Source organism: Vipera ursinii, assembly GCF_947247035.1.
Source record: "Vipera ursinii genome assembly, chromosome: 16".
Lineage (NCBI taxonomy): Eukaryota > Metazoa > Chordata > Lepidosauria > Squamata > Viperidae > Vipera > Vipera ursinii.
This window is the reverse complement of record NC_139529.1, coordinates 3916964-3987978: the sequence shown is the minus strand read 5'-3', so window position 1 is coordinate 3987978 and position 71015 is coordinate 3916964. Positions and strand designations below refer to the sequence as shown.

The following is a 71015-nucleotide window of genomic DNA, read 5'->3' as shown; positions in this document are numbered from 1 at the left end:
TTATTGCTACACTCTATTTAATGATTCTGCTATTCTGTTATGCCAAATAGTGGAATTTGAATAATATTACACACTTTTTCAAGGGGTATGTAATTTTACTCATTAGCTGCACACCCATGAATTTGATGCTGGTAACTATCTCCACAGGTGAATCATTAATGCAGAGAAAAGGGTGGCTGTTCCTGCCTTTTCTGAAATCGACAATGATTTCTATGGTTTTTCCGGTATTTAAAACTAGGCTGTTTTCCTTACACCAGTTCACCAACCCCTCAACCTCCTTGCGGTAACTCATTTCCATCATGACTAAGGTCCACTACTGTTGTATCATCTGTGAACTTCACAATATGGTTGGTGGCAAACCTAGCACCACCGTCATGGGTCAACGGGGTGAACAGCAGCAGACTTAGGAGGCAGCCCTGTGGATAACCTGTGCTCAAGAAAATGATACTAGAGGTATTTTTTCCGACTCGCACATATTGGGGCCTGTTGGTAAGAAAGTCAAGAATCCAGTTACATAAAGTGTTTCAGCCTAAAAGGCCCAGTTTATCTACTAGATGCTTGGGAATGATTGTGTTAAATGCCGAACTGAAATTGTGTGGTTGAAAACGCACCTCATTTGACTCGTGATACTTTTCCCCTTGTGAAGATTCTTTTAATGCAATGCACATTTCAATGGTTATGCTTAATATTATGGGATGTTATTGCCTATATGTGGAATAACTGAGCAGGATGATTTCTTCCGTTCAATTAAGTCTTGTTTTGTACTTTTTCTAATATATGGCATATAAAATGAAACCAGATTCTGTGTCCTGGATGCCCTCTTTTCATTGAGGGAAATCTTTTTGTTATAAGTCTAATAAATTGCCTTTAAATCATCATCCCACTCAATTCCTAATTGAAGCAAATGTGCCATGGCTCAATCTAGGTCTAATTTGGCCTTCATTGTTGTGGGTGTGAAAGAACGGCTCCATCTCATTTTTCATATAATCTATATGGGTTTTCCAAATGTCAGCATCATGTAAAGCCATCCCCAGATATATGAAACTCTTGTAAATTGGATGCTGTCTATGGTCTCCTTGTCTTCAAGGCTTTTTTAGCAGAAACAAGAGACTTTGTAAAGCCAACAAAGCTCCGTGAGATACTATCCATGTCCTCAGCATACAGGAAGAAGGGTCCACAGATTGAGGCAGATGTAAGTAGGAGACGATGAAATGAGCTGTCAAGGAGTTGAGATACAACTTAAAGAGGGTGGAGGTCTAAATACAGCCCTGTGAGACTTTTCTGAAGAGGTACCAGGTTGGTTAGCACATTTGGTACAAATGCTGAATGAGAAAAAGTAACATGCCTTTATATTGTATTCTCCACATTCACCAAGATTTCAAGTGGAATCAAATGTAGGCTTAAAATCTACAAAGGCCACTTGCAGTGATTTTGTCCATACCATTTATTTAGAATAATGTTAAGTCATAAATCAAAATTTACACCCAATGCATTATGAAACAATAAATTGTCCATGCCATTTAATTGTATCAGTTTCAACAGATATCACAGTAAATTGAAATTATTTGAAAAAAAAGTACCCCTAAATACTTTTAGCTGCAATAAGAGGATTCGACCATTCACCTTGTCCTTCTCTGATTCTCCTGTACAGAATTTGAGGGGCCCAAAGTAGGCACAGTATTTATGATGCAGGTTGAGCAAGCAGAACCAACCAGAACAATTCTCAGCCTCTATTTCATGGCCCTGATCTGAATTCTTAGGAGAGGACAGTTTCTGGCTCCTTCTCCTCCTTCAGGAAGGGATTCAGCTGCATCCAGGATGGCCCAGAAAAGGGGCAGCTGAGAGGGTGGCTGTAACTCGAGCAGGAAGGCTGGTCTTGGACAACAGGCAAAGCCCCGGAAATCCAGCCCTTCTCAACACTGCCACAATTAGCACATGTGAATGTGGTTTTTATACCCTAGGGAGGAAGTTGTGTTCTGTGAACGGAAACAAGATGTGCTGAACTATAAACTGGCAATTTCTTGCCATTCAGCCTCTGGAATGCCTTCGCCAGCCTACCTGAGCAGGTTGTTGTGAGCTGTAATTTAGGGCCAGCCATTGCTCTACTATCCCCTTCGGAGGATGAGCTGTGTTCCAAAAGAAACCCGGGGCCCAGCCTCTCTGGGCTGCAGGGCTCCCGAGGGCCGGCAGGTGGCGTTAACAGCCATCCTTTGCTGCCCCCTGATGGCCGGTGGGGCAGTTGCCGCTCAGCTGTACTTCATCTGCAGGGCCGGGAAAGTCCGTGCCCCCCCACCGCCCCTGGCAGGAAAGACCTCAGTGGGTCCCTCAAACATCTCGTCCCACGCCTCGGTTTACAGCCATCCAGCCTTGAACGGGGTAGCAGCGGGAAGAGGACCCACTAGAGCTGCGCTGCACTATTGGTTGCTCTAATATATACGTTCTTTCACATGGGATGAGTCGCGCTTCTTGACGTGGAAGAGGCCTACGAGGAGAAACGCTGGAGGGCGCCATTTTGGTGCTGGGCGGAAGCGATGGAGGCTGCGGGAGCCCTCTTTACAGCAGGCGGAAGGAAAAGTAAGTTAGCACTGTCGCCTTCTGTGCAGCTGACGGAACAGAGCGAGAGTGCGCGCTCCCACTGCAGGGAAAAGCTGGGAAAGGGAAGGAAGGAACAGGGCGATGGCCTGGAAGGATGCCCCTTTTAGGACGATCCAGCCAAATACTGTCCAAGCGGCCTCAGGAATTCTGGGAGTTGAAGTCATAAAAGGTCCATCATTGCTCACTTTTGACCTGGGAAAGCCCTAAACAAGAACACAGCGGGACCAGAGGCTCTGTTCACAAGACTTCTTTCCCCACTCCTCGGTTTGCACATCCAGACCCCTAGCATTGTTCAACAGGCTCTTTGGAGGCCAACTTAACCTGGCATAAGACTAGCCAAACTGAGCATGTCGTGGAAATCTGAGGGCTTCCCTTGCCATTGAGTCTTATTGCAAGGACTCGCCAGGACAGTGTCCATCAGGGAACCTTCTCCAGCCAGGTGTCTCTCACTCTGTCCCTGGACATGTCTGGCTGACTTGAGAAGTAAAGCTTGTTTACACGTAGTTGGCACTTGGATGGGGCAGCACCAGGAAATGCAAGAGAAGCTGTCTAGCACTGGAAAGTTAAAAAAAAGAACCAGCTCAGTCTCTATTGCTGTGCATAAATTCCCTTGAAAGGGCTTGTGAAGATACGGACTGTAGGGTTTGACACGAGTATGGTTTCTGTGCTCAGTTGACTAATGGCTGATCTGGGAAAAGGTTAATTGAGGTCCAGCCTCTTTAGCACCTGGAGCACAGCAGGGACTGGAATTGGAAAGGCAGCGATGGCCCATTGCTTACATGTTGCCCCCCAAGAGAGCTGCAACCACCTCCCCTCTCGAACAGCATCACCCAGAGATTTCTGTGCCTCACCCAACAAATGTTCCACACATCTTTGAGGAGGAGGCTTTGCTCCTAGACTGGGGTGGGTGGGTCAGGAAGGTGGTTTGAGCCAGAGGGAGCTATGATGTGCAATGCAATAAGGTGTACTCCTTCTTTCCACTTTTGTTCTTCTCTTTTGTAAGGCACTCATAGTCATTGGGAGTTGGGCTGCTCTCCAAATAAGTCATTCCGAAATAAATGGGCACCTCCCCCAATCCCTTCCGCTTGGATACCTCAAAGGATCCCTTTGAAACATCCCTGATGGAACAGAGCTGAGGTTGGTTATTAGTGAAGGAAAATTCAAATTCAGATTTAGAATAGAGCTGGAAGGGATCTTGGAGGTCTCCTAGTCCACCTCCCCACTCAAGCAGGAGACCCAATGTACCATTTCAGACAACTAGCTGTCCAATCTCTTCTTAAAAAACCTACAGGGATGAAACACCCACATGCCACGGATTGTGTGTGCTCAGGAAGTTTCTCCTTAATTCCAGGTTGCTTCTCTCTTGGTTCAGTTTCTGTTCTGGTGCTTTGGAAAATAGGCTGGCTCCTTCCTTCTTTTTGGAAAGCCCTCAAATATTGGAAACTATCACATCCCCTTAGTCCTTCTTTTCTCCAAACCCTGCCACCGTTTTTCATTTGTTTTAGTCTCCCGAAAACCCCCGAAGAAATACATTTGGGAAAAGCATCATTGGCATACAAATATTTAAAGTCCAAGAATACAGGTAATTGCAGATCCTCCTATTTCCCCACGTGCGCGAAGAGGTTCCAGTGTGAATGCAGAGCGAGGGAAAGGAGAGGCAGAACTTCTGAAGAGCAGAACCCGCGGGGGGAGCCTGGCCCGAGCCCCCCCCGGAGGAAGAGCCCCCCAACCCCCCCCGCCTTGCCCAGGGAGAGACCCAGGAGGAGGAGGGAGAGAGGGGCGGAGACGCAGCCCGGGAGGCCGCTCAGCTTCGCCGGCCTGGATGCGGGGGGGGGGGGAGAAGACGGGACCCCAAAGGTCAAGGGGAGCCCCTCGCCTCAGCCCCCCCTTGCCAAAGCGAAACTCCGCTACTGCGCAGGCGCGCTCTGGCTGATTGAACGGAAGGATGCCGAATGGTCGCTCTGGCGATGACGGCGATTGGCGGGAGGACTCCTCGGGGCGGTCCATTCCAAGAAAACAGGAAGAGCTACCGGTAACAGGAAAGACGCTCGCAGTGAAGTCCCGCCTCTACTTCCGGAAAGGAAAAGAACGGAAGCACCGAATTGATTCGTCCGCGGACGGGCTCGGAGCCAGGTAGGGCGCAAGGGATGCCGGGAGTCGCAGTCCGAGAGGCGGAGAAGGAAGGGAGGGAGGGAGGGAGGGAGGGGGAGTCCGAGGCCTGGTCTGGCGGGACGGGCGCTGGGAGGGAGGCCTGCCCGGAAAGTCTCACTGAGAGGCCGAGGTTTCGGCCTTGGTTCCCGGGCGGGGCTGGGACTCCCCTCTGGGGAAGGGACGAAGCCGTGACCTGCCTCTCTCCCTTCGCCCCTGCAGGAGTTCGTGCGAGCCCGGCGGAGGAAGAAAGGAGGCCCCTCGGAGCAGCCCCGGGAGGAGACGGCGGGGAAGGCGCGGAAGGGATGAGCCGACGGGGACTCCGGGAAAGGAGGCCGCCTGGAGGGCGAAGCGGGGAGCGGGAAACGGGCGGAGAAAAGAAATACCAGTGCACAGAATGTGGAAGTTCCTTCAAAACGAATGAAAACCTGGAAAACCACCTTAGAATCCACACTGGGGAGAAACCATTTAAATGCCTGGAGTGTGGAAAAAGCTTCAGTCAGAGTGGAACCCTTTATGCCCATCAAAGGATCCACACGGGAGAAAAACCCTACAAATGCCTGGAATGTGGGAAAACCTTCAGTTTAAGCGGAAACCTTTACGCCCATCAAAGGTTCCACACGGGAGAAAAACCATTTAAATGCCTCGAATGCGGAAAGGCCTTCAGGCTCAGTGGAAACCTTTACATACATAAAAGAATCCACACTGGAGTAAAACCATATAGATGCCTGGAGTGTGGGAAAAACTTTATTGTGAGTGGGCACCTCCTTCGACACCAAAGAATCCATGCCGGGGAAAAGCTGCATAAATGCCGGGAATGTGGAAAGACCTTTAGTGAGAGGGAAAACCTTTGTAAACATCAAAGGATCCACTCGAGAGGAAAAGTCCATAAATGCCTGGAATGTGGAAAGACCTTCAGTCAGAGGAGAAGCCTTTCTAATCATCAGAGAGTTCACACTAGAGAAAAAGAATATAAATGCCTGGAGTGTGGAAAGAGCTTCAGTCAAAGGGGACACCTTTATAGACATCAAAGAATCCACTCAGGGGAGAAACCGTACAAATGTCTGGAGTGTGGGAAAACCTTTACTGAAAACGCCCATCTCCGTCAACATCAAAGAATCCACACAGGAGAGAAGCCATATGAGTGCCTGGATTGTGGAAAGAGATTCCGTCAAAATGGGAGCCTTTACATGCATCAAAGAATTCACACAGGAAAGAAACCATATAAATGCTTAGAGTGTGGAAAGAGCTTTACGGATGGCGGACACCTCAGTCAACATCAAAGAATCCACACAGGAGAGAAACCATATGAATGCCTGGAGTGTGGAAAAACTTTCAGTCGGGCAGAGCACCTCAGTCGGCACGAAAGAATTCACACAGGACAGAAACCATATAAATGTGTGAAGTGTGGAAAGAGTTTCAGTCACCAGGCAAGCCTTCATACACATCAAAGAATCCACTCAGGAGAAAAACCCTTTAAATGCCTGAAGTGTGGAAAATGCTTTACTCAGGGTGGACATCTCTGTCAACATCAAAGGATTCACACGGGAGAGAAACCCTACAAATGCCTGGAGTGTGGAAAGAGCTTCAGTCAGCAAGGAAACTATTATACCCATCAAAGAATCCATTCAGGTGAGAAGTTCTATAAATGCTTGGCATTGGCAGGAAATTTACTCAGAGTGGACACCTTCATCAACTTCAAAGAGTTCGCACAAGAGTAAAACTCTGTACATGCCTGGAGTGCAGAAAGAGCTTCAGTGACAATGTAGGCCTGAGTAAATATTATGGACCTCGCCCGGAGAAGAAAGTTTACATTTGTACAGATTGAAAAATCCTTCAAAAGAAGTGGAATTCTCCCCAAACCATCCAAGAATCTACACAGAAGCAAAGCCATAGAAATGGACAGATGAATGATTTGCCCCATCCAGTTCTTTTCTGATTCTTAAGGGCGGTGCTCATCTGTGTTTCTTCGCCAAGAGACCCAGCGTGCAGAGACATACTCTCCCACCAAAGTGTTACCTGTTTATCGGCTTTCATTTGCATGTTTTCAAATGGCTAATTGGGCAGAAGCTGGGGCTCGTCCCATCACGCATCTCTTGTCAAGCACCAGGAAAAAACGGAGATCCAGACAGTTCAAATGTGTATAAAAAATTATCATAAACTTAAGCTCTCTACAAGAATCTGCATTACTAACCATCAAGGGAAATTAACGGGAGTTAAGAATAGAAAGAAATTCAAGGTGGGCTGGAGTTAGATCTCTTGTGGGTGCGAAGGGACTCACGACCGATGAAGCATTTGGCCCCTCCCTCGACCTAAGCCTGGTCATCTACAGCTCTTGGGTCTTGAACCTGGGCTGTCAGCTTTCCAGCTGACAAGCTCAAAGTCTTTAACTGCTGAGCCATTGCATCCCCTTATAGAGTGTTGTTACAATGCTTCTGTACCCGGCAGTGTCAGTGCAGCACTGGATGTAATGCACAAAGGTTTTGTTTTTAAGGCTAAGAAACTCCTTGAATATTCATCACAGATCTAATTACCATCCAGTAAAACCCAGATGTAGATACTTACCTTTCATTACCATCTCAACCTGTGTGTTTCAACTTGTGTGCATAATGTATTATCAGCCCGAGTATCAGCCATCTTAACTCTCCGAACCGGGTCATTTTACTATTTCCTTTCTTGCTACAGTTTAATGATTGTGCTATTTTGAGTTGCTTCATAGTTTAATGTGAATGACGTCACAAATTATTTTTCTCTGATCACTCATAGTTTCTTACAAATTGATCCACATCTTGCAAATACTGCAAGGAGTGCATATACCTGTTCAATTATGGATACTTATCCTCACAAATTTGTGGTGCTATATTTTATATATTACTCAGCAAGCCAGAACAGATTTTTTTTCAGTAGCTGAGGCACATGCAAGTTAGATCTCTTGTGGGTGCAAAGGTAGTCATGACTTATGACACATTTGACCCCCTCGGGCTCAGCCTGGTCGTCTACAGTTCTTGAGTCTCGAACCCAGGCTGTCATCTCTCCAAGCTCAGTCTTTAACCACTGGGTCATCCCGCCCCATTATAGATAAGAGTGTTGCTACAATGCTTCAATACCCAGCAAAGTCAATGCAACCCTAGAGATGTAGTGCACAAAGGTTTATTAAAGGCTAAGAAACTCCTTGAATGTTTATCATAAATCTAATTACCATCCAATAAGGTCCTTTTTCAAGAGGTGACTAGACTTTCTTGTTTTCCTTTGAAGCAGTGGCGTAGCGTGGGTTGTCAGCACCCGGGGCAAGGCAAGTAATTTGCGCCCCCTAACCCGTGGATTTTAGCACTTGAGTCTGTCGCAGGGAGCCCCGCATCCTGGGCGTCCGCCGCACCCCCCACCCACGCCTCCCCCGGGAAAAGGGGGAAGGTCCGGCATCCCCTCCCTCACGTGCGGCAGAAGCGCCGGGACCCGAGGCCGTGCCAGGAGCCGGGCGGCGCAGCGGAGCCTCCGCTTTGGAGCCGGCGGGGGGGGGGCGGCTGGGGGCGCCGCCGTCCCTTTCTTACCTCTGATGCCTGGAAGAGAGCGGGACCCGCCAGTGCAGCTGCCCGTCTCGCTCAGGCATGCACCGCGGATGGCCGGGGCTTCCGCCGGGGGCGCATCCGGGCGTGGGGAGCGAGGGAGGGGGCCGGCACGATGCCCCGTGAGCTTGGCAGCCCTTGGCCGGAGCTGCGGCTGAGCCTGGAGCCGCACCAGCCTGCACCTGCTGCCCCGGGAGAGCTCGGCTCGCTCCTCTGACCCCCCTCCCGCCACCGCCACCCCCTGAGCCACGTGCGCCAGGCCGCCACCGCGGGGGCCGCTCTAGCGCGGAGAGGGGGAGGCCGGTCCCCGTTCGGCCCGCCAGCCCCGGGAGAGCCCCGCGCGAGCGCCTCGCCAGCCGCTGAACTCTGGCTTTTGAGCAGGAGCGACCTTGCCCTGCTTGCCCTTGCCCGGCGCCGGGAGCAGCCTCCGCCGACCGCCCCGCTTTTTGCAAGCCCCGCTATGCCGCCGCCACCTGCCGCGGGGTGAGGGAGTCGGGGCCGCACCAGCGGGCGCTTCTCTGGCAGTGGGGCATGCTGGTGCCCTGCACTGCGCTCCGTCTGTGGGGGCCGCCCTGGGAAAGGTGGAAGTGCAGCTGTGGTCTGGTATGGCTCCGAGCCCTGTCTGGCCGGCTTTGTGCCTCCGTCCCCCAAGAGTAGCTGGTTGTGAGTTGCTGCTTCCCCGAGTGCGCCTCAGCCCCGGATCCCCCCCACGGGACTCCAGCCGCGTGAAGGGCGCTTCGGCGCGTCTTCCATCCCTCCCGAGTGGCCCCCCCAGATGTTGCGCCCGGTGCGGCCGGGCCCCCCTGCACCCCCCACACTACGCCACTGCTTTGAAGATGTTTCGCTTCTTCATCTCTGAACAGCCTCCCACTCACCATCTCTCGCAATTCCCAGCAGTCCCCGTGCTCTACTTGCAGCCGGTTCCTGCAGCAGTGAAGCACCATGCTCCTTCAGTCGAAGCTGAAGAAGCTCCTTGGATGAGAAGCAAAACGTCTTCAAAGAAATTCAAAGTCCAATTGCCTCTTGCGACAATGACAACTGAGAATCCCCATAGACATTTGCCCTTCATTGCCATCTCAACCAGTGTGTTTCAACTTGAGCGCATAATGTATTATCAACCCAAGCATTAGGAAGCACACTTCTGAACGGGACCATTTTACTATTTCCTTTATTGCTACGGTTTACTGATTGTACCATTTTATTTTGCTTGGTAGTTTAATTTGAATGACATTAATGGGGGACCACGAGGAAATGCAAGAGATGCTGTGTAGCACTGGAAAGTTAAAAAAAAAAAGAACCAGCTCAGTCTGTATTGCTGTGCATAAATTCCCTTGAAAGTGCTTGTGAAGATACGGGCTGTAGGGTTTGACATGAGTATGGTTTCTGTGCTCAGTGGACTAATGGCTGATCTGGGAAAAGATTAACTGAGGTCCAGCCTCTTTAGCACCTGCGCTGGGGGTCAGGCAGGAGCTTGAGCCACAGGGCACTTTGGTGTGCAATGCAGTAAGTGTTTTGCCCTGATGTACACGTTCTTTCCCCTTTTATTTTTATCTTTTCTAAGCCACCCAGCCATTGGGAGGTGGGCTGCTCTCTAAATTTAATAAAAAAAGTCATTCCTAAATAACTGGGCACCTCCCCCAAATTCCCTGCCCTTGGATATCCCAGAGAACCACTTTGAAAAATCCCCGAGTGGATGCTGGCTTCTCTTTCAGGGACAATTCCAAGGTGGCAAATCATCATAGTGAAATCCTCGGGGCGCAACAACCATCCTGTGGGCTGGTTCTCTGACTTAGGGGAAAAAGTGAGCATAATGTCCTTTCCCCCCCCCCCTTTGTCTTCTTCAGGGTTTGATGCTTGAGCTGCTGAAGCTGAAATGAGTTCCTGGGAACAGTTCAGAGCTGACATTGGTGGTTACTGAAGGCAAATTCAAGTTTAGAATAGATCTGGAAGGGACCCGAGAGGTCTCCCAGTCCAGCTCCCTACTCCAGCAGGAGCCCCTATAGACCAGGCATGTCTAAGTGACGACCCACGGGCCGGATGCGTCACACCAAAACCGCGCCCACCCCACTGCTGGCAATGGGGAAAAAGTCCCAACAGGCCTTTAACTATCTTAGTTGCTCTTCTTTGCACTTTTTCCAATGTCTCAGCAGCTGGGTGATTACAGATGCCCATTGAAATGGACAGGTAAGTGGGGGGCAGGGGAGAATTAACTTGCAAATGTGCTGGCAAATAAACAGGTGTGTTGATTTGCCAGTCAGCTGTAGGAAGAAAATGAGATAACTGCCAACCCAGATAACTGCCAACCCGGGGCCCAGCTAGCAGCTGTAACAGGAGCCCCCTCCAAAGGGCGGTGGGGGGTGCATAGGAGGAAAATGTGTGCCTGTGCGGCAGCTTGAGCATCAGGGTGCCAAAAGGCCAACAAAGGTAAAAAAAAACATGTATGAAGGGTAGAAGCGTTGGAGGGGTTCCCCCCCCCTCAGCTGCAGTTTTGCAAAGGGGTCCTGGGGAGAGAAGGGGCCAGAGAGGAGAAGCTAGGGAGGGGCTGGGGATGCCGCCAGAGGGGAGGGGGCTGACTGACCCAACCCTCTTTGCTGCCCCTGTGATGCTTTTTGCAGTTATCCTTCCTGACAGCTTGACAGTAGTCCCAGTCCCAGCACTCAGGGATTGGATTCGGAAGCTGGCAGAGGTGCTGCAACAGATCCCAGGAACCGACTCAGAGCTCTCTCGATGGCAGTGCTAGGAACACCTAAGATCCTGCGCAGAAACTTCAATCTCTGGCCTGCGATGGAAGTCAGGATTGAGGAAGAGACACACCTGCCACCCTCGGGGCGTGGATGGATTCTTCTCTCAAAGGAAGCTCCCAAAGGGGTAGCAGCATTAGCTCTTATACAGCACCCCAAATGTACTCCAGTCCGAAGCACCCTGAGAGGCTGGGGAAGATGGTCCTTAAGGCCAATTTATGGCGGGGCTCCTTCATCCTCCCCACTTTCCCCCTTCCCCTTTGGTAGGGCAGAACAGGAGAGAGAAAAACTGAAGAAAAACATTTGAGAAAACCATGAGCTGAATATAAATATTTAAAGTCAAACAATACATATAAACAATGCATATAAACAATACAATAAATTAAATGGGATATAATCTTATGCAGAATTGACTTGGGAGACCGGTGTGTGGTGTAGTTGGTTCACATAGTGTGGTGGGATGGGGGGTTTGTTGTCACTGTGTGTTGGGGGGAGAGAGCACAGGGGGAGGCTCAGCTAATCTCAATGTACACATGTTGTACTTTGACAATAAAGGTTTATTTATTTATATTTATTTATTTATATTTCCTTTTCCCCCACGTGCGCGAAGACGTTCCGGTGTGAATGCAGAGTGAGGGGAATGAGAGGCAGAAACTCTGAACAGCAAAACCCCGAGAAAGCCAGGATCGTCCACGAGATCAGAATCACAGAAGTAGAAGGGACCTTGTAAATAATAACTGTTCTGAACCAGCCCTCTTCTCGCACCCCTACTCAAAAGAAGAGTCTGGAAAGCGTCCAAGACCAAAAGGCTTCTGCCAAGTTTTAATTACACTGTTACAAGAATACAAGAGCTTGACTTCTCAAACGGAAAAGTTGCTTTCAGCAACCAGCCCCTCCCCAAACACTTCTTTTATAGAGAGCTCAGGGCGTGGTCTCCCTGTGCCTCCTCCCGAGGAGTCCCATAGCCTTTCTTTGTTTGTCCCTGCTCGTCTGCCTCCTGCGTCGGGCGTCCTTGAACAGGGCCAGCTGTGGGTCATCATCCTCCGCACTCTCGGGCTCACACAGCTGAGAAGAGGTTCCCGGCTGAGGACTCTGCAAAGTCTCCAAATCATCATCAGCCGGTTCGTTTCCCTCCTCCCCCACATCTGAGTCCTCCGATACATCGGACCCGGCTGTCGGACCCACAGGCTGGCCCTGAGTCACAACACTATCCCGCACCGCAGGGCCCTTCCCCCGGGTCTGCCGATCCGGATGCGGTCGGGATGGGAACTGTTCGTGAAACGCAGTCACCAACGCAGGGGCATGAACGGCGGTCGCGTCTTCCCATGTGAAGTCCTCCGGCCCGTACCCTTTCCACTCGATCAGGTACTGGAAGCGACCTTTCAGCCAGCGGGAATCCCTGATGCTGGCGACCTCGTACTCGGGGGTGCTGTCGCCATCACGAGGTCCTGATGGGGGAGGTTCCGCTTGGCGAAGTGGACAAGCCGGTTGTTCGGGGACCAACAAGGACCGATGGAAGACGGGGTGCACGCGCAGGGAACGTGGCAGAGTTAAACGATAGGCGACCGGGTTGATGACGGCCTCGACTGGGAACGGTCCAAGGTAACGGTGGTCCAGCTTCCTCGCCGGCCGAGTGGATGGTAGGTTCCTGGTGGACAGCCAGACCCGATCCCCCACCGATAATGGAGGCGTATCCCTTCTCGACCGATCGGCGAACCTCTTGTAGTCGGCCTTGGCCTTCTCCAGCTGCCGTCGCACCAACCGATGGATCGCCTGTAACTCCGCCATGAATTCGTTCGCTGCCGGCTCCGGTGAGTCCACGGGAGAAAGGGGGAAAAACCGAGGGTGATAACCCACATTGGCCAAGAACGGTGTCATCTGCGTGGAGGTGTGCTGCGAGTTGTTAAAGGCAAACTCGGCTATGGCCAAATAGTCCACCCAATTGTCCTGCTGCAGGTTAACGTAGCAGCGCAGATACTGCTCCAAAATGCCGATGACCTTCTCGGTACCCCCGTCGGTCTGAGGATGATGCGCGGACGAGAGGCAAACCTTAATGTCCAACGCCCGCATCAACTCCTGCCAGAAGCGGGCTGTAAACTGGGCCCCCCTATCGGAGACGACTCTATCGGGAAGGCCGTGCAGCCGGAACACCTGTTGGATGAACATGCGACTAGTGGCGCGAGCTGACGGTAAGCCGCGACAGGGGATGAAGTGCGCCATCTTGGTCAACATGTCCACCACCACAAACACTGTCGTGAAGCCGGAGGATGGGGGTAGATCCGTCAGAAAGTCCATGGACACAGCCCCCCAGGGTCTCTTGGGCGTTGGCAAAGGCTGCAGTAAACCAGGCGGGGCCCCTGTCGCTGACTTGGCCTGCCTGCATGGGACGCAGGAGGTGACATAAGACTGGACATCGTGTCGGACTCGGGGCCACCAGAATGTACGGGAGACCAGGTTCAGAGTCTTGAACAGGCCAAAATGCCCCGCAGCCGGGTTATCATGACATTGGCTGAGGACGAGTCCCCTGAGTGGCCCTCCTGGAACATAGAGCCGGTCACGATAATACAGGAGTCCATCCGTGACCGACCAAGGCGAATCTGGCCCCACCTCTTCCTTCCGCTGAGCCACCCACGCCTCCTGCTGCTGCGCCTCCCGGATCCGAGCCCGTATATCCACCGGCTCCCGCACCGCAGCAAAAGACTCGACGGGGATCACGGTCCTGGGCGGAAGCTTGTCTTCCACTCGGGTGTACTCGGGCTTCCTGGACAGAGCATCCGCTCTCTGGTTGTGCCCGCTTGGTATGTACCGCACCCGGAAGTCAAACCTCGCAAAGAAGAGGGACCACCGGATCTGGCGTTGGTTCAAATTCCGAGCGGTCTGCAGGCTTTCCAGATTCTTGTGGTCCGTCCGGACCTCGATTTGATGCCGCGCCCCCTCCAGATGATGCCTCCAAGCCTCGAACGCCGCCTTGATGGCCAGCAGCTCCTTCTCCCAGATGGTATAGTTGCGCTCCGAGGGATTCAATTTCCGTGAGTGATACGCACAAGGGAAAAGGGTACCGTTGGGCGTCGCTGCCTGGAGTAACACGGCCCCAATGGCAATGTCGGAGGCGTCCGCCTCCACGACAAACGGCCGTTGCGGGTCAGGATGCTTCAAGATGGGCTCCTTCATGAAGGCGTCCTTCAAAGCTTGGAACGCCTGTTGTTCGGGGGCGTTCCACTGGAACCGAGTCTTCTTCTGCAGGAGCCGGGTGAGGGGGGCTGTCAAGGCAGCAAAGCCAGGGATGAATGTCCGATAGTAGTTGGCAAATCCAAGAAGTCGCTGAATATCCTTCACGCGACGCGGGGGTTGCCAACTCTGCAACGACTCAACTTTACTCGGTTCCATGGCGATGCCCTCAGGAGAAATGCGGTGACCCAAGAAATCAATGGTCACCTGGTAGAACTGGCACTTCTCCAACTTGGCAAACAGCCGATGTTTCCGGAGGCGCTGCAGGACCTGACGGAGATGCTGATGATGCGCTTCACGCGACGGGGAGTAAATCAGGATGTCGTCCAGGTAAATCACAACAAACTGGTCCAACAGATCCCGAAAGATGTCATTCATAAAATGCTGAAACACAGCGGGGGCGTTGGTCAGGCCAAACGGCATCACCGTGTACTCGAAATGTCCATAGCGAGTACCAAACGCCGTCTTCCACTCATCACCCGGCCGAACCCTGACGAGGTTGTAAGCTCCACGCAGGTCCAGTTTCGTGAAGATCTTAGCCTCCCGGAGTCGGTCCAAGAGCTCGGGGATGAGGGGCAGCGGGTAGCGGTTACGCACCGTGATAGCGTTGAGTTTCCGGTAGTCACAGCAAAGCCGTAACTCGCCCGACTTCTTTTTGACGAAGAGCACGGGCGCAGACACTGGCGAGGACGAGGGCCGGATGAAACCACGAGCCAAGTTCTTCGTCAGGAAGTCCCGCAATGCAGCCAACTCGGGCTCCGACATGGAGTACAAACGCCCCACTGGGAGAGGCGCATCAGGGACTAGGTCAATGGAGCAGTCGTAGGGCCTGTGCGGGGGTAATTGGTCCGCCTCTGACTCGCTGAACACGTCAGCAAAGTCGGACAGTTCGGGAGGCAAGGAAACCCCTGGGGAACCCTCCACCTGGCCGGCACAGATATGGCGGGTGTGGTCCACGCACTGCAAACTTGGGAAGGTGACCAAGTTCTGAGACCAATAGATCTGTGGATCATGCGCCCGGAGCCACGCCAGTCCCAAGACCACGGGGAAGTGCAGATCCGAAGTGACGTAGAACTGAATGGCCTCCACATGGGTACTGATGGCCATACACACGGGTTGCGTGGCGGCCGTGATAGGCCCGGACAGGAGCACTCGACCATCGATGGTCTCCACAAGCATGGGCGGATCCACTGGACACTGGGGAACAGCCCATTTGGCCACAAAGGCCGAATCCATAAAGTTAGTGGTAGCCCCAGAGTCAATTAAGGCATGGACCGGAATCCCCTCTGGCTTGCCAGGAAGGATCAGACGTGCCTCCAAAATCAAATGCCGTGGAGGTTCACAGGCACCGTCGGAACAACGTCGCTCGGTGTGGATGTTGTGGGTCGCCCGATCTTTCACACCGTCTAGATCGGGCTCGGGCCGTTTCCCGATAGCAAAGCAGGGGACTTTCTCGGGGCAGGCTTGGTCACTGACGCCCGCTGACGCTTCTTCGGGCAAGAAGCAGCCAAATGTCCAGGGTCCCCACAGTAAAAACACAACCCCTCCGATCGTCGTCTGTCCATTTCCGTCACCGATAGACGGGACCTGGCGGCACCCAGCTCCATTGGCTCCTCCCTCTGGACTGGGGGCTCACGCACAACAGGGGCGGCAGGGGTCTGTGGGGTGGCACGGCGACTCTTACGCTGCTGCAGCCGGGCATCGATCCGCAGACAAAGATGGATCAGCCCATTCAGGTCTGAGGGAATGTCCACGCGGGCCAGCTCATCCAACATCTCCTCTGACAAGCCATCCTGAAAGGCATCCACGAGCGCAGCCTCATTCCAGGCGGAATCCTGGCTAAGCAGCCGGAAATCGCTGATATAGGCCTGTAGAGGGCGCTGACCCTGCCTCAAAGCTTTCAGGCGTCGGGTGGCCGTCTGCGCCTTAATCGGGTCCTCGTACATGAGGCGCATATGGTCACAAAACCCCCCAAAGTTATCCAACAAAGGGCTAGGCTGTGCCAACAGAGGCGTGCCCCAACGAGCTGCATCTCCCGACAGAAGGCTCAATACGAATCCCACCTTATCTCGGTCAGTGGGGAAATCAGCTGCTCTCACGCTGATATAAAGCTGGCATTGTCCCAGGAAGGCAGGAAACAGTTCTGGTTTACCAGCAAATTTATCCGGCATAGCTATCTGACATTTCCTCCTGGGTGGGGGGGCAGCATGTACCTGAGCCTGCAGTTGTGCCACCTGAGTGGCCAGCAAGGTGAGTTGCTGGTTGAGCTGGGCATTCTCGGCAAGAAGCTGCTCCATCGTAGTATTAAGGGGTGGGTGGCTGAAAGCAAACTGTTCTGAACCAGCCCTCTTCTCGCACCCCTACTCAAAAGAAGAGTCTGGAAAGCGTCCAAGACCAAAAGGCTTCTGCCAAGTTTTAATTACACTGTTACAAGAATACAAGAGCTTGACTTCTCAAACGGAAAAGTTGCTTTCAGCAACCAGCCCCTCCCCAAACACTTCTTTTATAGAGAGCTCAGGGCGTGGTCTCCCTGTGCCTCCTCCCGAGGAGTCCCATAGCCTTTCTTTGTTTGTCCCTGCTCGTCTGCCTCCTGCGTCGGGCGTCCTTGAACAGGGCCAGCTGTGGGTCATCATCCTCCGCACTCTCGGGCTCACACAGCTGAGAAGAGGTTCCCGGCTGAGGACTCTGCAAAGTCTCCAAATCATCATCAGCCGGTTCGTTTCCCTCCTCCCCCACATCTGAGTCCTCCAAATACATCGGACCCGGCTGTCGGACCCACAGGCTGGCCCTGAGTCACAACAATAACAATAATAGAGTTGGAAGGGATGTGGGAGGTCATCTAGTCCAACCCGCTGCTCAGGCAGGAGACCCTATACCAGACATGTCAAACACAAGGCCTGGGGGCCAGATCCGGCCTGTGGTTTCATGGGGCCCGCGAAGCCATCCTGGAAACAGTGAGGGAATGCCTCCCACTAGCCTTGGCCCTGACCCAGAGACCCTCAGATCTGTCCCACTCCTGCCCAGGCCCCCCATAGGCACCCTTGATGCCAACGATGTAGAGCTGGCCATGCCCACCCAGTAGGCCATACGCACTCTAGCCACACCCACCCAGTAGGCCACACCCACCCAGCCCTCAATGAAATTGACTTTGACACCCCATGCCCTAGACCAGGGGTAGGCAACCTTGGCTCTTTTATGACTCGTGGACTTCAACTCCCAGAATTCCTGAGCCAGCACGGCTCAGTTTGGAAACCTCTCCCTTTTCCCTCAGCATAGCTGGCTCAGGAATTCTGGGAGTTGAAGTCCACGAGTCATAAAAGAGCCAAGGTTGCCTACCCCTGCCCTAGACCATTTCAGACAAATGACTCTTCTTTAAAAGCTCCAGTGTTGGAGCATTCACAGCTTCTGGGGGCAGGTCGTCCCGCTGGTTTATTGCCCTCCCTGTCAGGAAATCCCTCCTTCCTCCCTGGCTGCTTCCATCCCCCTCGGTTTCCCTACGTCGCTGCTTCTCCGGCCTTGGGGGGGGGGGCTTTGGGGAAGAGCCCGGCTCCCTCCTCCTCCTCCTCCTCCTCGGGGCGCCCCCCAGATACGGGAAGGCTGCTCTCCCGCCTCCCCCGCCCTTCTCCCCATCGGCTCCCACCCCCGCGCGGGAGGGGGGCCGCGGGGGGGGCCTGGCCGGAGCCCCCAGGGAGGAAGAAGGGAGGGAGCGCCCCCCCAACTCCCCACCCCGCCCTGCCTGGGGAGAGACGCAGCCCGGGAGGCCCGTCAGCTCCGCCAGCCTGGAGGCGGGGGGGGGGGAAGGAGAGACGGGACCCCAAAGCTCAAAGGGAGCCGCTCCCCCTCCCCACTTTGCCGAAAACAACCTCTCGCTACTGCGCAGGCGCGCTCTGGCTGATCGAACGAAAGGAAGGCGCAGATTGGTGGCTCGGGAGAGGACGGCGATTGGCAGGAGGACTCCTCGGGGCGGTCCTTTCAAGGAAAGAGGAAAAGCTACCGATAACAGGAAAAGGATTCTCAGCCAAGTCCCGCCTCCGCTTCCGGAAACGAATAGAAGCGAGGCACCTAATTGATTCGGCCCGCGGACGGGCTGGGAGCCAGGTAGGGCGCAGGGGGAGCGGGGGAGCCCGAGGCCTGGTCTGGCGGGACGGGCGTTGGGAGGGAGGTCTGGCCGGAAAGTCTCTCTGAGAGGCCGAGGCTTCGGCCTTCCTCCACGGGCGGGGCTGGGACTCCCCTCCGTGGAAGGGACGAAGCCGTGACCCTCCTCTCCCCCTTCTCCCCTGCAGGAGTTCGGGCGAGCCCGGCGGAGGAAGGAAGGAAGGAGGCCCCGCGGAGCAGCCCCGGGAGGAGACGGCGGGCAAGGCGCGGAAGGGATGAGCCGAAGGGGACTCCGCGAAAGGAGGCCGCCTGGAGGGCGAAGCGGGCAGCGTGAAACGGGCGGAGACCCCGAGACGGGCCTGGAGGGCGGAGGGTCCCTCAGAAGAGGCGGGAAACGCCACAGAATCCAGGAGGGAGGAAAGAAATATCAGTGCCCGGAATGTGGAAAATCCTCCAAATCAAATGAAGCTCTTAAAAACCATCGAAGGATCCACACTGGAGTGAGACCGTATGAATGCCCGGAGTGTGGAAAGAGCTTTAGTCTGAGGGGAAGCCTTCATAATCATCAAAAAATTCACACTGGAGAAAAACCATTTAAATGCCTGGAGTGTGGAAGGAGCTTCAGTCAGAGGGGAAGCCTTTATGTACATGAAAGGCTCCACTCAGGAGAGAAACCACATAAATGCCTGGAGTGTGGAAAGAGCTTCAGTCAGAGTAGTAACCTTTATGTACATCAAAGAACCCACACAGGAGAAAAACCTTATAAATGTCCGGAGTGTGGAAAGAGCTTCAGTGTGAAGAGCACCCTTTATAGACATCAAAGAATTCACACTGGAGAAAAACCATTTAAATGCCTGGAGTGTGGAAGGAGCTTCAGTCGGAGGGGAAGCCTTTATGTACATGAAAGGCTCCACTCAGGAGAGAAACCACATAAATGCCTGGAGTGTGGAAAGAGCTTCAGTCAGAGTAGTAACCTTTATGTACATCAAAGAACCCACACAGGAGAAAAACCTTATAAATGTCCGGAGTGTGGAAAGAGCTTCAGTGTGAAGAGCACCCTTTATAGACATCAAAGAATTCACACTGGAGAAAAACCGTATAAATGCCTGGAGTGTGGAAGGAGCTTCAGTCAGCCGCGACACCTTTATAAACATCAAAGGATCCACTTAGAGAAAAAACTGCATAAACACCTGGGGTGTGCAAAGAGCTTCAGTGAGAGGAGAACAGATGGAAGACTCGGGAGTCCCCAGAGAATCCAGGAGGGAGGAAAGAAATATCAGTGACCGGAATGTGGAAAATTCCTTAAAATAAATGGAAACCTTAAAGCGCATCTAAGAACCCACACTGGAGAGAAACCACATAAATGCCTGGAGTGTGGAAAGAGCTTCAGTAAGAGAAGTAATCTTTATAGACATCTAAGAATCCACACAGGAGAGAAACCACATAAATGCCTGGAGTGTGGAAAGAGCTTCAGTGACAGGAGTAGCCTGTATAAACATCAAAGGACCCACACAGGAGAGAAACCACATAAATGCCTGGAGTGTGGAAAGAGCTTCAGTGAGAGGGGACACCTTTATAGACATCAAAGGACCCACACAGGAGAGAAACCACATAAATGCCTGGAGTGTGGAAAGAGCTTCATTGAGAGGTGACACTTTTATAGACATCTAAGAATCCACACAGGAGAGAAACCACATAAATGCCTGGAGTGTGGAAAGACCTTCGCTCATAATGGCACCCTTTATAGACATAAAAGAATCCACACTGGAGAAAAACCGTATAAATGCCTGTAGTGTGGAAAGACCTTCACTCAGAATGGCACTCTTTATAGACATCAAAGGACCCACACAGGAGAGAACCCATTTAAATGCCTGGAGTGCGGAAAGAGCTTTAGTCAGAGGGGACACCTTTATAGTCATCAAAGAATTCACATTGGAGAAAAACCGTATAAATGCCTGGAGTGTGAAAAGACCTTCACTCACAATGGCAATCTTTATAGACATCAAAGGACCCACAAAGGATAGAAACCACATAAAGGCCTGGAGTGTGGAAGGTGCTTCAATAAGAGGGGGCACCTTGATACACATGAAACTATCCACTCAGGAGACAAACCCTAGACAAGCGTTTATACATATCAAACACTCAAGTCACGAGAGAAATCATCAGTGTCTGGGTGTGGAAAGAGATTGTATGAGAAGTGAAGTCTTCATAAGCATCGATCCACTTGGGAGAAAAACCATACTTTGAGTGTGGAAAGAGCTTTATTGTTAACGAACATCTCCGTGGACATTAAAGGATACAGTACATATGGGGAAAAAGCACTAAATATGCCTGAGTGTGCAGACCCTCAGTCACAACGGTGCCATTAAAATAACAATAGCATTTAGACTTATCTGCCACCCCATAGTGCTTTACAGTGCTGTCTGGGAGATTTACAAGGTCACCATTATTTGCATATTGCCCGCAACAATCTGGGTCTCATTTTACACCCTTAGAAGGATGGAAGGCTGAGACGAGGCTGAGCGCTGTCAGAATAGAACTCCAGGCTGTGAACAGTCTTCCTGCAATACTGCACTTTTAATAACTGGGCCACCAGAACTTAAAATGCGATTGATGAAATGCAAAAGGGCTTCTCAAGGGCTAAGAAGCTGCTTGAATATTTATCACAGACCTAATTACAGCTCAGGGACACGGTGGCTCGTTTAGGATGCTGAGCTTGTCAATCAGAAGGTCGACAGTTTGGCTGGTCGAATCCCGAGTGCGTGAGTGAGTGCCTGTTACTCGTCCCAGCTTCTGCCCACCTAGCAGTTCGAAAGCACATAAAAATGCAGGTAGAAAATAGGGAACAGCGTTCTGTGTGCCTTTGGCGTCCAGTCATGCCGGCCACATGACCACGGAGACGTCCTTGGAAAAGCGCTGGCTCTTCGGCTTTGAAACAGAGATGAACACCGCCCCCTAGAGTTGGAAACGACTAGCAGGCATGTGCAGGGGAACCTTTACCTTTAATTACAGCTCAGTAAGAAAGGTGTGAACTCTTACCTTTAATTGCCATCTCAATCTTTGTCAACATGAGTGTATACTGTATTCTCAGCCCAAACATTCAAGGTGTAAATAAACTTATGTACAGCACCATTTTATTGTTCCCTTTATTGCTACACTCTATTTAATGATTCTGCTATTCTGTGATGCCAAATAGTGGAATTTGAATAATATTACACACTTTTTCAAGGGGTATGTAATTTTACTCATTAGCTGCACACCCATGAATTTGATGCTGGTAACTATCTCCACAGGTGAATCATTAATGCAGAGAAAAGGGTGGCTGTTCCTGCCTTTTCTGAAATCGACAATGATTTCTATGGTTTTTCCGGTATTTAAAACTAGGCTGTTTTCCTTACACCAGTTCACCAACCCCTCAACCTCCTTGCGGTAACTCATTTCCATCATGACTAAGGTCCACTACTGTTGTATCATCTGTGAACTTCACAATATGGTTGGTGGCAAACCTAGCACCACCGTCATGGGTCAACGGGGTGAACAGCAGCAGACTTAGGAGGCAGCCCTGTGGATAACCTGTGCTCAAGAAAATGATACTAGAGGTATTTTTTCCGACTCGCACATATTGGGGCCTGTTGGTAAGAAAGTCAAGAATCCAGTTACATAAAGTGTTTCAGCCTAAAAGGCCCAGTTTATCTACTAGATGCTTGGGAATGATTGTGTTAAATGCCGAACTGAAATTGTGTGGTTGAAAACGCACCTCATTTGACTCGTGATACTTTTCCCCTTGTGAAGATTCTTTTAATGCAATGCACATTTCAATGGTTATGCTTAATATTATGGGATGTTATTGCCTATATGTGGAATAACTGAGCAGGATGATTTCTTCCGTTCAATTAAGTCTTGTTTTGTACTTTTTCTAATATATGGCATATAAAATGAAACCAGATTCTGTGTCCTGGATGCCCTCTTTTCATTGAGGGAAATCTTTTTGTTATAAGTCTAATAAATTGCCTTTAAATCATCATCCCACTCAATTCCTAATTGAAGCAAATGTGCCATGGCTCAATCTAGGTCTAATTTGGCCTTCATTGTTGTGGGTGTGAAAGAACGGCTCCATCTCATTTTTCATATAATCTATATGGGTTTTCCAAATGTCAGCATCATGTAAAGCCATCCCCAGATATATGAAACTCTTGTAAATTGGATGCTGTCTATGGTCTCCTTGTCTTCAAGGCTTTTTTAGCAGAAACAAGAGACTTTGTAAAGCCAACAAAGCTCCGTGAGATACTATCCATGTCCTCAGCATACAGGAAGAAGGGTCCACAGATTGAGGCAGATGTAAGTAGGAGACGATGAAATGAGCTGTCAAGGAGTTGAGATACAACTTAAAGAGGGTGGAGGTCTAAATACAGCCCTGTGAGACTTTTCTGAAGAGGTACCAGGTTGGTTAGCACATTTGGTACAAATGCTGAATGAGAAAAAGTAACATGCCTTTATATTGTATTCTCCACATTCACCAAGATTTCAAGTGGAATCAAATGTAGGCTTAAAATCTACAAAGGCCACTTGCAGTGATTTTGTCCATACCATTTATTTAGAATAATGTTAAGTCATAAATCAAAATTTACACCCAATGCATTATGAAACAATAAATTGTCCATGCCATTTAATTGTATCAGTTTCAACAGATATCACAGTAAATTGAAATTATTTGAAAAAAAAGTACCCCTAAATACTTTTAGCTGCAATAAGAGGATTCGACCATTCACCTTGTCCTTCTCTGATTCTCCTGTACAGAATTTGAGGGGCCCAAAGTAGGCACAGTATTTATGATGCAGGTTGAGCAAGCAGAACCAACCAGAACAATTCTCAGCCTCTATTTCATGGCCCTGATCTGAATTCTTAGGAGAGGACAGTTTCTGGCTCCTTCTCCTCCTTCAGGAAGGGATTCAGCTGCATCCAGGATGGCCCAGAAAAGGGGCAGCTGAGAGGGTGGCTGTAACTCGAGCAGGAAGGCTGGTCTTGGACAACAGGCAAAGCCCCGGAAATCCAGCCCTTCTCAACACTGCCACAATTAGCACATGTGAATGTGGTTTTTATACCCTAGGGAGGAAGTTGTGTTCTGTGAATGGAAACAAGATGTGCTGAACTATAAACTGGCAATTTCTTGCCATTCAGCCTCTGGAATGCCTTCGCCAGCCTACCTGAGCAGGTTGTTGTGAGCTGTAATTTAGGGCCAGCCATTGCTCTACTATCCCCTTCGGAGGATGAGCTGTGTTCCAAAAGAAACCCGGGGCCCAGCCTCTCTGGGCTGCAGGGCTCCCGAGGGCCGGCAGGTGGCGTTAACAGCCATCCTTTGCTGCCCCCTGATGGCCGGTGGGGCAGTTGCCGCTCAGCTGTACTTCATCTGCAGGGCCGGGAAAGTCCGTGCCCCCCCACCGCCCCTGGCAGGAAAGACCTCAGTGGGTCCCTCAAACATCTCGTCCCACGCCTCGGTTTACAGCCATCCAGCCTTGAACGGGGTAGCAGCGGGAAGAGGACCCACTAGAGCTGCGCTGCACTATTGGTTGCTCTAATATATACGTTCTTTCACATGGGATGAGTCGCGCTTCTTGACGTGGAAGAGGCCTACGAGGAGAAACGCTGGAGGGCGCCATTTTGGTGCTGGGCGGAAGCGATGGAGGCTGCGGGAGCCCTCTTTACAGCAGGCGGAAGGAAAAGTAAGTTAGCACTGTCGCCTTCTGTGCAGCTGACGGAACAGAGCGAGAGTGCACGCTCCCACTGCAGGGAAAAGCTGGGAAAGGGAAGGAAGGAACAGGGCGATGGCCTGGAAGGATGCCCCTTTTAGGACGATCCAGCCAAATACTGTCCAAGCGGCCTCAGGAATTCTGGGAGTTGAAGTCATAAAAGGTCCATCATTGCTCACTTTTGACCTGGGAAAGCCCTAAACAAGAACACAGCGGGACCAGAGGCTCTGTTCACAAGACTTCTTTCCCCACTCCTCGGTTTGCACATCCAGACCCCTAGCATTGTTCAACAGGCTCTTTGGAGGCCAACTTAACCTGGCATAAGACTAGCCAAACTGAGCATGTCGTGGAAATCTGAGGGCTTCCCTTGCCATTGAGTCTTATTGCAAGGACTCGCCAGGACAGTGTCCATCAGGGAACCTTCTCCAGCCAGGTGTCTCTCACTCTGTCCCTGGACATGTCTGGCTGACTTGAGAAGTAAAGCTTGTTTACACGTAGTTGGCACTTGGATGGGGCAGCACCAGGAAATGCAAGAGAAGCTGTCTAGCACTGGAAAGTTAAAAAAAAGAACCAGCTCAGTCTCTATTGCTGTGCATAAATTCCCTTGAAAGGGCTTGTGAAGATACGGACTGTAGGGTTTGACACGAGTATGGTTTCTGTGCTCAGTTGACTAATGGCTGATCTGGGAAAAGGTTAATTGAGGTCCAGCCTCTTTAGCACCTGGAGCACAGCAGGGACTGGAATTGGAAAGGCAGCGATGGCCCATTGCTTACATGTTGCCCCCCAAGAGAGCTGCAACCACCTCCCCTCTCGAACAGCATCACCCAGAGATTTCTGTGCCTCACCCAACAAATGTTCCACACATCTTTGAGGAGGAGGCTTTGCTCCTAGACTGGGGTGGGTGGGTCAGGAAGGTGGTTTGAGCCAGAGGGAGCTATGATGTGCAATGCAATAAGGTGTACTCCTTCTTTCCACTTTTGTTCTTCTCTTTTGTAAGGCACTCATAGTCATTGGGAGTTGGGCTGCTCTCCAAATAAGTCATTCCGAAATAAATGGGCACCTCCCCCAATCCCTTCCGCTTGGATACCTCAAAGGATCCCTTTGAAACATCCCTGATGGAACAGAGCTGAGGTTGGTTATTAGTGAAGGAAAATTCAAATTCAGATTTAGAATAGAGCTGGAAGGGATCTTGGAGGTCTCCTAGTCCACCTCCCCACTCAAGCAGGAGACCCAATGTACCATTTCAGACAACTAGCTGTCCAATCTCTTCTTAAAAAACCTACAGGGATGAAACACCCACATGCCACGGATTGTGTGTGCTCAGGAAGTTTCTCCTTAATTCCAGGTTGCTTCTCTCTTGGTTCAGTTTCTGTTCTGGTGCTTTGGAAAATAGGCTGGCTCCTTCCTTCTTTTTGGAAAGCCCTCAAATATTGGAAACTATCACATCCCCTTAGTCCTTCTTTTCTCCAAACCCTGCCACCGTTTTTCATTTGTTTTAGTCTCCCGAAAACCCCCGAAGAAATACATTTGGGAAAAGCATCATTGGCATACAAATATTTAAAGTCCAAGAATACAGGTAATTGCAGATCCTCCTATTTCCCCACGTGCGCGAAGAGGTTCCAGTGTGAATGCAGAGCGAGGGAAAGGAGAGGCAGAACTTCTGAAGAGCAGAACCCGCGGGGGGAGCCTGGCCCGAGCCCCCCCCGGAGGAAGAGCCCCCCAACCCCCCCCCGCCTTGCCCAGGGAGAGACCCAGGAGGAGGAGGGAGAGAGGGGCGGAGACGCAGCCCGGGAGGCCGCTCAGCTTCGCCGGCCTGGATGCGGGGGGGGGGGGAGAAGACGGGACCCCAAAGGTCAAGGGGAGCCCCTCGCCTCAGCCCCCCCTTGCCAAAGCGAAACTCCGCTACTGCGCAGGCGCGCTCTGGCTGATTGAACGGAAGGATGCCGAATGGTCGCTCTGGCGATGACGGCGATTGGCGGGAGGACTCCTCGGGGCGGTCCATTCCAAGAAAACAGGAAGAGCTACCGGTAACAGGAAACAGGCCTGGCAGCGAAGTCCCGCCTCTACTTCCGGAAAGGAAAAGAACTGAGGCACCGAATTGATTCGTCCGCGGACGGGCTCGGAGCCAGGTAGGGCGCAAGGGATGCCGGGAGTCGCAGTCCGAGAGGCGGAGAAGGAAGGGAGGGAGGGAGGGAGGGAGGGGGAGTCCGAGGCCTGGTCTGGCGGGACGGGCGCTGGGAGGGAGGCCTGCCCGGAAAGTCTCACTGAGAGGCCGAGGTTTCGGCCTTGGTTCCCGGGCGGGGCTGGGACTCCCCTCTGGGGAAGGGACGAAGCCGTGACCTGCCTCTCTCCCTTCGCCCCTGCAGGAGTTCGTGCGAGCCCGGCGGAGGAAGAAAGGAGGCCCCTCGGAGCAGCCCCGGGAGGAGACGGCGGGGAAGGCGCGGAAGGGATGAGCCGACGGGGACTCCGGGAAAGGAGGCCGCCTGGAGGGCGAAGCGGGGAGCGGGAAACGGGCGGAGAAAAGAAATACCAGTGCACAGAATGTGGAAGTTCCTTCAAAACGAATGAAAACCTGGAAAACCACCTTAGAATCCACACTGGGGAGAAACCATTTAAATGCCTGGAGTGTGGAAAAAGCTTCAGTCAGAGTGGAACCCTTTATGCCCATCAAAGGATCCACACGGGAGAAAAACCCTACAAATGCCTGGAATGTGGGAAAACCTTCAGTTTAAGCGGAAACCTTTACGCCCATCAAAGGTTCCACACGGGAGAAAAACCATTTAAATGCCTCGAATGCGGAAAGGCCTTCAGGCTCAGTGGAAACCTTTACATACATAAAAGAATCCACACTGGAGTAAAACCATATAGATGCCTGGAGTGTGGGAAAAACTTTATTGTGAGTGGGCACCTCCTTCGACACCAAAGAATCCATGCCGGGGAAAAGCTGCATAAATGCCGGGAATGTGGAAAGACCTTTAGTGAGAGGGAAAACCTTTGTAAACATCAAAGGATCCACTCGAGAGGAAAAGTCCATAAATGCCTGGAATGTGGAAAGACCTTCAGTCAGAGGAGAAGCCTTTCTAATCATCAGAGAGTTCACACTAGAGAAAAAGAATATAAATGCCTGGAGTGTGGAAAGAGCTTCAGTCAAAGGGGACACCTTTATAGACATCAAAGAATCCACTCAGGGGAGAAACCGTACAAATGTCTGGAGTGTGGGAAAACCTTTACCGAAAACGCCCATCTCCGTCAACATCAAAGAATCCACACAGGAGAGAAGCCATATGAGTGCCTGGATTGTGGAAAGAGATTCCGTCAAAATGGGAGCCTTTACATGCATCAAAGAATTCACACAGGAAAGAAACCATATAAATGCTTAGAGTGTGGAAAGAGCTTTACGGATGGCGGACACCTCAGTCAACATCAAAGAATCCACACAGGAGAGAAACCATATGAATGCCTGGAGTGTGGAAAAACTTTCAGTCGGGCAGAGCACCTCAGTCGGCACGAAAGAATTCACACAGGACAGAAACCATATAAATGTGTGAAGTGTGGAAAGAGTTTCAGTCACCAGGCAAGCCTTCATACACATCAAAGAATCCACTCAGGAGAAAAACCCTTTAAATGCCTGAAGTGTGGAAAATGCTTTACTCAGGGTGGACATCTCTGTCAACATCAAAGGATTCACACGGGAGAGAAACCCTACAAATGCCTGGAGTGTGGAAAGAGCTTCAGTCAGCAAGGAAACTATTATACCCATCAAAGAATCCATTCAGGTGAGAAGTTCTATAAATGCTTGGCATTGGCAGGAAATTTACTCAGAGTGGACACCTTCATCAACTTCAAAGAGTTCGCACAAGAGTAAAACTCTGTACATGCCTGGAGTGCAGAAAGAGCTTCAGTGACAATGTAGGCCTGAGTAAATATTATGGACCTCGCCCGGAGAAGAAAGTTTACATTTGTACAGATTGAAAAATCCTTCAAAAGAAGTGGAATTCTCCCCAAACCATCCAAGAATCTACACAGAAGCAAAGCCATAGAAATGGACAGATGAATGATTTGCCCCATCCAGTTCTTTTCCGATTCTTAAGGGCGGTGCTCATCTGTGTTTCTTCGCCAAGAGACCCAGCGTGCAGAGACATACTCTCCCACCAAAGTGTTACCTGTTTATCGGCTTTCATTTGCATGTTTTCAAATGGCTAATTGGGCAGAAGCTGGGGCTCGTCCCATCACGCATCTCTTGTCAAGCACCAGGAAAAAACGGAGATCCAGACAGTTCAAATGTGTATAAAAAATTATCATAAACTTAAGCTCTCTACAAGAATCTGCATTACTAACCATCAAGGGAAATTAACGGGAGTTAAGAATAGAAAGAAATTCAAGGTGGGCTGGAGTTAGATCTCTTGTGGGTGCGAAGGGACTCACGACCGATGAAGCATTTGGCCCCTCCCTCGACCTAAGCCTGGTCATCTACAGCTCTTGGGTCTTGAACCTGGGCTGTCAGCTTTCCAGCTGACAAGCTCAAAGTCTTTAACTGCTGAGCCATTGCATCCCCTTATAGAGTGTTGTTACAATGCTTCTGTACCCGGCAGTGTCAGTGCAGCACTGGATGTAATGCACAAAGGTTTTGTTTTTAAGGCTAAGAAACTCCTTGAATATTCATCACAGATCTAATTACCATCCAGTAAAACCCAGATGTAGATACTTACCTTTCATTACCATCTCAACCTGTGTGTTTCAACTTGTGTGCATAATGTATTATCAGCCCGAGTATCAGCCATCTTAACTCTCCGAACCGGGTCATTTTACTATTTCCTTTCTTGCTACAGTTTAATGATTGTGCTATTTTGAGTTGCTTCATAGTTTAATGTGAATGACGTCACAAATTATTTTTCTCTGATCACTCATAGTTTCTTACAAATTGATCCACATCTTGCAAATACTGCAAGGAGTGCATATACCTGTTCAATTATGGATACTTATCCTCACAAATTTGTGGTGCTATATTTTATATATTACTCAGCAAGCCAGAACAGATTTTTTTTCAGTAGCTGAGGCACATGCAAGTTAGATCTCTTGTGGGTGCAAAGGTAGTCATGACTTATGACACATTTGACCCCCTCGGGCTCAGCCTGGTCGTCTACAGTTCTTGAGTCTCGAACCCAGGCTGTCATCTCTCCAAGCTCAGTCTTTAACCACTGAGTCATCCCGCCCCATTATAGATAAGAGTGTTGCTACAATGCTTCAATACCCAGCAAAGTCAATGCAACCCTAGAGATGTAGTGCACAAAGGTTTATTAAAGGCTAAGAAACTCCTTGAATGTTTATCATAAATCTAATTACCATCCAATAAGGTCCTTTTTCAAGAGGTGACTAGACTTTCTTGTTTTCCTTTGAAGCAGTGGCGTAGCGTGGGTTGTCAGCACCCGGGGCAAGGCAAGTAATTTGCGCCCCCTAACCCGTGGATTTTAGCACTTGAGTCTGTCGCAGGGAGCCCCGCATCCTGGGCGTCCGCCGCACCCCCCACCCACGCCTCCCCCGGGAAAAGGGGGAAGGTCCGGCATCCCCTCCCTCACGTGCGGCAGAAGCGCCGGGACCCGAGGCCGTGCCAGGAGCCGGGCGGCGCAGCGGAGCCTCCGCTTTGGAGCCGGCGGGGGGGGGGGGGCGGCTGGGGGCGCCGCCGTCCCTTTCTTACCTCTGATGCCTGGAAGAGAGCGGGACCCGCCAGTGCAGCTGCCCGTCTCGCTCAGGCATGCACCGCGGATGGCCGGGGCTTCCGCCGGGGGCGCATCCGGGCGTGGGGAGCGAGGGAGGGGGCCGGCACGATGCCCCGTGAGCTTGGCAGCCCTTGGCCGGAGCTGCGGCTGAGCCTGGAGCCGCACCAGCCTGCACCTGCTGCCCCGGGAGAGCTCGGCTCGCTCCTCTGACCCCCCTCCCGCCACCGCCACCCCCTGAGCCACGTGCGCCAGGCCGCCACCGCGGGGGCCGCTCTAGCGCGGAGAGGGGGAGGCCGGTCCCCGTTCGGCCCGCCAGCCCCGGGAGAGCCCCGCGCGAGCGCCTCGCCAGCCGCTGAACTCTGGCTTTTGAGCAGGAGCGACCTTGCCCTGCTTGCCCTTGCCCGGCGCCGGGAGCAGCCTCCGCCGACCGCCCCGCTTTTTGCAAGCCCCGCTATGCCGCCGCCACCTGCCGCGGGGTGAGGGAGTCGGGGCCGCACCAGCGGGCGCTTCTCTGGCAGTGGGGCATGCTGGTGCCCTGCACTGCGCTCCGTCTGTGGGGGCCACCCTGGGAAAGGTGGAAGTGCAGCTGTGGTCTGGTATGGCTCCGAGCCCTGTCTGGCCGGCTTTGTGCCTCCGTCCCCCAAGAGTAGCTGGTTGTGAGTTGCTGCTTCCCCGAGTGCGCCTCAGCCCCGGATCCCCCCCACGGGACTCCAGCCGCGTGAAGGGCGCTTCGGCGCGTCTTCCATCCCTCCCGAGTGGCCCCCCCAGATGTTGCGCCCGGTGCGGCCGGCCCCCCCTGCACCCCCCACACTACGCCACTGCTTTGAAGATGTTTCGCTTCTTCATCTCTGAACAGCCTCCCACTCACCATCTCTCGCAATTCCCAGCAGTCCCCGTGCTCTACTTGCAGCCGGTTCCTGCAGCAGTGAAGCACCATGCTCCTTCAGTCGAAGCTGAAGAAGCTCCTTGGATGAGAAGCAAAACGTCTTCAAAGAAATTCAAAGTCCAATTGCCTCTTGCGACAATGACAACTGAGAATCCCCATAGACATTTGCCCTTCATTGCCATCTCAACCAGTGTGTTTCAACTTGAGCGCATAATGTATTATCAACCCAAGCATTAGGAAGCACACTTCTGAACGGGACCATTTTACTATTTCCTTTATTGCTACGGTTTACTGATTGTACCATTTTATTTTGCTTGGTAGTTTAATTTTAATGACATTAATGGGGGACCACGAGGAAATGCAAGAGATGCTGTGTAGCACTGGAAAGTTAAAAAAAAAAAAGAACCAGCTCAGTCTGTATTGCTGTGCATAAATTCCCTTGAAAGTGCTTGTGAAGATACGGGCTGTAGGGTTTGACATGAGTATGGTTTCTGTGCTCAGTGGACTAATGGCTGATCTGGGAAAAGATTAACTGAGGTCCAGCCTCTTTAGCACCTGCGCTGGGGGTCAGGCAGGAGCTTGAGCCACAGGGCACTTTGGTGTGCAATGCAGTAAGTGTTTTGCCCTGATGTACACGTTCTTTCCCCTTTTATTTTTATCTTTTCTAAGCCACCCAGCCATTGGGAGGTGGGCTGCTCTCTAAATTTAATAAAAAAAGTCATTCCTAAATAACTGGGCACCTCCCCCAAATTCCCTGCCCTTGGATATCCCAGAGAACCACTTTGAAAAATCCCCGAGTGGATGCTGGCTTCTCTTTCAGGGACAATTCCAAGGTGGCAAATCATCATAGTGAAATCCTCGGGGCGCAACAACCATCCTGTGGGCTGGTTCTCTGACTTAGGGGAAAAAGTGAGCATAATGTCCTTTTCCCCCCCCCCTTTGTCTTCTTCAGGGTTTGATGCTTGAGCTGCTGAAGCTGAAATGAGTTCCTGGGAACAGTTCAGAGCTGACATTGGTGGTTACTGAAGGCAAATTCAAGTTTAGAATAGATCTGGAAGGGACCCGAGAGGTCTCCCAGTCCAGCTCCCTACTCCAGCAGGAGCCCCTATAGACCAGGCATGTCTAAGTGACGACCCACGGGCCGGATGCGTCACACCAAAACCGCGCCCACCCCACTGCTGGCAATGGGGAAAAAGTCCCAACAGGCCTTTAACTATCTTAGTTGCTCTTCTTTGCACTTTTTCCAATGTCTCAGCAGCTGGGTGATTACAGATGCCCATTGAAATGGACAGGTAAGTGGGGGGCAGGGGAGAATTAACTTGCAAATGTGCTGGCAAATAAACAGGTGTGTTGATTTGCCAGTCAGCTGTAGGAAGAAAATGAGATAACTGCCAACCCAGATAACTGCCAACCCGGGGCCCAGCTAGCAGCTGTAACAGGAGCCCCCTCCAAAGGGCGGTGGGGGGTGCATAGGAGGAAAATGTGTGCCTGTGCGGCAGCTTGAGCATCAGGGTGCCAAAAGGCCAACAAAGGTAAAAAAAAACATGTATGAAGGGTAGAAGCGTTGGAGGGGTTCCCCCCCCCTCAGCTGCAGTTTTGCAAAGGGGTCCTGGGGAGAGAAGGGGCCAGAGAGGAGAAGCTGGGTCTGGGCAGGGAGGGGCTGGGGATGCCGCCAGAGGGGAGGGGGCTGACTGACCCAACCCTCTTTGCTGCCCCTGTGATGCTTTTTGCAGTTATCCTTCCTGACAGCTTGACAGTAGTCCCAGTCCCAGCACTCAGGGATTGGATTCGGAAGCTGGCAGAGGTGCTGCAACAGATCCCAGGAACCGACTCAGAGCTCTCTCGATGGCAGTGCTAGGAACACCTAAGATCCTGCGCAGAAACTTCAATCTCTGGCCTGCGATGGAAGTCAGGATTGAGGAAGAGACACACCTGCCACCCTCGGGGCGTGGATGGATTCTTCTCTCAAAGGAAGCTCCCAAAGGGGTAGCAGCATTAGCTCTTATACAGCACCCCAAATGTACTCCAGTCCGAAGCACCCTGAGAGGCTGGGGAAGATGGTCCTTAAGGCCAATTTATGGCGGGGCTCCTTCATCCTCCCCACTTTCCCCCTTCCCCTTTGGTAGGGCAGAACAGGAGAGAGAAAAACTGAAGAAAAACATTTGAGAAAAGCATGAGCTGAATATAAATATTTAAAGTCAAACAATACATATAAACAATGCATATAAACAATACAATAAATTAAATGGGATATAATCTTATGCAGAATTGACTTGGGAGACCGGTGTGTGGTGTAGTTGGTTCACATAGTGTGGTGGGATGGGGGGTTTGTTATCACTGTGTGTTGGGGGGAGAGAGCACAGGGGGAGGCTCAGCTAATCTCAATGTACACATGTTGTACTTTGACAATAAAGGTTTATTTATTTATATTTATTTATTTATATTTCCTTTTCCCCCACGTGCGCGAAGACGTTCCGGTGTGAATGCAGAGTGAGGGGAATGAGAGGCAGAAACTCTGAACAGCAAAACCCCGAGAAAGCCAGGATCGTCCACGAGATCAGAATCACAGAAGTAGAAGGGACCTTGTAAATAATAACAATAATAGAGTTGGAAGGGATGTGGGAGGTCATCTAGTCCAACCCGCTGCTCAGGCAGGAGACCCTATACCAGACATGTCAAACACAAGGCCTGGGGGCCAGATCCGGCCTGTGGTTTCATGGGGCCCGCGAAGCCATCCTGGAAACAGTGAGGGAATGCCTCCCACTAGCCTTGGCCCTGACCCAGAGACCCTCAGATCTGTCCCACTCCTGCCCAGGCCCCCCATAGGCACCCTTGATGCCAACGATGTAGAGCTGGCCATGCCCACCCAGTAGGCCACGCCCACCCAGCCCTCAATGAAATTGACACCCCATGCCCTAGACCAGGGGTAGGCAACTCGTGGACTTCAACTCCCAGAATTCCTGAGCCAGCACGGCTCAGTTTGGAAACCTCTCCCTTTTCCCTCAGCATAGCTGGCTCAGGAATTCTGGGAGTTGAAGTCCACGAGTCATAAAAGAGCCAAGGTTGCCTACCCCTGCCCTAGACCATTTCAGACAAATGACTCTTCTTTAAAAGCTCCAGTGTTGGAGCATTCACAGCTTCTGGGGGCAGGTCGTCCCGCTGGTTTATTGCCCTCCCTGTCAGGAAATCCCTCCTTCCTCCCTGGCTGCTTCCCTCCCCGCTCGGTTTCCCTTCGTCGCTGCTTCTCCGGCCTTGGGGGGGGGCTTTGGGGAAGAGCCCGGCTCCCTCCTCCTCCTCCTCCTCCTCGGGGCGCCCCCCAGATACGGGAAGGCTGCTCTCCCGCCTCCCCCGCCCTTCTCCCCATCGGCTCCCACCCCCGCGCGGGAGGGGGGCCGCGGGGGGGGCCTGGCCGGAGCCCCCAGGGAGGAAGAAGGGAGGGAGCGCCCCCCCAACTCCCCACCCCGCCCTGCCTGGGGAGAGACGCAGCCCGGGAGGCCCGTCAGCTCCGCCAGCCTGGAGGCGGGGGGGGGGAAGGAGAGACGGGACCCCAAAGCTCAAAGGGAGCCGCTCCCCCTCCCCACTTTGCCGAAAACAACCTCTCGCTACTGCGCAGGCGCGCTCTGGCTGATCGAACGAAAGGAAGGCGCAGATTGGTGGCTCGGGAGAGGACGGCGATTGGCAGGAGGACTCCTCGGGGCGGTCCTTTCAAGGAAAGAGGAAAAGCTACCGATAACAGGAAAAGGATTCTCAGCCAAGTCCCGCCTCCGCTTCCGGAAACGAAGAGAAGCGAGGCACCTAATTGATTCGGCCCGCGGACGGGCTGGGAGGCAGGCAGGGCGCAGGGGGAGGGGGGCAGCCCGAGGCCTGGTCTGGCGGGACGGGCGTTGGGAGGGAGGTCTGGCCGGAAAGTCTCTCTGAGAGGCCGAGGCTTCGGCCTTCCTCCACGGGCGGGGCTGGGACTCCCCTCCGTGGAAGGGACGAAGCCGTGACCCGCCTCTCCCCCTTCTCCCCTGCAGGAGTTCGGGCGAGCACGGCGGAGGAAGGAAGGAAGGAGGCCCCGCGGAGCAGCCCCGGGAGGAGACGGCGGGCAAGGCCCGGAAGGGATGAGCCGAAGGGGACTCCGCGAAAGGAGGCCGCCTGGAGGGCGAAGCGGGGAGCGGGAAACGGGCGGAGACCCCGAGACGGGCCTGGAGGGCGGAGGGTCCCTCAGAAGAGGCGGGAAACTCGGGAAACGCCACAGAATCCAGGAAGGAGGAAAGAAATATCGGTGCCCGGAATGTGGAAAATCCTTCAAAACAAATACAATTCTTAAAAACCATCTAAGAATCCATACTGGAGTGAGACCGTATGAATGCCCGGAGTGTGGAAGGAGCTTCAGTCGGAGGGGAAGCCTTTATGTACATGAAAGGCTCCACTCAGGAGAGAAACCACATAAATGCCTGGAGTGTGGAAAGAGCTTCAGTCAGAGTAGTAACCTTTATGTACATCAAAGAACCCACACAGGAGAAAAACCTTATAAATGTCCGGAGTGTGGAAAGAGCTTCAGTGTGAAGAGCACCCTTTATAGACATCAAAGAATTCACACTGGAGAAATACCATTTAAATGCCTGGAGTGTGGAAAGAGCTTCAGTCTGAGGGGAAGCCTTTATGTACATGAAAGGCTCCACTCAGGAGAGAAACCACATAAATGCCTGGAGTGTGGAAAGAGCTTCAGTCAGAGTAGTAACCTTTATGTACATCAAAGAACCCACACAGGAGAAAAACCTTATAAATGTCCGGAGTGTGGAAAGAGCTTCAGTGTGAAGAGCACCCTTTATAGACATCAAAGAATTCACACTGGAGAAAAACCGTATAAATGCCTGGAGTGTGAAAAGACCTTCACTCAGAATGGCAATCTTTATAGACATCAAAGGACCCACAAAGGATAGAAACCACATAAAGGCCTGGAGTGTGGAAGGTGCTTCAATAAGAGGGGGCACCTTGATACACATGAAACTATCCACTCAGGAGACAAACCCTAGACAAGCGTTTATACATATCAAACACTCAAGTCACGAGAGAAATCATCAGTGTCTGGGTGTGGAAAGAGATTGTATGAGAAGTGAAGTCTTCATAAGCATCGATCCACTTGGGAGAGAAACCATACTTTGAGTGTGGAAAGAGCTTTATTGTTAAGAAACATCTCCGTGGACATTAAAGGATACAGTACATATGGGGAAAAAGCACTAAATATGCCTGAGTGTGCAGACCCTCAGTCACAACGGTGCCATTAAAATAACAATAGCATTTAGACTTATCTGCCACCCCATAGTGCTTTACAGTGCTGTCTGGGAGATTTACAAGGTAACCATTATTTGCATATTGCCCGCAACAATCTGGGTCTCATTTTACACCCTTAGAAGGATGGAAGGCTGAGACGAGGCTGAGCGCTGTCAGAATAGAACTCCAGGCTGTGAACAGTCTTCCTGCAATACTGCACTTTTAATAACTGGGCCACCAGAACTTAAAATGCGATTGATGAAATGCAAAAGGGCTTCTCAAGGGCTAAGAAGCTGCTTGAATATTTATCACAGACCTAATTACAGCTCAGGGACACGGTGGCTCGGTTAGGATGCTGAGCTTGTCAATCAGAAGGTCGACAGTTTGGCTGGTCGAATCCCGAGTGCTTGAGTGAGTGCCTGTTACTCGTCCCAGCTTCTCCCCACCTAGCAGTTCGAAAGCACATAAAAATGCAGGTAGAAAATAGGGAACAGCGTTCTGTGTGCCTTTGGCGTCCAGTCATGCCGGCCACATGACCACGGAGACGTCCTTGGAAAAGCGCTGGCTCTTCGGCTTTGAAACGGAGATGAGCACCGCCCCCTAGAGTTGGAAACGACTAGCAGGCATGTGCAGGGGAACCTTTACCTTTAATTACAGCTCAGTAAGAAAGGTGTGAACTCTTACCTTTCATTGCCATCTCAATCTTTGTCAACATGAGTGTATACTGTATTCTCAGCCCAAACATTCAAGGTGTAAGTAAACTTATGTACAGCACCATTTTATTGTTCCCTTTATTGCTACACTCTATTTAATGATTCTGCTATTCTGTGATGCCAAATAGTGGAATTTGAATAATATTACACACTTTTTCAAGGGGTATGTAATTTTACTCATTAGCTGCACACCCATGAATTTGATGCTGGTAACTATCTCCACAGGTGAATCATTAATGCAGAGAAAAGGGTGGCTGTGCCTGCCTTTTCTGAAATCGACAATGATTTCTATGGTTTTTCCGGTATTTAAAACTAGGCTGTTTTCCTTACACCAGTTCACCAACCCCTCAACCTCCTTGCGGTAACTCATTTTCATCATGACTAAGGTCCGCTACTGTTGTATCATCTGTGAACGTCACAATATGGTTGGTGGCAAACCTAGCACCACCATCATGGGTCAACGGGGTGAACAGCAGCAGACTTAGGAGGCAGCCCTGTGGATAACCTGTGCTCAAGAAAATGATACTAGAGGTATTTGTTCCGACTCGCACATATTGGGGCCTGTTGGTAAGAAAGTCAAGAATCCAGTTACATAAAGTGTTTCAGCCTAAAAGGCCCAGTTTATCTACTAGATGCTTGGGAATGATTGTGTTAAATGCCGAACTGAAATTGTGTGGTTGAAAACGCACCTCATTTGACTCGTGATACTTTTCCCCTTGTGAAGATTCTTTTAATGCAATGCACATTTCAATGGTTATGCTTAATATTATGGGATGTTATTGCCTATATGTGGAATAACTGAGCAGGATGATTTCTTCCGTTCAATTAAGTCTTGTTTTGTACTTTTTCTAATATATGGCATATAAAATGAAACCAGATTCTGTGTCCTGGATGCCCTCTTTTCATTGAGGGAAATCTTTTTGTTATAAGTCTAATAAATTGCCTTTAAATCATCATCCCACTCAATTCCTAATTGAAGCAAATGTGCCATGGCTCAATCTAGGTCTAATTTGGCCTTCATTGTTGTGGGTGTGAAAGAACGGCTCCATCTCATTTTTTATATAATCTATATGGGTTTTCCAAATGTCAGCATCATGTAAAGCCATCCCCAGATATATGAAACTCTTGTAAATTGGATGCTGTCTATGGTCTCCTTGTCTTCAAGGCTTTTTAGCAGAAACAAGAGACTTTGTAAAGCCAACAAAGCTCCGTGAGATACTATCCATATCCTCAGCATACAGGAAGAAGGGTCCACAGATTGAGGCAGATGTAAGTAGGAGACGATGAAATGAGCTGTCAAGGAGTTGAGATACAACTTAAAGAGGGTGGAGGTCTAAATACAGCCCTGTGAGACTTTTCTGAAGAGGTACCAGGTTGGCTAGCACATTTGGTACAAATGCTGAATGAGAAAAAGTAACATGCCTTTATATTGTATTCTCCACATTACCAAGATTTCAAGTGGAATCAAATGTAGGCTTAAAATCTACAAAGGCTACTTGCAGTGATTTTGTCCATACCATTTATTTAGAATAATGTTAAGTCATAAATCAAAATTTACACCCAATGCATTATGAAACAATAAATTGTCCATGCCATTTAATTGTATCAGTTTCAACAGATATCACAGTAAATTGAAATTATTTGAAAAAAAATTACCCCTAAATACTTTTAGCTGCAATAAGAGGATTCGATCATTCACCTTGTCCTTCTCTGATTCTCCTGTACAGAATTTGAGGGGCCCAAAGTAGGCACAGTATTTATGATGCAGGTTGAGCAAGCAGAACCAACCAGAACAATTCTCAGCCTCTATTTCATGGCCCTGATCTGAATTCTTAGGAGAGGACAGTTTCTGGCTCCTTCTCCTCCTTCAGGAAGGGATTCAGCTGCATCCAGTATGGCCCAGAAAAGGGGCAGCTGAGAGGGTGGCTGTAACTCGAGCAGGAAGGCTGGTCTTGGACAACAGGAAAAGCCCCGGAAATCCAGCCCTTCTCAACACTGCCACAATTAGCACATGTGAATGTGGTTTTTAGACCCTAGGGAGGAAGTTGTGTTGTGTGAACGGAAACAAGATGTGCTGAACTATAAACGCAATTTCTTGCCATTCAGCCTCTGGAATGCCTTCGCCAGCCTACCTGAGCAGGTTGTTGTGAGCTGTAATTTAGGGCCAGCCATTGCTCTACTATCCCCTTCGGAGGATGAGCTGTGTTCCAAAAGAAACCCGGGGCCCAGCCTCTCTGGGCTGCAGGGCTCCCGAGGGCCGGCAGGTGGCGTTAACAGCCATCCTTTGCTGCCCCCTGATGGCCGGTGGGGCAGTTGCCGCTCAGCTGTACTTCATCTGCAGGGCCGGGAAAGTCCGTGCCCCCCCACCGCCCCTCGCAGGAAAGACCTCAGTGGGTCCCTCAAACATCTCGTCCCACGCCTCGGTTTACAGCCATCCAGCCTTGAACGGGGTAGCAGCGGGAAGAGGACCCACTAGAGCTGCGCTGCACTATTGGTTGCTCTAATCTATACGTTCTTTCACATGGGATGAGTCACGCTTCTTGACGTGGAAGAGGCCTACGAGGAGAAACGCTGGTGGGCGCCATTTTGGTGCTGGGCGGAAGCGATGGAGGCTGCGGGCGCCCTCTTTACAGAAGGCGGAAGGAAAAGTAAGTTAGCACTGTCGCCTTCTGTGCAGCTGACGGAACAGAGCGAGAGTGCGCGCTCCCTCTGCAGGGAAAAGCTGGGAAAGGGAAGGAAGGAACAGGGCGATGGCTTGGAAGGATGCCCCTTTTAGGACGATCCAGCCAAATACTGTCCAAGCGGCCTCAGGAATTCTGGGAGTTGAAGTCATAAAAGGTCCATCATTGCTCACTTCTGACCTGGGAAAGCCCTAAACAAGAACCCAGCAGGACCAGAGGCTCTGTTCACAAGACTTCTTTCCCCACTCCTCGGTTTGCACATCCAGACCCCTAGCATTGTTCAACAGGCTCTTTGGAGGCCAACTTAACCTGGCATAAGACTAGCCAAACTGAGCATGTTGTGGAAATGTGAGGGCTTCCCTTGCCATTGAGTCTTATTGCAAGGACTCGCCCGGACAGTGTCCATCAGGGAACCTTCTCCAGCCAGGTGTCTCTCACTCTGTCCCTGGACATGTCTGGCTGACTTGAGAAGTAAAGCTTGTTTACACGTAGTTGGCACTTGGATGGGGCAGCACCAGGAAATGCAAGAGAAGCTGTCTAGCACTGGAAAGTTAAAAAAAGAACCAGCTCAGTCTCTATTGCTGTGCATAAATTCCCTTGAAAGGGCTTGTGAAGATACGGACTGTAGGGTTTGACACGAGTATGGTTTCTGTGCTCAGTTGACTAATGGCTGATCTGGGAAAAGGTTAATTGAGGTCCAGCCTCTTTAGCACCTCGAGCACGACAGGGACTGGAATTGGAAAGGCAGCGATGGCCCATTGCTTACATGTTGCCCCCCAAGAGAGCTGCAACCACCTCCCCTCTCGAACAGCATCACCCAGAGATTTCTGTGCCTCACCCAACAAATGTTCCACACATCTTTGAGGAGGAGGCTTTGCTCCTGGACTGGGGGGGTCAGGCAGGTGGTTTGAGCCAGAGGGAGCTATGATGTGCAATGCAATAAGGTGTACTCCTTCTTTCCTTTTTTGTTCTTCTCTTTTGTAAGGCACTCATAGTCATTGGGAGTTGGGCTGCTCTCCAAATAAGTCATTCCGAAATAAATGGGCACCTCCCCCAATCCCTTCCGCTTGGATACCTCAGAGGATCCCTTTGAAACATCCCTGATGGAACTTGGTTTCTATCTCAGGCATGCAGGACAAGATCTGCCCCCCCCTCCACTCTTTCTTCCGGGTTTGATGCTTCAGCTGCTGAAGATGGAATGAGTTCCTGGGAAGAGTTCAGAGCTGAGGTTGGTTATTAGTGAAGGAAAATTCAAAGTCAAATTTAGAACAGAGCTGGAAGGGACCTTGGAGATCTCCTAGTCCACCCCCGCCCCCCTCAAGCAGGAGACCCAATATACCATTTCAGACAACTGGCTGTCCAATCTCTTCTTAAAAAACCCACAGGGATGAAACACCCACATGCCACAGATTGTGTGTGCTCAGGAAGTTTCTCCTTAATTCCAGGTTGCTTCTCTCTTGTTTCAGTTTCTGTTCTGGTGCTTTGGAAAAAGCCCTCAAATATTGGAAACTGTCAAGTCCCCCCTTAGTCCTTCTTTTCTCCAAACCCTGCCACCGTTTTTCATTTGTTTTAGTCTCCCGAAAACCCCCGAAGAAATACATTTGGGAAAAGCATCATTGGCATACAAATATTTAAAGTCCAAGAATACAGGTAATTGCAGATCCTCCTATTTCCCCACGTGCGCGAAGAGGTTCCAGTGTGAATGCAGAGCGAGGGAAAGGAGAGGCAGAACTTCTGAAGAGCAGAACCCGCGGGGGGAGCCTGGCCCGAGCCCCCCCCCCCGGAGGAAGAGCCCCCCAACCCCCCCGCCCTGCCCAGGGAGAGACCCCGGAGGAGGAGGGAGAGAGGGGAGGAGACGCAGCCCGGGAGGCCCGTCAGCTCCGCCGGCCTGGATGCGGTGGGGGGGAGAAGACGGGACCCCAAAGGTCAAGGGGAGCCCCTCGCCTCAGCCCCCCCTTGCCAAAGCGAAACTCCGCTACTGCGCAGGCGCGCTCTGGCTGATTGAACGGAAGGATGCCGAATGGTCGCTCTGGCGATGACGGCGATTGGCGGGAGGACTCCTCGGGGCGGTCCATTCCAAGAAAACAGGAAGAGCTACCGGTAACAGGAAACAGGCCTGGCAGCGAAGTCCCGCCTCTACTTCCGGAAAGGAAAAGAACTGAGGCACCGAATTGATTCGTCCGCGGACGGGCTCGGACCCAGGTAGGGCGCAAGGGATGCCGGGAGTCGCAATCCGAGAGGCTCTCTGGAGGAGAAGGGAGGGCGAGGCCTGGTCTGGCGGGACGGGCGTTGGGAGGGAGGTCTGGCCGGAAAGTCTCACTGAGCGGCTGAGGCTTCGGCCTTCCGGTCGGGGCTGGGACTCCCCTCTGGAGAAGGGACGAAGCCGTGACCCGCCTCTCTCCCTTCGCCCCTGCAGGAGTTCGTGCGAGCCCGGCGGAGGAAGGAAGGAGGCCCCGCGGAGCAGCCCCTGGAGGAGACGGCGGGGAAGGCGCGGAAGGGATGAGCCGACGGGGACTCCGCGAAAGGAGCCCGCCTGGAGGGCGAAGCGGGGAGCGGGAAACGGGCGGAGAAAAGAAATACCAGTGCACAGAATGTGGAAGTTCCTTCAAAACGAATGAAAACCTGGAAAACCACCTTAGAATCCACACTGGGGAGAAACCATTTAAATGCCTGGAGTGTGGAAAAAGCTTCAGTCAGAGTGGAACCCTTTATGCCCATCAAAGGATCCACACGGGAGAAAAACCCTACAAATGCCTGGAATGTGGGAAAACCTTCAGTTTAAGCGGAAACCTTTACGCCCATCAAAGGATCCACACGGGAGAAAAACCATTTAAATGCCTCGAATGCGGAAAGGCCTTCAGGCTCAGTGGAAACCTTTACATACATAAAAGAATCCACACTGGAGTAAAACCATATAGATGCCTGGAGTGTGGGGAAAACTTTATTGTGAGTGGGCACCTCCTTCGACACCAAAGAATCCATGCCGGGGAAAAGCTGCATAAATGCCGGGAATGTGGAAAGACCTTTAGTGAGAGGGAAAACCTTTGTAAACATCAAAGGATCCACTCGAGAGGAAAAGTCCATAAATGCCTGGAATGTGGAAAGACCTTCAGTCAGAGGAGAAGCCTTTCTAATCATCAGAGAGTTCACACTAGAGAAAAAGAATATAAATGCCTGGAGTGTGGAAAGAGCTTCAGTCAAAGGGGACACCTTTATAGACATCAAAGAATCCACTCAGGGGAGAAACCGTACAAATGTCTGGAGTGTGGGAAAACCTTTACTGAAAACGCCCATCTCCGTCAACATCAAAGAATCCACACAGGAGAGAAGCCATATGAGTGCCTGGATTGTGGAAAGAGATTCCGTCAAAATGGGAGCCTTTACATGCATCAAAGAATTCACACAGGAAAGAAACCATATAAATGCTTAGAGTGTGGAAAGAGCTTTACGGATGGCGGACACCTCAGTCAACATCAAAGAATCCACACAGGAGAGAAACCATATGAATGCCTGGAGTGTGGAAAAACTTTCAGTCGGGCAGAGCACCTCAGTCGGCACGAAAGAATTCACACAGGACAGAAACCATATAAATGTGTGAAGTGTGGAAAGAGTTTCAGTCACCAGGCAAGCCTTCATACACATCAAAGAATCCACTCGGGAGAAAAACCCTTTAAATGCCTGAAGTGTGGAAAATGCTTTACTCAGGGTGGACATCTCTGTCAACATCAAAGGATTCACACGGGAGAGAAACCCTACAAATGCCTGGAGTGTGGAAAGAGCTTCAGTCAGCAAGGAAACTATTATACCCATCAAAGAATCCATTCAGGTGAGAAGTCCTATAAATGCTTGGCATTGGCAGGAAATTTACTCAGAGTGGACACCTTCATCAACTTCAAAGAGTTCGCACAAGAGTAAAACTCTGTACATGCCTGGAGTGCAGAAAGAGCTTCAGTGACAATGTAGGCCTGAGTAAATATTATGGACCTCGCCCGGAGAAGAAAGTTTACATTTGTACAGATTGAAAAATCCTTCAAAAGAAGTGGAATTCTCCCCAAACCATCCAAGAATCTACACAGAAGCAAAGCCATAGAAATGGACAGATGAATGATTTGCCCCATCCAGTTGTTTTCCGATTCTTAAGGGCGGTGCTCATCTGTGTTTCTTCGCCAAGAGACCCAGCGTGCAGAGACATACTCTCCCACCAAAGTGTTACCTGTTTATCGGCTTTCATTTGCATGTTTTCAAATGGCTAATTGGGCAGAAGCTGGGGCTCGTCCCATCACGCATCTCTTGTCAAGCACCAGGAAAAAACGGAGATCCAGACAGTTCAAATGTGTATAAAAAATTATCATAAACTTAAGCTCTCTACAAGAATCTGCATTACTAACCATCAAGGGAAATTAACGGGAGTTAAGAATAGAAAGGAATTCAAGGTGGGCTGGAGTTAGATCTCTTGTGGGTGCGAAGGGACTCACGACCGATGAAGCATTTGGCCCCTCCCTCGACCTAAGCCTGGTCATCTACAGCTCTTGGGTCTTGAACCTGGGCTGTCAGCTTTCCAGCTGACAAGCTCAAAGTCTTTAACTGCTGAGCCATTGCATCCCCTTATAGAGTGTTGTTACAATGCTTCTGTACCCAGCAGTGTCAGTGCAGCACTGGATGTAATGCACAAAGGTTTTGTTTTTAAGGCTAAGAAACTCCTTGAATATTCATCACAGATCTAATTACCATCCAGTAAAACCCAGATGTAGATACTTACCCTTCATTACCATCTCAACCTGTGTGTTTCAACTTGTGTGCATAATGTATTATCAGCCCGAGTATCAGCCATCTTAACTCTCCGAACCGGGTCATTTTACTATTTCCTTTCTTGCTACAGTTTAATGATTGTGCTATTTTGAGTTGCTTCATAATTTAATGTGAATGACGTCACAAATTATTTTTCTCTGATCACTCATAGTTTCTTACAAATTGATCCACATCTTGCAAATACTGCAAGGAGTGCATATACCTGTTCAATTATGGATACTTATCCTCACAAATTTGTGGTGCTATATTTTATATATTACTCAGCAAGCCAGAACAGATTTTTTTTCAGTAGCTGAGGCACATGCAAGTTAGATCTCTTGTGGGTGCAAAGGTACTCATGACTTATGACACATTTGACCCCCTCGGGCTCAGCCTGGTCGTCTACAGTTCTTGAGTCTCGAACCCGGGCTGTCATCTCTCCAAGCTCAGTCTTTAACCACTGAGTCATCCCGCCCCATTATAGATAAGAGTGTTGCTACAATGCTTCAATACCCAGCAAAGTCAATGCAACCCTAGAGATGTAGTGCACAAAGGTTTATTAAAGGCTAAGAAACTCCTTGAATGTTTATCATAAATCTAATTACCATCCAATAAGGTCCTTTTTCAAGAGGCGACTAGACTTTCTTGTTTTCCTTTGAAGATGTTTCGCTTCTTCATCTCTGAACAGCCTCCCACTCACCATCTCTCGCAATTCCCAGCAGTCCCCGTGCTCTACTTGCAGCCGGTTCCTGCAGCAGTGAAGCACCATGCTCCTTCAGTCAGAGCTGAAGAAGCTCCTTGGATGAGAAGCAAAACGTCTTCAAAGAAATTCAAAGTCCAATTGCCTCTTGCGACAATGACAACTGAGAATCCCCATAGACATTTGCCCTTCATTGCCATCTCAACCAGTGTGTTTCAACTTGAGCGCATAATGTATTATCAACCCAAGCATTAGGAAGCACACTTCTGAACGGGACCATTTTACTATTTCCTTTATTGCTACGGTTTACTGATTGTACCATTTTATTTTGCTTGGTAGTTTAATTTTAATGACATTAATGGGGGACCACGAGGAAATGCAAGAGATGCTGTGTAGCACTGGAAAGTTAAAAAAAAAAGAACCAGCTCAGTCTGTATTGCTATTCAGAAAATACCTTGAAGGTGCTTGCGAAGATACGGACTGTAGGGTGTGACGTGAGGATGGTTTCTGTGCTCAGTTGACTAATGGCTGATCTGGGAAAAGATTAATTGAGGTCCAGCCGCTTTAGCACCTGCGCTGGGGTTCTGCAGGTGGTTTGAGCAAGAGAGCGTTTTGCTGTGCAATGCAGTAAGTGTTTTGCCCTGATGTACACGTTCTTTCCCCTTTTATTTTTATCTTTTCTAAGCCACCCAGCCATTGGGAGGTGGGCTGCTCTCTAAATTTAATAAAAAAAGTCATTCCTAAATAACTGGGCACCTCCCCCAAATTCCCTGCCCTTGGATATCCCAGAGAACCACTTTGAAAAATCCCCGAGTGGATGCTGGCTTCTCTTTCAGGGACAATTCCAAGGTGGCAAATCATCATAGTGAAATCCTCGGGGCGCAACAACCATCCTGTGGGCTGGTTCTCTGACTTAGGGGAAAAAGTGAGCATAATGTCCTTTGCCCCCCCCCTTTTGTCTTCTTCAGGGTTTGATGCTTGAGCTGCTGAAGCTGAAATGAGTTCCTGGGAACAGTTCAGAGCTGACATTGGTGGTTACTGAAGGCAAATTCAAGTTTAGAATAGATCTGGAAGGGACCCGAGAGGTCTCCCAGTCCAGCTCCCTACTCCAGCAGGAGCCCCTATAGACCAGGCATGTCTAAGTGACGACCCACGGGCCGGATGCGTCACACCAAAACCGCGCCCACCCCACTGCTGGCAATGGGGAAAAAGTCCCAACAGGCCTTTAACTATCTTAGTTGCTGTTCTTTGCACTTTTTCCAATGTCTCAGCAGCTGGGTGATTACAGATGCCCATTGAAATGGACAGGTAAGTTGGGGGCAGGGGAGAATTAACTTGCAAATGTGCTGGCAAATAAACAGGTGTGTTGATTTGCCAGTCAGCTGTAGGAAGAAAATGAGATAACTGCCAACCCAGATAACTGCCAACCCGGGGCCCAGCTAGCAGCTGTATCAGGAGCCCCCTCCAAAGGAGGGGTGGATAGGAGGAAAATGTGTGCCTGTGCGGCAGCTTGAGCATCAGGGTGCCAAAAGGCCAACAAAGGTAAAAAAAAAACATGTATGAAGGGTAGAAGCGTTGGAGTTTCTGCAGTTTTGCAAAGGGGTCCTGGGGAGAGAAGGGGCCAGAGAGGAGAAGCTGGGTCTGGGCAGGGAGGGGCTGGGGATGCCGCCAGAGGGGAGGGGGCTGACTGACCCAACCCTCTTTGCTGCCCCTGTGATGCTTTTTGCAGTTATCCTTCCTGACAGCTTGACAGTAGTCCCAGTCCCAGCACTCAGGGATTGGATTCGGAAGCTGGCAGAGGTGCTGCAACAGATCCCAGGAACCGACTCAGAGCTCTCTCGATGGCAGTGCTAGGAACACCTAAGATCCTGCGCAGAAACTTCAATCTCTGGCCTGCGATGGAAGTCAGGATTGAGGAAGAGACACACCTGCCACCCTCGGGGCGTGGATGGATTCTTCTCTCAAAGGAAGCTCCCAAAGGGGTAGCAGCATTAGCTCTTATACAGCACCCCAAATGTACTCCAGTCCGAAGCACCCTGAGAGGCTGGGGAAGATGGTCCTTAAGGCCAATTTATGGCGGGGCTCCTTCATCCTCCCCACTTTCCCCCTTCCCCTTTGGTAGGGCAGAACAGGAGAGAGAAAAACTGAAGAAAAACATTTGAGAAAAGCATGAGCTGAATATAAATATTTAAAGTCAAACAATACATATAAACAATGCATATAAACAATACAATAAATTAAATGGGATATAATCTTATGCAGAATTGACTTGGGAGACCGGTGTGTGGTGTAGTTGGTTCACATAGTGTGGTGGGATGGGGGGTTTGTTGTCACTGTGTGTTGGGGGGAGAGACCACAGGGGGAGGCTCAGCTAATCTCAATGTACACATGTTGTACTTTGACAATAAAGGTTTATTTATTTATATTTATTTATTTATATTTCCTTTTCCCCCACATGCGCGAAGACGTTCCGGTGTGAATGCAGAGTGAGGGGAATGAGAGGCAGAAACTCTGAACAGCAAAACCCCGAGAAAGCCAGGATCGTCCACGAGATCAGAATCACAGAAGTAGAAGGGACCTTGTAAATAATAACAATAATAGAGTTGGAAGGGATGTGGGAGGTCATCTAGTCCAACCCGCTGCTCAGGCAGGAGACCCTATACCAGACATGTCAAACACAAGGCCCGGGGGCCAGATCCGGCCTGTGGTTTCATGGGGCCCGCGAAGCCATCCTGGAAACAGTGAGGGAATGCCTCCCACTAGCCTTGGCCCTGACCCAGAGACCCTCAGATCTGTCCCACTCCTGCCCAGGCCCCCCATAGGCACCCTTGATGCCAACGATGTAGAGCTGGCCATGCCCACCCAGTAGGCCATACGCACTCTAGCCACACCCACCCAGTAGGCCACACCCACCCAGCCCTCAATGAAATTGACTTTGACACCCCATGCCCTAGACCAGGGGTAGGCAACCTTGGCTCTTTTATGACTCGTGGACTTCAACTCCCAGAATTCCTGAGCCAGCACGGCTCAGTTTGGAAACCTCTCCCTTTTCCCTCAGCATAGATGGCTCAGGAATTCTGGGAGTTGAAGTCCACGAGTCATAAAAGAGCCAAGGTTGCCTACCCCTGCCCTAGACCATTTCAGACAAATGACTCTTCTTTAAAAGCTCCAGTGTTGGAGCATTCACAGCTTCTGGGGGCAGGTCGTCCCGCTGGTTTATTGCCCTCCCTGTCAGGAAATCCCTCCTTCCTCCCTGGCTGCTTCCCTCCCCCTCGGTTTCCCTTCGTCGCTGCTTCTCCGGCCTTGGGGGGGGGGGCTTTGGGGAAGAGCCCGGCTCCCTCCTCCTCCTCCTCGGGGCGCCCCCCAGATACGGGAAGGCTGCTCTCCCGCCTCCCCCGCCCTTCTCCCCATCGGCTCCCACCCCCGCGCGGGAGGGGGGCCGCGGGGGGGGCCTGGCCGGAGCCCCCAGGGAGGAAGAAGGGAGGGAGCGCCCCCCCAACTCCCCACCCCGCCCTGCCTGGGGAGAGACGCAGCCCGGGAGGCCCGTCAGCTCCGCCAGCCTGGAGGCGGGGGGGGGGAAGGAGAGACGGGACCCCAAAGCTCAAAGGGAGCCGCTCCCCCTCCCCACTTTGCCGAAAACAACCTCTCGCTACTGCGCAGGCGCGCTCTGGCTGATCGAACGAAAGGAAGGCGCAGATTGGTGGCTCGGGAGAGGACGGCGATTGGCAGGAGGACTCCTCGGGGCGGTCCTTTCAAGGAAAGAGGAAAAGCTACCGATAACAGGAAAAGGATTCTCAGCCAAGTCCCGCCTCCGCTTCCGGAAACGAATAGAAGCGAGGCACCTAATTGATTCGGCCCGCGGACGGGCTGGGAGGCAGGCAGGGCGCAGGGGGAGGGGGGCAGCCCGAGGCCTGGTCTGGCGGGACGGGCGTTGGGAGGGAGGTCTGGCCGGAAAGTCTCTCTGAGAGGCCGAGGCTTCGGCCTTCCTCCACGGGCGGGGCTGGGACTCCCCTCCGTGGAAGGGACGAAGCCGTGACCCGCCTCTCCCCCTTCTCCCCTGCAGGAGTTCGGGCGAGCCCGGCGGAGGAAGGAAGGAAGGAGGCCCCGCGGAGCAGCCCCGGGAGGAGACGGCGGGCAAGGCGCGGAAGGGATGAGCCGAAGGGGACTCCGCGAAAGGAGGCCGCCTGGAGGGCGAAGCGGGGAGCGGGAAACGGGTGGAGACCCCGAGACGGGCCTGGAGGGCGGAGGGTCCCTCAGAAGAGGCGGGAAACTCAGGAAACGAGACAGAATTCAGGAGGGAGGAAAGAAATATCAGTGCCCGGAATGTGGAAAATCCTCCAAATCAAATGAAGCTCTTAAAAACCATCGAAGGATCCACACTGGAGTGAGACCGTATGAATGCCCGGAGTGTGGAAAGACCTTCAGTCTGAGTGGAAACCTTTATAAACATCAAAGGATCCACTCAGGAGAAAAACCACATAAATGCCTGGAGTGTGGAAAGAGCTTCAGTCAGAGGGGACACCTTTATACACATCAAAGGATCCACTCAGGAGAAAAACCACATAAATGCCTGGAGTGTGGAAAGAGCTTCAGTGACAGGAGTAGCCTGTATAAACATCAAAGGACCCACACAGGAGAGAAACCACATAAATGCCTGGAGTGTGGAAAGAGCTTCAGTCAGAGGGGACACCTTTATAGACATCAAAGGACCCACACAGGAGAGAAACCACATAAATGCTTGGAGTGTGGAAAGAACTTCAGTCAGCCAGGACACCTTTATAAACATCAAAGCATCCACTTAGAGAAAAAACTGCATAAATATCAGTGCCCGGAATGTGGAAAATCCTCCAAATCAAATGAACCTCTTAAAAATCATCTAAGAATCCACACTGGAGAAAAACCATATAAATGCCCTGACTGTGGAAAGAGCTTCACTCATAGGGGAAACCTTCATAATCATCAAAGAATTCACACTGGAGAAAAACCATTTAAATGCCTGGAGTGTGGAAGGAGCTTCAGTCAGAGGGGAAGCCTTCATAATCATCAAAGAATTCACACTGGAGAAAAACCACATAAATGCCTGGAGTGTGGAAAGAGCTTCAGTCGGAGGGGAAGCCTTTATACACATCAAAGGACCCACATAGGAGAGAAACCACATAAATGCCTGGAGTGTGGAAGGAGCTTCAGTGAGAGGGGACACCTTTATAGACATCTAAGAATCCACACAGGAGAGAAACCACATAAATGCCTGGAGTGTGGAAAGAGCTTCAGTCAGAGGAGCAGCCTTTATGTACATCAAAGGACCCACACAGGAGAGAAACCACATAAATGCCTGGAGTGTGGAAAGAGCTTCAGTGACAGGAGTAGCCTGTATAAACATCAAAGGACCCACACAGGAGAGAAACCACATAAATGCCTGGAGTGTGGAAAGAGCTTCATTGAGAGGAGACACCTTTATAGACATCTAAGAATCCACACAGGAGAGAAACCACATAAATACCTGGAGTGTGGAAAGACCTTCGCTCATAATGTCACCCTTTATAGACATAAAAGAATCCACACTGGAGAAAAACCGTATAAATGCCTGTAGTGTGGAAAGATCTTCACTCAGAATGGCACTCTTTATAGACATCAAAGGACCCACACAGGAGAGAACCCATTTAAATGCCTGGAGTGCGGAAAGAGCTTTAGTCAGAGGGGACACCTTTATAGTCATCAAAGAATTCACATTGGACTAGGAGTGCATATTGCAGCCTCAAATGTAAAATTGTATAAGAATAATTATGAAACACTATGGTTGAAGGTACAAAGGGACTTAAATAATTTGAAAAAATTACAATTATCACTACTGGGAAGAATTGCAGTTGTTAAAATGAATGTTCTACCAAAGTTCCTCTTTCTGTTTCAGATGATACCTATACTGAAAAAGGATGCCAACCTTGATCAATGGCAGAAGGGTATTAACAAATTTATCTGGGCGGGGAAAAAACCAAGAGTTAAATTCAAGATTTTACAGGATGCCAGGGAAAGAGGGGGACTCAAGGCGCCGAATTTGAAATTGTACTATGATGCGGCTGCTTTGACCTGGGTTAGTGATTGGCTTAATTTAACTAACAAGAGAATACTTCATCTTGAGGGATGGGATTTGGTATATGGATGGCATGCATACTTGCTTTATGATAAGAAGGTAGACAGGGCTTTTAAATCCCATATTCTTAGAAGTGCTTTACTGCGTGTCTGGAAAAAGTACTATAATAAGTTAAATTATAAAATACCGATTTGGGGAATTCCTGGACACGCGATAGAGGGTGTATCTATGGGAGTAAGTATGGATATGGTTTCTTATAAGGAACTACTCAAATTGCAAGGGAATGATTGGCAACTTAAATCAGCAGAGGAGTTAAGACAAGAAAACATAATTTACTCTTGGTTTCAATATACCCAATTGAAAGCTAGGTGGAAGTCAGATCAAAAGGTTGGTATCACAATTACAGATCAAAATTTAGTAAAGCAAATTAGAGATTCAAAATGTGCACATATAAAGAGGATATATAATGCTTTAATTGAATTGGATTCGGAAACCGAATTGGTTAAAGATTGCATGGTAAAGTGGGCACAAAATATTCAGGAACCAATCTCGTTGGACACCTGGGAGATAATTTGGGTTAGAAATGTTAAATTTACCCAGGCTCAAAATTTAAGAGAAAAATTTTACAAAATGTTTTATAGATGGCATCTGGATCCCAAGAAGTTGTCCAACATGTATCCTAATCTGCAGTCTAAGTGTTGGAGGTGTGGTAGCTTAGAAGCTACCTATTTCCACATGTGGTGGACTTGTAGAAACATAAAAGCCTTCTGGATTAAAATTTGGTGGAACATTCAAAAGATTTTTAAGAGGAAGATAAAGTTTTCCCCGCAATTGTTCTTACTGGGTATTGTTGTAAGTTGTGATGTCAAAGAGACTAATCTGATGTTGAATACGATAACGGCAGCACGGTTACTGGTGGGACAATATTGGAAGAAGGACAATCTACCCACGGTAGAAGAATGGGTGTTTAAAGTTTCTAATCTTGCAGAAATGTCCAAGATTTCTGCTTATTTAAAGGATCACTCACAGGAGAGATATATTTCAGTTTGGAGGAGATGGATAAATTATATTGAAAACAAATATGGGACCAAAAAGTTCCATTTAGCTTATGAGTAGAATTTAGTGGGATATTGTTATTGTTAGTAGTTATGCTAAGAGAGAGTTAAAGCGCAGTACGAATTTGGTTGATTGTATATTGTGTAACTTTTTATTTAGAATATGATTGTTGTAACCATAATCCTGTATTTAGCTCTGGGAAGTGGGGGGGGAAGTGGGGGGGTTGGGGTGGGAGGGATTTGGGGATATATTGTAAAATATTGTAAAACTCTTTAATAAAAAAAAAAGAATTCACATTGGAGAAAAACCGTATAAATGCCTGGAGTGTGAAAAGACCTTCACTCAGAATGGCAATCTTTATAGACATCAAAGGACCCACAAAGGATAGAAACCACATAAAGGCCTGGAGTGTGGAAGGTGCTTCAATAAGAGGGGGCACCTTGATACACATGAAACTATCCACTCGGGAGACAAACCCTAGACAAGCGTTTATACATATCAAACACTCAAGTCACGAGAGAAATCATCAGTGTCTGGGTGTGGAAAGAGATTGTATGAGAAGTGAAGTCTTCATAAGCATCGATCCACTTGGGAGAAAAACCATACTTTGAGTGTGGAAAGAGCTTTATTGTTAACGAACATCTCCGTGGACATTAAAGGATACAGTACATATGGGGAAAAAGCACTAAATATGCCTGAGTGTGCAGACCCTCAGTCACAACGGTGCCATTAAAATAACAATAGCATTTAGACTTATCTGCCACCCCATAGTGCTTTACAGTGCTGTCTGGCAGATTTACAAGGTAACCATTATTTGCATATTGCCCGCAACAATCTTGGTCTCATTTTACACCCTTAGAAGGATGGAAGGCTGAGACGACGCTGAGCGCTGTCAGAATAGAACTCCAGGCTGTGAACAGTCTTCCTGCAATACTGCACTTTTAATAACTGGGCCACCAGAACTTAAAATGCGATTGATGAAATGCAAAAGGGCTTCTCAAGGGCTAAGAAGCTGCTTGAATATTTATCACAGACCTAATTACAGCTCAGGGACACGGTGGCTCGGTTAGGATGCTGAGCTTGTCAATCAGAAGGTCGACAGTTTGGCTGGTCGAATCCTGAGTGCGTGAGTGCCTGTTACTCGTCCCAGCTTCTGCCCACCTAGCAGTTCGAAAGCACATAAAAATGCAAGTAGAAAATAGGGAACAGCGTTCTGTGTGCCTTTGGCGTCCAGTCATGCCGGCCACATGACCACGGAGACGTCCTTGGAAAAGCGCTGGCTCTTCGGCTTTGAAATGGAGATGAGCACCGCCCCCTAGAGTTGGAAACGACTAGCAGGCATGTGCAGGGGAACCTTTACCTTTAATTACAGCTCAGTAAGAAAGGTGTGAACTCTTACCTTTCATTGCCATCTCAATCTTTGTCAACATGAGTGTATACTGTATTCTCAGCCCAAACATTCAAGGTGTAAGTAAACTTATGTACAGCACCATTTTATTGTTCCCTTTATTGCTACACTCTATTTAATGATTCTGCTATTCTGTGATGCCAAATAGTGGAATTTGAATAATATTACACACTTTTTCAAGGGGTATGTAATTTTACTCATTAGCTGCACACCCATGAATTTGATGCTGGTAACTATCTCCACAGGTGAATCATTAATGCAGAGAAAAGGGTGGCTGTTCCTGCCTTTTCTGAAATCGACAATGATTTCTATGGTTTTTCTGGTATTTAAAACTAGGCTGTTTTCCTTACACCAGTTCACCAACCCCTCAACCTCCTTGCGGTAACTCATTTTCATCATGACTAAGGCCCGCTACTGTTGTATCATCTGTGAACTTCACAATATGGTTGGTGGCAAACCTAGCACCACCGTCATGGGTCAACGGGGTGAACAGCAGCAGACTTAGGAGGCAGCCCTGTGGATAACCTGTGCTCAAGAAAATGATACTAGACGTATTTGTTCCAACTCGCACATATTGGGGCCTGTTGGTAAGAAAGTCAAGAATCCAGTTACATAAAGTGTTTCAGCCTAAAAGGCCCAGTTAATCTACTAGATGCTTGGGAATGATTGTGTTAAATGCCGAACTGAAATTGTGTGGTTGAAAATGCACCTCATTTGACTCGTGATACTTTTCCCCTTGTGAAGATTCTTTTAATGCAATGCACATTTCAATGGTTATGCTTAATATTATGGGATGTTATTGCCTATATGTGGAATAACTGAGCAGGATGATTTCTTCCGTTCAATTAAGTCTTGTTTTGTACTTTTTCTAATATATGGCATATAAAATGAAACCAGATTCTGTGTCCTGGATGCCCTCTTTTCATTGAGGGAAATCTTTTTGTTATAAGTCTAATAAATTGCCTTTAAATCATCATCCCACTCAATTCCTAATTGAAGCAAATGTGCCATGGCTCAATCTAGGTCTAATTTGGCCTTCATTGTTGTGGGTGTGAAAGAACGGCTCCATCTCATTTTTGATATAATCTATATGGGTTTTCCAAATGTCAGCATCATGTAAAGCCATCCCCAGATATATGAAACTCTTGTAAATTGGATGCTGTCTATGGTCTCCTTGTCTTCAAGGCTTTTTAGCAGAAACAAGAGACTTTGTAAAGCCAACAAAGCTCCGTGAGATACTATCCATATCCTCAGCATACAGGAAGAAGGGTCCACAGATTGAGGCAGATGTAAGTAGGAGACGATGAAATGAGCTGTCAAGGAGTTGAGATACAACTTAAAGAGGGTGGAGGTCTAAATACAGCCCTGTGAGACTTTTCTGAAGAGGTACCAGGTTGGTTAGCACATTTGGTACAAATGCTGAATGAGAAAAAGTAACATGCCTTTATATTGTATTCTCCACATTACCAAGATTTCAAGTGGAATCAAATGTAGGCTTAAAATCTACAAAGGCCACTTGCAGTGATTTTGTCCATACTATTTATTTAGAATAATGTTAAGTCATAAATCAAAATTTACACCCAATGCATTATGAAACAATAAATTGTCCATGCCATTTAATTGCATCAGTTTCAACAGATATCACAGTAAATTGAAATTATTTGAAAAAAAGTACCCCTAAATACTTTTAGCTGCAATAAGAGGATTCGACCATTCACCTTGTCTTTCTCTGATTCTCCTATACAGAATTTGAGGGGCCCAAAGTAGGCACAGTATTTATGATGCAGGTTGAGCAAGCAGAACCAACCAGAACAATTCTCAGCCTCTATTTCATGGCCCTGATCTGAATTCTTAGGAGAGGACAGTTTCTGGCTCCTTCTCCTCCTTCAGGAAGGGATTCAGCTGCATCCAGGATGGCCCAGAAAAGGGGCAGCTGAGAGGGTTGCTGTAACTCGAGCAGGAAGGCTGGTCTTGGACAACAGGAAAAGCCCTGGAAATCCAGCCCTTCTCAACACTGCCACAATTAGCACATGTGAATGTGGTTTTTGTACCCTAGGGAGGAAGTTGTGTTCTGTGAACGGAAACAAGATGTGCTGAACTATAAACTGGCAATTTCTTGCCATTCAGCCTCTGGAATGCCTTCGCCAGCCTACCTGAGCAGGTTGTTGTGAGCTGTAATCTAGGGCCAGCCATTGCTCTACTATCCCCTTCGGAGGATGAGCTGTGTTCCAAAAGAAACCCGGGGCCGAGCCTCTCTGGGCTGCAGGGCTCCCAAGGGCCAGCAGGTGGCGTTAACAGCCATCCTTTGCTGCCCCCTGATGGCGGGTGGGGCAGTTGCCGCTCAGCTGTACTTCATCTGCAGGGCCGAGAAAGTCCGTGCCCCCCCACCGCCCCTCGCAGGAAAGACCTCAGTGGGTCCCTCAAACATCTCGTCCCACGCCTCGGTTTACAGCCCTCCAGCCTTGAACGGGGTAGCAGCGGGAAGAAGACCCACTAGAGCTGCGCTGCACTATTGGTTGCTCTAATACACAGGTCTGCAACCCGCGGCTCCGGAGCCGCATGTGGCTCTTTCAGCCGTCTCCTGCGGCTCCCAGTCCTCTGCCATGTGCAGTCCCAAAAAACAAAAGTGGGACTAAAAAAGTTCAACCAATCAATTCAAATATGCAGGGTAGGTGCATATCTCGCCTTGGCTCCACTCTTCAGTCAAACCCTGTTCTGTGCATGTGCGCATGTACGCACATGTGAACACATTTTTTGCGGCTCCCAGTTTTTCCTTTTGTGAGGGAACCGGTTCCGAGTGGCTCTTTCACTGTTTCAGGTTGCTGACCCCTGCTCTAATATATACGTTCTTTCACATGGGTTGAGTCGCGCTTCTTGACGTGGAAGAGGCCTACAAGGAGAAACGCTGGAGGGCGCCATTTTGGTGCTGGGCGGAAGCGATGGAGGCTGCGGGCGCCCTCTTTACAGCAGGCGGAAGGAAAAGTACGTTAGCACTGTCGCCTTCTGTGCAGCTGACGGAACAGAGCGAGAGTGCGCGCTCCCTCTGCAGGGAAAAGCTGGGAAAGGGAAGGAAGGAACAGGGCGATGGCTTGGAAGGATGCCCCTTTTAGGACGATCCAGCCAAATACTGTCCAAGCGGCCTCAGGAATTCTGGGAGTTGAAGTCATAAAAGGTCCATCATTGCTCACTTCTGACCTGGGAAAGCCCTAAACAAGAACCCAGCGGGACCAGAGGCTCTGTTCACAAGACTTCTTTCCCCACTCCTCGGTTTGCACATCCAGAACCCTAGCATTGTTCAACAGGCTCTTTGGAGGCCAACTTAACCTGGCATAAGACTAGCCAAACTGAGCATGTTGTGGAAATGTGAGGGCTTCCCTTGCCATTGAGTCTTATTGCAAGGACTCGCCCGGACAGTGTCCATCAGGGAACCTTCTCCAGCCAGGTGTCTCTCACTCTGTCCCTGGACATGTCTGGCTGACTTGAGAAGTAAAGCTTGTTTACATGTAGTTGGCACTTGGATGGGGCAGCACCAGGAAATGCAAGAGAAGCTGTCTAGCACTGGAAAGTTAAAAAAAGAACCAGCTCAGTCTCTATTGCTGTGCATAAATTCCCTTGAAAGGGCTTGTGAAGATACGGACTGTAGGGTTTGACACGAGTATGGTTTCTGTGCTCAGTTGACTAATGGCTGATCTGGGAAAAGGTTAATTGAGGTCCAGCCTCTTTAGCACCTGGAGCACAGCAGGGACTGGAATTGGAAAGGCAGCGATGGCCCATTGCTTTCATGTTGCCCCCCAAGAGAGCTGCAACCACCTCCCCTCTCGAACAGCATCACCCAGAGATTTCTGTGCCTCACCCAACAAATGGAGGAGGAGGCTTTGCTCCTAGAGTGGGGTGGGTGGGTCAGGAAGGTGGTTTGAGCCAGAGGGAGCTATGATGTGCAATGCAATAAGGTGTACTCCTTCTTTCCTTTTTTGTTCTTCTCTTTTGTAAGGCACTCATAGTCATTGGGAGTTGGGCTGCTCTCCAAATAAGTCATTCCGAAATAAATGGGCACCTCCCCCAATCCCTTCCGCTTGGATACCTCAGAGGATCCCTTTGAAACATCCCTGATGGAACTTGGTTTCTATCTCAGGCATGCAGGACAAGATCTGCCCCCCCCTCCACTCTTTCTTCCGGGTTTGATGCTTCAGCTGCTGAAGATGGAATGAGTTCCTGGGAAGAGTTCAGAGCTGAGGTTGGTTATTAGTGAAGGAAAATTCAAAGTCAAATTTAGAACAGAGCTGGAAGGGACCTTGGAGATCTCCTAGTCCACCCCCGCCCCCCTCAAGCAGGAGACCCAATATACCATTTCAGACAACTGGCTGTCCAATCTCTTCTTAAAAAACCCACAGGGATGAAACACCCACATGCCACAGATTGTGTGTGCTCAGGAAGTTTCTCCTTAATTCCAGGTTGCTTCTCTCTTGTTTCAGTTTCTGTTCTGGTGCTTTGGAAAAAGCCCTCAAATATTGGAAACTGTCAAGTCCCCCCTTAGTCCTTCTTTTCTCCAAACCCTGCCACCGTTTTTCATTTGTTTTAGTCTCCCGAAAACCCCCGAAGAAATACATTTGGGAAAAGCATCATTGGCATACAAATATTTAAAGTCCAAGAATACAGGTAATTGCAGATCCTCCTATTTCCCCACGTGCGCGAAGAGGTTCCAGTGTGAATGCAGAGCGAGGGAAAGGAGAGGCAGAACTTCTGAAGAGCAGAACCCGCGGGGGGAGCCTGGCCCGAGCCCCCCCCGGAGGAAGAGCCCCCCAACCCCCCCGCCCTGCCCAGGGAGAGACCCCGGAGGAGGAGGGAGAGAGGGGAGGAGACGCAGCCCGGGAGGCCCGTCAGCTCCGCCGGCCTGGATGCGGTGGGGGGGAGAAGACGGGACCCCAAAGGTCAAGGGGAGCCCCTCGCCTCAGCCCCCCCTTGCCAAAGCGAAACTCCGCTACTGCGCAGGCGCGCTCTGGCTGATTGAACGGAAGGATGCCGAATGGTCGCTCTGGCGATGACGGCGATTGGCGGGAGGACTCCTCGGGGCGGTCCATTCCAAGAAAACAGGAAGAGCTACCGGTAACAGGAAACAGGCCTGGCAGCGAAGTCCCGCCTCTACTTCCGGAAAGGAAAAGAACTGAGGCACCGAATTGATTCGTCCGCGGACGGGCTCGGACCCAGGTAGGGCGCAAGGGATGCCGGGAGTCGCAGTCCGAGAGGCTCTCTGGAGGAGAAGGGAGGGCGAGGCCTGGTCTGGCGGGACGGGCGATGGGAGGGAGGTCTGGCCGGAAAGTCTCACTGAGCGGCTGAGGCTTCGGACTTCCGGTCGGGGCTGGGACTCCCCTCTGGAGAAGGGACGAAGCCGTGACCCGCCTCTCTCCCTTCGCCCCTGCAGGAGTTCGTGCGAGCCCGGCGGAGGAAGGAAGGAGGCCCCGCGGAGCAGCCCCGGGAGGAGACGGCGGGGAAGGCGCGGAAGGGATGAGCCGACGGGGACTCCGGGAAAGGAGGCCGCCTGGAGGGCGAAGCGGGGAGCGGGAAACGGGCGGAGAAAAGAAATACCAGTGCACAGAATGTGGAAATTCCTTCAAAACGAATGAAAACCTGGAAAACCACCTTAGAATCCACACTGGGGAGAAACCATTTAAATGCCTGGAGTGTGGAAAAAGCTTCAGTCAGAGTGGAACCCTTTATGCCCATCAAAGGATCCACACGGGAGAAAAACCCTACAAATGCCTGGAATGTGGGAAAACCTTCAGTTTAAGCGGAAACCTTTACGCCCATCAAAGGTTCCACACGGGAGAAAAACCATTTAAATGCCTCGAATGCGGAAAGGCCTTCAGGCTCAGTGGAAACCTTTACATACATAAAAGAATCCACACTGGAGTAAAACCATATAGATGCCTGGAGTGTGGGAAAAACTTTATTGTGAGTGGGCACCTCCTTCGACACCAAAGAATCCATGCCGGGGAAAAGCTGCATAAATGCCGGGAATGTGGAAAGACCTTTAGTGAGAGGGAAAACCTTTGTAAACATCAAAGGATCCACTCGAGAGGAAAAGTCCATAAATGCCTGGAATGTGGAAAGGCCTTCAGTCAGAGGAGAAGCCTTTCTAATCATCAGAGAGTTCACACTAGAGAAAAAGAATATAAATGCCTGGAGTGTGGAAAGAGCTTCAGTCAAAGGGGACACCTTTATAGACATCAAAGAATCCACTCAGGGGAGAAACCGTACAAATGTCTGGAGTGTGGGAAAACCTTTACTGAAAACGCCCATCTCCGTCAACATCAAAGAATCCACACAGGAGAGAAGCCATATGAGTGCCTGGATTGTGGAAAGAGATTCCGTCAAAATGGGAGCCTTTACATGCATCAAAGAATTCACACAGGAAAGAAACCATATAAATGCTTAGAGTGTGGAAAGAGCTTTACGGATGGCGGACACCTCAGTCAACATCAAAGAATCCACACAGGAGAGAAACCATATGAATGCCTGGAGTGTGGAAAAACTTTCAGTCGGGCAGAGCACCTCAGTCGGCACGAAAGAATTCACACAGGACAGAAACCATATAAATGTGTGAAGTGTGGAAAGAGTTTCAGTCACCAGGCAAGCCTTCATACACATCAAAGAATCCACTCAGGAGAAAAACCCTTTAAATGCCTGAAGTGTGGAAAATGCTTTACTCAGGGTGGACATCTCTGTCAACATCAAAGGATTCACACGGGAGAGAAACCCTACAAATGCCTGGAGTCTGGAAAGAGCTTCAGTCAGCAAGGAAACTATTATACCCATCAAAGAATCCATTCAGGTGAGAAGTTCTATAAATGCTTGGCATTGGCAGGAAATTTACTCAGAGTGGACACCTTCATCAACTTCAAAGAGTTCGCACAAGAGTAAAACTCTGTACATGCCTGGAGTGCAGAAAGAGCTTCAGTGACAATGTAGGCCTGAGTAAATATTATGGACCTCGCCCGGAGAAGAAAGTTTACATTTGTACAGATTGAAAAATCCTTCAAAAGAAGTGGAATTCTCCCCAAACCATCCAAGAATCTACACAGAAGCAAAGCCATAGAAATGGACAGATGAATGATTTGCCCCATCCAGTTGTTTTCCGATTCTTAAGGGCGGTGCTCATCTGTGTTTCTTCGCCAAGAGACCCAGCGTGCAGAGACATACTCTCCCACCAAAGTGTTACCTGTTTATCAGCTTTCATTTGCATGTTTTCAAATGGCTAATTGGGCAGAAGCTGGGGCTCGTCCCATCACGCATCTCTTGTCAAGCACCAGGAAAAAACGGAGATCCAGACAGTTCAAATGTGTATAAAAAATTATCATAAACTTAAGCTCTCTACAAGAATCTGCATTACTAACCATCAAGGGAAATTAACGGGAGTTAAGAATAGAAAGGAATTCAAGGTGGGCTGGAGTTAGATCTCTTGTGGGTGCGAAGGGACTCACGACCGATGAAGCATTTGGCCCCTCCCTCGACCTAAGCCTGGTCATCTACAGCTCTTGGGTCTTGAACCTGGGCTGTCAGCTTTCCAGCTGACAAGCTCAAAGTCTTTAGCTGCTGAGCCATTGCATCCCCTTATAGAGTGTTGTTACGATGCTTCTGTACCCGGCAGTGTCAGTGCAGCACTGGATGTAATGCACAAAGGTTTTGTTTTTAAGGCTAAGAAACTCCTTGAATATTCATCACAGATCTAATTACCATCCAGTAAAACCCAGATGTAGATACTTACCTTTCATTACCATCTCAACCTGTGTGTTTCAACTTGTGTGCATAATGTATTATCAGCCCGAGTATCAGCCATCTTAACTCTCCGAACCGGGTCATTTTACTATTTCCTTTCTTGCTACAGTTTAATGATTGTGCTATTTTGAGTTGCTTCATAGTTTAATGTGAATGACGTCACAAATTATTTTTCTCTGATCACTCATAGTTTCTTACAAATTGATCCACATCTTGCAAATACTGCAAGGAGTGCATATACCTGTTCAATTATGGATACTTATCCTCACAAATTTGTGGTGCTATATTTTATATATTACTCAGCAAGCCAGAACAGATTTTTTTTCAGTAGCTGAGGCACATGCAAGTTAGATCTCTTGTGGGTGCAAAGGTAGTCATGACTTATGACACATTTGACCCCCTCGGGCTCAGCCTGGTCGTCTACAGTTCTTGAGTCTCGAACCCAGGCTGTCATCTCTCCAAGCTCAGTCTTTAACCACTGAGTCATCCCGCCCCATTATAGATAAGAGTGTTGCTACAATGCTTCAATACCCAGCAAAGTCAATGTAACCCTAGAGATGTAGTGCACAAAGGTTTATTAAAGGCTAAGAAACTCCTTGAATGTTTATCATAAATCTAATTACCATCCAATAAGGTCCTTTTTCAAGAGGCGACTAGACTTTCTTGTTTTCCTTTGAAGATGTTTCGCTTCTTCATCTCTGAACAGCCTCCCACTCACCATCTCTTGCAATTCCCAGCAGTCCCCGTGCTCTACTTGCAGCCGGTTCCTGCAGCAGTGAAGCACCATGCTCCTTCAGTTGAAGCTGAAGAAGCTCCTTGGATGAGAAGCAAAACGTCTTCAAAGAAATTCAAAGTCCAATTGCCTCTTGCGACAATGACAACTGAGAATCCCCATAGACATTTGCCCTTCATTGCCATCTCAACCAGTGTGTTTCAACTTGAGCGCATAATGTATTATCAACCCAAGCATTAGGAAGCACACTTCTGAACGGGACCATTTTACTATTTCCTTTATTGCTACGGTTTACTGATTGTACCATTTTATTTTGCTTGGTAGTTTAATTTTAATGACATTAATGGGGGACCACGAGGAAATGCAAGAGATGCTGTGTAGCACTGGAAAGTTAAAAAAAAAAGAACCAGCTCAGTCTGTATTGCTATTCAGAAAATACCTTGAAGGTGCTTGCGAAGATACGGACTGTAGGGTGTGACGTGAGGATGGTTTCTGTGCTCAGTTGACTAATGGCTGATCTGGGAAAAGATTAATTGAGGTCCAGCCGCTTTAGCACCTGCGCTGGGGTTCTGCAGGTGGTTTGAGCAAGAGAGCGTTTTGCTGTGCAATGCAGTAAGTGTTTTGCCCTGATGTACACGTTCTTTCCCCTTTTATTTTTATCTTTTCTAAGCCACCCAGCCATTGGGATGTGGGCTGCTCTCTAAATTTAATAAAAAAAAGTCATTCCTAAATAACTGGGCACCTCCCCCAAATTCCCTGCCCTTGGATATCCCAGAGAACCTCTTTGAAAAATCCCCGAGTGGATGCTGGCTTCTCTTTCAGGGACAATTCCAAGGTGGCAAATCATCATAGTGAAATCCTCGGGGTGCAACAACCATCCTGTGGGCTGGTTCTCTGACTTAGGGGAAAAAGTGAGCATAATGTCCTTTGCCCCCCCCCTTTGTCTTCTTCAGGGTTTGATGCTTGAGCTGCTGAAGCTGAAATGAGTTCCTGGGAACAGTTCAGAGCTGACATTGGTGGTTACTGAAGGCAAATTCAAGTTTAGAATAGATCTGGAAGGGACCCGAGAGGTCTCCCAGTCCAGCTCCCTACTCCAGCAGGAGTCCCTATAGACCAGGCATGTCTAAGTGACGACCCACAGGCCGGATGCGTCACACCAAAACCGGGCAATGGGGAAAAAGTCCTGACAGGCCTTTAACTATCTTAGTTGCTCTTCTTTGCACTTTTTCCAAAGTCTCAGCAGCTGGGTGCTTACAGATGCCCATTGAAATGGACAGGTAAGTGGGGGGGGGAAAGGGGAGAATGAACTTGCAAATCTGCTGGCGGATAAACAGGTGTGTTGATTTGCCAGTCAGCTGCAGGAAGAAAATGAGATAACTGCCAACCCAGAGTTGGGGGGTTATATCTCGCTGGCCCAGCTAGCAGCTGTATCAGGAGCCCCCTCCAAAGGGGGGGTGGATAGGAGGAAAATGTGTGCCTGTGCGGCAGCTTGAGCATCAGGGTGCCAAAAGGCCAACAAAGGTAAAAAAAAACATGTATGAAGGGTAGAAGCGTTGGAGGGGTTCCCCCCCCCCCCTCAGCTGCAGTTTTGCAAAGGGGTCCTGGGGAGAGAAGGGGCCAGAGAGGAGAAGCTGGGTCTGGGCAGGGAGGGGCTGGGGATGCCGCCAGAGGGGAGGGGGCTGACTGACCCAACCCTCTTTGCTGCCCCTGTGATGCTTTTTGCAGTTATCCTTCCTGACAGCTTGACAGTAGTCCCAGTCCCAGCACTCAGGGATTGGATTCGGAAGCTGGCAGGTGGGCTGCAACAGATCCCAGGAACCGACTCAGAGCTCTCTCGATGGCAGTGCTAGGAACACCTAAGATCCTGCGCAGAAACTTCAATCTCTGGCCTGCGATGGAAGTCAGGATTGAGGAAGAGACACACCTGCCACCCTCGGGGCGTGGATGGATTCTTCTCTCAAAGGAAGCTCCCAAAGGGGTAGCAGCATTAGCTCTTATACAGCACCCCAAATGTACTCCAGTCCGAAGCACCCTGAGAGGCTGGGGAAGATGGTCCTTAAGGCCAATTTATGGCGGGGCTCCTTCATCCTCCCCACTTTCCCCCTTCCCCTTTGGTAGGGCAGAACAGGAGAGAGAAAAACTGAAGAAAAACATTTGAGAAAAGCATGAGCTGAATATAAATATTTAAAGTCAAACAATACATATAAACAATGCATATAAACAATACAATAAATTAAATGGGATATAATCTTATGCAGAATTGACTTGGGAGACCGGTGTGTGGTGTAGTTGGTTCACATAGTGTGGTGGGATGGGGGGTTTGTTGTCACTGTGTGTTGGGGGGAGAGACCACAGGGGGAGGCTCAGCTAATCTCAATGTACACATGTTGTACTTTGACAATAAAGGTTTATTTATTTATATTTATTTATTTATATTTCCTTTTCCCCCACGTGCGCGAAGACGTTCCGGTGTGAATGCAGAGTGAGGGGAATGAGAGGCAGAAACTCTGAACAGCAAAACCCCGAGAAAGCCAGGATCGTCCACGAGATCAGAATCACAGAAGTAGAAGGGACCTTGTAAATAATAACAATAATAGAATTGGAAGGGATGTGGGAGGTCATCTAGTCCAACCCGCTGCTCAGGCAGGAGACCCTATACCAGACATGTCAAACACAAGGCCCGGGGGCCAGATCCGGCCTGTGGTTTCATGGGGCCCGCGAAGCCATCCTGGAAACAGTGAGGGAATGCCTCCCACTAGCCTTGGCCCTGACCCAGAGACCCTCAGATCTGTCCCACTCCTGCCCAGGCCCCCCATAGGCACCCTTGATGCCAACGATGTAGAGCTGGCCATGCCCACCCAGTAGGCCATACGCACTCTAGCCACACCCACCCAGTAGGCCACACCCACCCAGCCCTCAATGAAATTGACTTTGACACCCCATGCCCTAGACCAGGGGTAGGCAACCTTGGCTCTTTTATGACTCGTGGACTTCAACTCCCAGAATTCCTGAGCCAGCACGGCTCAGTTTGGAAACCTCTCCCTTTTCCCTCAGCATAGCTGGCTCAGGAATTCTGGGAGTTGAAGTCCACGAGTCATAAAAGAGCCAAGGTTGCCTACCCCTGCCCTAGACCATTTCAGACAAATGACTCTTCTTTAAAAGCTCCAGTGTTGGAGCATTCACAGCTTCTGGGGGCAGGTCGTCCCGCTGGTTTATTGCCCTCCCTGTCAGGAAATCCCTCCTTCCTCCCTGGCTGCTTCCCTCCCCGCTCGGTTTCCCTTCGTGGCTGCTTCTCCGGCCTTGGGGGGGGGGGGCTTTGGGGAAGAGCCCGGCTCCCTCCTCCTCCTCCTCCTCCTCGGGGCGCCCCCCAGATACGGGAAGGCTGCTCTCCCGCCTCCCCCGCCCTTCTCCCCATCGGCTCCCACCCCCGCGCGGGAGGGGGGCCGCGGGGGGGGCCTGGCCGGAGCCCCCAGGGAGGAAGAAGGGAGGGAGCGCCCCCCCAACTCCCCACCCCGCCCTGCCTGGGGAGAGACGCAGCCCGGGAGGCCCGTCAGCTCCGCCAGCCTGGAGGCGGGGGGGGGAAGGAGAGACGGGACCCCAAAGCTCAAAGGGAGCCGCTCCCCCGCCCACTTTGCCGAAAACAACCTCTCGCTACTGCGCAGGCGCGCTCTGGCTGATCGAACGAAAGGAAGGCGCAGATTGGTCGCTCGGGAGAGGACGGCGATTGGCAGGAGGACTCCTCGGGGCGGTCCTTTCAAGGAAAGAGGAAAAGCTACCGATAACAGGAAAAGGATTCTCAGCGAAGTCCCGCCTCCGCTTCCGGAAACGAAGAGAAGCGAGGCACCTAATTGATTCGGCCCGCGGACGGGCTGGGAGGCAGGTAGGGCGCAGGGGGAGCGGGGGAGCCCGAGGCCTGGTCTGGCGGGACGGGCGTTGGGAGGGAGGTCTGGCCGGAAAGTCTCTCTGAGAGGCCGAGGCTTCGGCCTTCCTCCACGGGCGGGGCTGGGACTCCCCTCCGTGGAAGGGACGAAGCCGTGACCCGCCTCTCCCCCTTCTCCCCTGCAGGAGTTCGGGCGAGCCCGGCGGAGGAAGGAAGGAGGCCCCGCGGAGCAGCCCCGGGAGGAGACGGCGGGCAAGGCGCGGAAGGGATGAGCCGAAGGGGACTCCGCGAAAGGAGGCCGCCTGGAGGGCGAAGCGGGGAGCAGGAAACGGGCGGAGACCCCGAGACGGGCCTGGAGGGCGGAGGGTCCCTCAGAAGAGGCGGGAGACTCGGGAAACGCCACAGAATCCAGGAGGGAGGAAAGAAATATCAGTGCCCGGAATGTGGAAAATCCTTCAAAAGAAATGGAGATCTTGAAAGGCATCTAAGAATCCATACTGGAGTGAGACCGTATGAATGCCCGGAGTGTGGAAAGACCTTCAGTCTGAGTGGAAACCTTTATAAACATCAAAGGATCCACTCAGGAGAAAAACCACATAAATGCCTGGAGTGTGGAAAGAGCTTCAGTCAGAGGGGAAACCTTTATACACATCAAAGGATCCACTCAGGAGAAAAACCACATAAATGCCTGGAGTGTGGAAAGAGCTTCAGTCAGAGGGGAAACCTTTATACACATCAAAGGACCCACATAGGAGAGAAACCACATAAATGCCTGGAGTGTGGAAAGAGCTTCAGTCGGCCGGGACACCTTTATAAACATCAAAGGATCCACTTAGAGAAAAAACTGCATAAACACCTGGGGTATGCAAAGAGCTTCAGTGAGAGGAGAACAGATGGAAGACTCGGGAGTCCCCAGAGAATCCAGGAGGGAGGAAAGAAATATCAGTGCCCGGAATGTGGAAAATTCCTTAAAATAAATGGAAACCTTAAAGCGCATCTAAGAACCCACACTGGAGAGAAACCACATAAATGCCTGGAGTGTGGAAAGAGCTTCAGTGAGAGGGGACACCTTTATAGACATCTAAGAATCCACACAGGAGAGAAACCACATAAATGCCTGGAGTGTGGAAAGAGCTTCAGTCAGAGGAGCAGCCTTTATGTACATCAAAGGACCCACACAGGAGAGAAACCACATAAATGCCTGGAGTGTGGAAAGAGCTTCAGTGACAGGAGTAGCCTGTATAAACATCAAAGGACCCACACAGGAGAGAAACCACATAAATGCCTGGAGTGTGGAAAGAGCTTCAGTGAGAGGGGACACCTTTATAGACATCAAAGGACCCACACAGGAGAGAAACCACATAAATGCCTGGAGTGTGGAAAGAGCTTCATTGAGAGGAGACACCTTTATAGACATCTAAGAATCCACACAGGAGAGAAACCACATAAATACCTGGAGTGTGGAAAGACCTTCGCTCATAATGGCACCCTTTATAGACATAAAAGAATCCACACTGGAGAAAAACCGTATAAATGCCTGTAGTGTGGAAAGATCTTCACTCAGAATGGCACTCTTTATAGACATCAAAGGACCCACACAGGAGAGAACCCATTTAAATGCCTGGAGTGCGGAAAGAGCTTTAGTCAGAGGGGACACCTTTATAGTCATCAAAGAATTCACATTGGACTAGGAGTGCATATTGCAGCCTCAAATGTAAAATTGTATAAGAATAATTATGAAACACTATGGTTGAAGGTACAAAGGGACTTAAATAATTTGAAAAAATTACAATTATCACTACTGGGAAGAATTGCAGTTGTTAAAATGAATGTTCTACCAAAGTTCCTCTTTCTGTTTCAGATGATACCTATACTGAAAAAGGATGCCAACCTTGATCAATGGCAGAAGGGTATTAACAAATTTATCTGGGCGGGGAAAAAACCAAGAGTTAAATTCAAGATTTTACAGGATGCCAGGGAAAGAGGGGGACTCAAGGCGCCGAATTTGAAATTGTACTATGATGCGGCTGCTTTGACCTGGGTTAGTGATTGGCTTAATTTAACTAACAAGAGAATACTTCATCTTGAGGGATGGGATTTGGTATATGGATGGCATGCATATTTGCTTTATGATAAGAAGGTAGACAGGGCTTTTAAATCCCATATTCTTAGAAGTGCTTTACTGCGTGTCTGGAAAAAGTACTATAATAAGTTAAATTATAAAATACCGATTTGGGGAATTCCTGGACACGCGATAGAGGGTGTATCTATGGGAGTGAGTATGGATATGGTTTCTTATAAGGAACTACTCAAATTGCAAGGGAATGATTGGCAACTTAAATCAGCAGAGGAGTTAAGACAAGAAAACATAAATTACTCTTGGTTTCAATATACCCAATTGAAAGCTAGGTGGAAGTCAGATCAAAAGGTTGGTATCACAATTACAGATCAAAATTTAGTAAAGCAAATTAGAGATTCAAAATGTGCACATATAAAGAGGATATATAACGCTTTAATTGAATTGGATTCGGAAACAGAATTGGTTAAAGATTGCATGGTAAAGTGGGCACAAAATATTCAGGAACCAATCTCGTTGGACACCTGGGAGATAATTTGGGTTAGAAATGTTAAATTTACCCAGGCTCAAAATTTAAGAGAAAAATTTTACAAAATGTTTTATAGATGGCATCTGGATCCCAAGAAGTTGTCCAACATGTATCCTAATCTGCAGTCTAAGTGTTGGAGGTGTGGTAGCTTAGAAGCTACCTATTTCCACATGTGGTGGACTTGTAGAAACATAAAAGCCTTCTGGATTAAAATTTGGTGGAACATTCAAAAGATTTTTAAGAGGAAGATAAAGTTTTCCCCGCAATTGTTCTTACTGGGTATTGTTGTAAATTGTGATGTCAAAGAGACTAATCTGATGTTGAATATGATAACGGCAGCACGGTTACTGGTGGGACAATATTGGAAGAAGGACAATCTGCCCACGGTAGAAGAATGGGTGTTTAAAGTTTCTAATCTTGCAGAAATGTCCAAGATTTCTGCTTATTTAAAGGATCACTCACAGGAGAGATATATTTCAGTTTGGAGGAGTTGGATAAATTATATTGAAAACAAATATGGGACCAAAAAGTTCCATTTAGCTTATGAGTAGAATTTAGTGGGATATTGTTATTGTTAGTAGTTATGCTAAGAGAGAGTTAAAGCGCAGTGCGAATTTGGTTGATTGTATATTGTGTAAATTTTTATTTAGAATATGATTGTTGTAACCATAATCCTGTATTTAGCTCTGGGAACTGGGGGGGGAAGTGGGGGGGTTGGGGTGAGAAGGATTTGGGGATATATTGTAAAATATTGTAAAACTCTTTAATAAAAAAAAGAATTCACATTGGAGAAAAACCGTATAAATGCCTAGAGTGTGAAAAGACCTTCACTCAGAATGGCAATCTTTATAGACATCAAAGGACCCACAAAGGATAGAAACCACATAAAGGCCTGGAGTGTGGAAGGTGCTTCAATAAGAGGGGGCACCTTGATACACATGAAACTATCCACTCAGGAGACAAACCCTAGACAAGCGTTTATACATATCAAACACTCAAGTCACGAGAGAAATCATCAGTGTCTGGGTGTGGAAAGAGATTGTATGAGAAGTGAAGTCTTCATAAGCATCAATCCACTTGGGAGAAAAACCATACTTTGAGTGTGGAAAGAGCTTTATTGTTAACGAACATCTCCGTGGACATTAAAGGATACAGTACATATGGGGAAAAAGCACTAAATATGCCTGAGTGTGCAGACCCTCAGTCACAACGGTGCCACTAAAATAACAATAGCATTTAGACTTATCTGCCACACCATAGTGCTTTACAGTGCTGTCTGGCAGATTTACAAGGTCACCATTATTTGCATATTGCCCGCAACAATCTGGGTCTCATTTTACACCCTTAGAAGGATGGAAGGCTGAGACGAGGCTGAGCGCTGTCAGAATAGAACTCCAGGCTGTGAACAGTCTTCCTGCAATACTGCACTTTTAATAACTGAGCCACCAGAACTTAAAATGCAATTGATGAAATGCAAAAGGGCTTCTCAAGGGCTAAGAAGCTGCTTGAATATTTATCACAGATCTAATTACAGCTCAGGGACAAGGTGGCTCGGTTAGGATGCTGAGCTTGTCAATCAGAAGGTCGACAGTTTGGCTGGTCGAATCCCGAGTGCGTGAGTGAGTGCCTGTTACTCGTCCCAGCTTCTGCCCACCTAGCAGTTCGAAAGCACATAAAAATGCAAGTAGAAAATAGGGAACAGCGTTCTGTGTGCCTTTGGCGTCCAGTCATGCCGGCCACATGACCACGGAGACGTCCTTGGAAAAGCGCTGGCTCTTCGGCTTTGAAACGGAGATGAGCACCGCCCCCTAGAGTTGGAAAAGACTAGCAGGCATGTGCAGGGGAACCTTTACCTTTAATTACAGCTCAGTAAGAAAGGTGTGAACTCTTACCTTTCATTGCCATCTCAATCTTTGTCAACATGAGTGTATACTGTATTCTCAGCCCAAACATTCAAGGTGTAAGTAAACTTATGTACAGCACCATTTTATTGTTCCCTTTATTGCTACACTCTATTTAATGATTCTGCTATTCTGTGATGCCAAATAGTGGAATTTGAATAATATTACACACTTTTTCAAGGGGTATGTAATTTTACTCATTAGCTGCACACCCATGAATTTGATGCTGGTAACTATCTCCACAGGTGAATCATTAATGCAGAGAAAAGGGTGGCTGTTCCTGCCTTTTCTGAAATCGACAATGATTTCTATGGTTTTTCTGGTATTTAAAACTAGGTGTCAAGCCCCGCCGGCCTGCTGCCCGCTCGGGCCTCGACATCGCCTCCGTCGAGCCCCGGACGCTCGGATGCTGGGCGTGGCTTTGGCCGGACTCCGCGGAGCGCGCCGCCACAGCCCCGCCGTGCAGCTGGCCGGTGCCCAGCTGATAGGCGCGCCCGCTCCCAGACATCGTCTCCCTCGACCCCCGGACGCTCGGTTGGTGGGTGTGGCTTCGCCCGGACTTCGCGGAACGCGCCGCGGCCCTGCCGCGCAGCTGGCCAGCGCCCAGCTGATCGGTGCGCCCGCTTCCAGACGGCCGGCGGACGCGCGCTCGCCTCGTCAGCGAGGATGGCGCCGGGCGCCCACCGGACTAGCGCTGGCGTCTGCCCAG

The 71015-nt window shown here is 49.8% G+C and overlaps 2 protein-coding genes and 3 long non-coding RNA genes across 5 annotated transcripts in view; all 5 read left to right on the top strand.

The window, feature by feature from the left end:
• Window positions 1–23762: 23762 nt before the first annotated feature.
• On the top strand, window positions 23763–37648 carry LOC310647755. Its single transcript, XR_014493936.1, has 2 exons — window positions 23763–24090; window positions 36120–37648. It is a non-coding gene; the product is annotated as an uncharacterized lncRNA (long non-coding RNA).
• On the top strand, window positions 26567–28469 carry LOC310647528 (uncharacterized protein; the record flags this gene model as incomplete). Its single annotated transcript, XM_083374846.1, has 1 exon — window positions 26567–28469. One exon carries the CDS (start codon window positions 26567–26569, stop codon window positions 27980–27982), a length of 1416 nt encoding a protein of 471 aa, XP_083230972.1. The 3' UTR covers window positions 27983–28469.
• Window positions 37649–44273: 6625 nt separating the features above from the next.
• Window positions 44274–47168, top strand: LOC310647741. Its single transcript, XR_014493923.1, has 3 exons — window positions 44274–45488; window positions 45830–46169; window positions 46591–47168. It is a non-coding gene; the product is annotated as an uncharacterized lncRNA (long non-coding RNA).
• Window positions 47169–56326: 9158 nt separating this feature from the next.
• The window catches only part of LOC310647751, a 17561-nt gene continuing 2872 nt past the window's right edge, over window positions 56327–71015 (top strand). The window contains exons 1-2 of the long non-coding RNA XR_014493932.1: window positions 56327–56395; window positions 57546–57647. This is a non-coding gene — a long non-coding RNA (uncharacterized lncRNA). The remainder of the gene's footprint in view (window positions 56396–57545; window positions 57648–71015) is intronic.
• On the top strand, window positions 58916–62994 carry LOC310647527 (uncharacterized protein; the record flags this gene model as incomplete). Its single annotated transcript, XM_083374845.1, has 2 exons — window positions 58916–60849; window positions 62873–62994. The coding sequence occupies one exon, from the start codon at window positions 58916–58918 to the stop codon at window positions 60329–60331; it is 1416 nt and encodes a 471-aa protein (XP_083230971.1). The 3' UTR covers window positions 60332–60849; window positions 62873–62994.